Source organism: Culicoides brevitarsis, chromosome 1 (assembly GCF_036172545.1).
Source record: "Culicoides brevitarsis isolate CSIRO-B50_1 chromosome 1, AGI_CSIRO_Cbre_v1, whole genome shotgun sequence".
Classification (NCBI taxonomy): Eukaryota; Metazoa; Arthropoda; class Insecta; order Diptera; family Ceratopogonidae; genus Culicoides; species Culicoides brevitarsis.
The window spans coordinates 30,969,659-31,041,747 of NC_087085.1; the positions used below are offsets into that span (position 1 = coordinate 30,969,659).

General features: G+C 26.3%; 4 protein-coding genes across 4 annotated transcripts; 1 reads left to right on the plus strand and 3 right to left on the minus strand.

Moving 5' to 3' along the window:
* Positions 1-9,661: 9,661 nt before the first annotated feature.
* Positions 9,662-12,262, minus strand: LOC134837626 (cytadherence high molecular weight protein 2). Its single transcript, XM_063853008.1, has 7 exons — positions 12,106-12,262; positions 11,853-12,052; positions 10,985-11,509; positions 10,781-10,926; positions 10,431-10,577; positions 10,102-10,370; positions 9,662-10,044 (listed from the first exon to the last, which is right to left on the minus strand). Exons 1-7 carry the CDS (start codon positions 12,260-12,262, stop codon positions 9,662-9,664), a joined length of 1,827 nt encoding a protein of 608 aa, XP_063709078.1.
* A 7,981-nt stretch (positions 12,263-20,243) lies between these two features.
* Positions 20,244-20,860, minus strand: LOC134837627 (adult cuticle protein 1-like). Its single transcript, XM_063853010.1, has 2 exons — positions 20,855-20,860; positions 20,244-20,798 (listed from the first exon to the last, which is right to left on the minus strand). Exons 1-2 carry the CDS (start codon positions 20,858-20,860, stop codon positions 20,244-20,246), a joined length of 561 nt encoding a protein of 186 aa, XP_063709080.1.
* Positions 20,861-25,704: 4,844 nt separating this feature from the next.
* On the plus strand, positions 25,705-27,985 carry LOC134837628 (uncharacterized). The gene is made up of 4 exons (XM_063853011.1): positions 25,705-25,822; positions 26,647-26,916; positions 26,971-27,920; positions 27,980-27,985. The coding sequence occupies exons 1-4, from the start codon at positions 25,705-25,707 to the stop codon at positions 27,983-27,985; spliced, it is 1,344 nt and encodes a 447-aa protein (XP_063709081.1).
* A 679-nt stretch (positions 27,986-28,664) lies between these two features.
* LOC134837629 (toll-like receptor Tollo) lies at positions 28,665-45,313 on the minus strand. Its single transcript, XM_063853012.1, has 5 exons — positions 45,302-45,313; positions 32,615-32,911; positions 31,900-32,553; positions 31,689-31,835; positions 28,665-31,634 (listed from the first exon to the last, which is right to left on the minus strand). Exons 1-5 carry the CDS (start codon positions 45,311-45,313, stop codon positions 28,665-28,667), a joined length of 4,080 nt encoding a protein of 1,359 aa, XP_063709082.1.
* Positions 45,314-72,089: the final 26,776 nt, after the last annotated feature.

A 72,089-nucleotide genomic window follows, 5' to 3' on the forward strand; every position in this document is an offset into this window, starting at 1 on the left:
TTTTTTCAAAAATTTCATAACTTTATATATTTATATACATATAATATCTGATACTAAATTAATGTGACACGGTAATTTTTATCGAATTTTATTATATTATTTTTCTTTATTTTTATCATTTTTTTATTTTTCATTGAGCAATCTCGTGACAAATATACAAAAAAAAAACATAAAATAATGTTTTAAACATTAACAAGCAATTTAAAAAGAAATAAAATAGTGTCAAAGTAAGTCCAATAATTTTATCTTTTTTTTTTCGGTGTCTCGGAGATGCGAACGATCGACGTAAGTGTGCGAATAAATTGTATTTTGTTATGGCTCAAGCAATCGTTTAATTACTGTTGCTACCGTTTTTTGCATGGAAACATCGAATTCAATAAAACAATACAAAATTTTAGTTTTATGTATAAATAATAACAAAATAATAATAATAATGGTCCAATGTACGAACGACGAAAAAAAAAGTTTGAAATAGCTTTAATAGCATATTTATTCATTCATTTTACGTGTAGATCGAGACTTTTAGACTAATTGAAGCATTTTATTGACTCTGTATGTGTGTGAGATGGAAATATGGTGCAATTTTCATTCAACATTAAAAACCGAGAGCTACAGAACAGACATCTCTAATTGAATGGAAGATACTTTTTTTCGTAGTTGTTGTTGTTGTAAAGCAGCACATTTTGTGGCTATTGTTATTTGTTGTTGGTAATGTGTTGTTATTCTCTGCTAATGGTTGTGTTTTGTTGTGGTCTTAACTCTCGTCTCGTTTTTTTTCCTCTTCAAATATTTTGCTTTAATTTTTTTTCTTCTGCTTCATCTTCATTTTTTTTTTATTTATTTTTATATGTTAGACTGAGAGTGTATGAAAATTGCATAATAATCCAATTGTCTAAGTTTTAATATGTGAGTGTGTTTGAAGAAGAAGTGAAGAAGACGGTGTGCAGCATAACAACGAACAACGTGAGTGTTAGTTAGAAATTTATCATAAAATGCATTTTCTTTTCCTATATTTATTTTTTTTTACTATCAGCGAAACTCTCGGTGTTGAAAAAATAAAATAAAAAAAAAATATTTGATGGCACTTTTCTCTTTTTTGCGCAAGATTTTTGGTTTTGTCTTACAATATTTGAATATAATAATTTTTTTGTGTACGACAATAAATTAAATTAACGATTATTAACTGTCAAGGCTGTAATTGCGTGTGACTTAATACTAAGGATGGTCGCATGTTGTTATTTTTTTTTTGTGTTTAACAAGAAAGAAATTTGAAATACTTTTAATGAAATTTATTGGCGTGGTGATTAATTGTGTTTTTTCACCTTTTTTGCGGTTTTGCCACCTAGGAAGTGTTAAAATGTTGCATTTTGAATGAATTATTATTTTTTAAAATTATTTTTAAAGGGATTTTATGTATTTTTAAATGATGTAATATTATTTTTTGTTTTTTTGAAAATACTTCAAATTTTATATTTTTTTTTAATTTTAAGAAAAACTTTAATAATTTAAAAAGAAAATTTCTTTAATTACTGAAAATTTGTGTAAAAATATATTTTTCTTCAGTTATATAAAAAAAAATTAAAATATTTTAATTATTTTTATAGAAAATGTTGTTCAAAGTAAAATTATAAAAACTGATATCAAAAGTATAAATTTTTGGATAAAAAAAAAAAATAAAAAATTATTTAAAAAAATATTAAATTATTTAAAAATTTATTTAAAAAAATAATTTTTTTTGAAATATTTTTTTTTCTAATATTTTATAAATAATATTTTTTAAATATTTTTTTTAAAATAAAAAAAAAATAAATTTTAAAAAAATAATTATTAATTAATTAGAAATTAATAAAAATTTATTATTAAAAAAATAAAATTCATTCTTTTTATTTATTTTTAAAAATTTTCAAAAATTTTTATTTTTTAAAAAAATAAAATTCATTCTTTTTATTTTTTAAAACTTAATTTGATAAATCAAAATATGATAATAAAACAATTAATAAATTTTTAAACTTACCAAATAATTGTTTGAATAATATCCCAAAAATATATTTTAATTTGCTTTTCGATTTTTTATATTTTTTTTTTATTAATTTTTGTTTATTATTTATTGGCTTTTATTTTTATAAAAATCTTGGTTTTATTGTTGTTTATTTATTTTTATGTTCACTTTAATTTTTTTTTCAAATATTTTGCCAATATTTTTTTGTCAAATATTTTTTTCACTTTAAAAAATTTTATTTTGCACTCATAAATTTATTTTCATATTTTATTTTCTTATGATTTTGTCAATTATTTTAAATTAAATAAAATAATATCAAAAAAAATTCACGAGGGAGCAAATCAAATAAACGTCTTAACACCACCGAATTCAACATCAGAATGTTTGGAAAATTGCATAAAATTAAAGTTATTATTATAAAATTGTATTGTACGAGAAAGATCGGCAGCGCACACTCAATAGCACAATAGCTTTTATGCTTCTACTATTTTTGTATTTTTCGTAGGCTCATTTTTCTCCTCCGCACAGCATCGTCATCATCATCAATGATCGTCGTCATCGAAAACATGATCGGCATCATGATCATTAACCGAGTAGTGTTTTTTTTTTGCAATTCGCAGCTGTTACTCGCGCACAGCTAGATGGGAAGAAGCAATAAACGAAATGAAGCAAATAATAGCGAATACACGACATTGTACAACAACAACAACATGACACGACAACGAAACATACGAAAAAAAATAGGAACTAGATAAAGTTTAAAGAGTACTTGTAGCGCATGGAAAAAAAATCGTGAAGGGGAATAAAAAATATGATACAATAGACGACGAACTCGAAGCAGAAGAAGAAGATTAAAAAGCGCGAATATGCAAAATCCCCTTCACAATGAGGCGGAGGGGAGCAAAAACCCCACTCTTGAAGCTCTTTCTATTGAAGCGATGCATGGTTCGCGTTGCTGCGTTGCTAAACATCATTTTACGGTTTTACACTTCGTGTGAATTCAAGTCGTCTGTCCGTGTTCGTGGGTTCGAGTGTGTGTAATTTGAGCTAGACACATTTATTTTTTTATTCGTTTGTGATTTTTTGTTTTTTTTTTGTGTATGTAAATTTTTGGGTGATGTAAAATTTTGCGATGTGTGAAAAATTATGATAAGGCGGCATTTTTGAATGAAATTTCATTTAAAAAAATTAAACAAAAAAAAATTAAATTTAATTTAATTAAATTTTTTAAGTTTTTTTTTTAATTACATGAAAAAACATTTACATTTTTATTTAATTTTTAAATTTTGTCTTCTTTTTTTATTTTATAAAATTTTTCTTATCAAACCAATTATAAATTAATTTTCATAATTATTATTTAATTTTTAAATTTGTCATTTTGTCAATACATGATTTTATTTATTTTTAAAAATAAAAAAAAAACATTTTTCCAATAAATTTTTTTTATTATATATTTTGAATTATAAATATCTATTTTTTTTATTTTCCTTTAAAATATATTAAATTCTATTTATTTATTTATAATTTTTCAATAATATTTGTTAAATATTATTTAATAATATTATTATTAATAAAATAAATTCAATAAACAAAATTAAAATATAATTAAATAAATTAATTTAATTTAATTTAAGTTACTTTTTCATTAGACTTTTGTTAAAATTATATTGATAATATTTATATTTTTATATAATTTTATATTTTTTCAAATTATTATTTGATCTAATTTTTTTGATTTTTATTCAGTTTTTCTTATCTTTCTTAAAAACTTTTTCTTCCTTAAAAATTTTAATATTAATTTTAAAATAAATAAAATTCATAACGACAAAAATTAAAATTAATTAATGATGAGAATTAATTTTAATTTTTGTCATTATGAATATTTATTTATTTTAAAATTAATATTAAAATTTTTTTCAATTATAATAATTGGTAAATATTTTAAAAAAATAAAAAGATAAACTATATTAAATAAATAAAATAAAAAATTGAATTCAAATTATTGAAATAAAAAAATTAAATTAAATAAATCAAATTAAAATTTAATTAAATAAATTTATAAATTTTTAAAATATTAAAAAAAATCCAAACGAAAGTAATTTTATATTAATTTCTCAACTTACATCTCTTACATAATAATCTTCAACAATTAACACACACGTGTCTCCCTCACCTATCGATTGCGAAGTACATCGAGACCTTTTCAACTTTTGACAATTGTATCTTGTTATCTTTCATTTACACAAGTCTATTATTACTCTAATTCAATTCTCACTCACATATCGATGATTTCACGACTATTGCATCCAAATATCTCAAAATTCATGAGAAATAATCAAAAATTAAATAATAAAACTAAACAATGAATCAAATTTGACCCAAATTTTTAAAAAGTACAGAGCCTCACCGATTAACGTGAAAGCTACAAAAATATTAATTAAAAAAAATATTTTGACATTTTTTATCTTTTCCGATCAAAACATTTTTAAACTTGATATTTGAAAAAAATTGGGAAAAAAATATTAATGAAAAATCATCTCAAGGTCAGTTGCAATAGCAAAATATTAATTAAAAAAAATTAAATAAATTTTCTATTCAAATATTTAAGTAGATACAAAAAGTTTGTTGCTCCATTCATTGATGTGTGACCCATTTTTGCGGTGTTGAAATAAATGCACCGCGTGCGCAGATGATGTGGAAAATTCATCTGAAGGTCGTTTAAAAATTTTTGTTTTGATAAAAAAAAGAAGATTTAATTAATTTTTTAAAAAGCGACGCCCAAAAATATTTTTTTAAAAATTTAATTGAAAAAAAAAGTTAATTAAGGTTAATAATGAGCTCAAAACTTGTTTTCGTACTTTTACTTCAAGTTTATGAATTTTGTCACAAAACAAGGTTTTTCTTAGTAAAACAATCAATAAAACGTTTAAAATTAGTTATCATAGTTCCGTCAAGGAAAAAAATTAATTTTCAATTTTTTTCCCACAATCTTAAAAAATAAATTTTCATTGGTGACTCGACGACCGTTCTTCAATTTTTTTAAACATATAAACAGTTAATGCCTAAGGTTTCAATGACCGGCCTTGCATGAAAAAAAAAATCATTTATAATTTTTTTTCTTTAATTTTCGTTTTCAACAATAAATTCAACCAGAATCAGCAGCAATACTAAATAAATATTTAATAATTTGCTCTGTGAATAAATTTTTGAACAAATAGTTACCAACGTTTGGCGCGTTTTCGTTCATTATACAACTTGTAGCTATGTAACACAATGTAATAGCTGAAAAAAAACATAAAATTAAGAAAAAATGTCAAAAGGGTAGCTTGGTCCCTGTAGGTGAAGTAAAAAAATGCATTGTTTAAAAAAAATCAACGAGCTGCCAAAAAAATAGAATAAATCATTCATTTATGAACTGCGCTGTGATTCAATGGCTGTGATACTAATTATACATTATTATGATTAATTCTCATTTTTTTTTCGTGCTTTTCAAGTCAACGATTAATAAATAATATAATTTTTGCATATTTTGTCAAGCAATTGTTCTTATCTAGTTTTTATTTCTGCACTCGAGAGTCAAGCGCGATGAAAACGTGGTTCTTTATTGCGAACTAAATGGCTAAATGTTCAGACAATAAATAAACAAAGCTATCAGAAAAAGGTCATCAAGATTCATAAATGAACAACAATGCAAGCGAAACTAAGGTTTTTGTGCAGTTTTATGACATTTATTAGACATATGATAGAGCTTCTGGGTTTCCTTTTTCGATTGTTTCAGAGGTGACTGAACAGCTGTGAAGTTTTGTTCGCAAGTTATCTGACTAAAGTGCGAAATAAAAGGAAAAAAATAAAGATTTGATGGAAGGATTGAAAAGGTCGGTCAAGTTAAATGGTTATCTGCGATTGCGAACAACAATGACATTGGCAATCCTTCCGGTGATTAATTTGTTTTTTTTTTTAAGAATAAGAGTTCAAAATGAAAAGGTTTTTTGAACGTTTATGATTATTATGATAAAGAACTTTTGATAAAAAATTAAAATTAATGTTTTTGTTTATTTTTAGGGTTGCCCTGTTCCTGTTATCTGGATTTTTGTACACTCAGAAGATGCAATTAGGAAAAAAAATTATTTTCATGTTTTCGAAATTTTTTAACATTTCATCAACTATATTTAATTATTTTACAATTTAATTGAAAAAAATTGATAACGTCTTAAAGTTATAATTTGAAAGTTCATAAGATTAAAAATGAGCTTGACAAGTTTATTCAACTATTTATTTGAAGCAAATTTTGTGACAGGTATCATCGGTTAAGAACTGAATCTGATTAGAAGCCTCAAAATTAGTTTGGAAAGATTCTTTTACGAAATTGATAAGAGAGACGGAAGGAGGAAGCGGAGTATGAGCTCAAGAGTCGAATGTTCAATGCTTTGTAAAAAGTCGTAGAATTGCTCGGTCAATTAGAATACTATAACGAATAAAAGAACGTAACGAGAATCCTAAGGCAAGTTCTGTGTTAAACGGGGAATTTCCTATTCTATAATTATATTGACCATTAAAACGATTGCATATATCCAAACTTTGCATGTCAATTGTACGTTAAAAGCTTTTCCAAATCCGACCCAACATTAAAGGCAAAAAATCTAACCATCAACAGTATTTCAGAGAATAATATTTCAACATTTTCAAGAAACTGTCATTCGATTATTTTTCTAAATGAGTGTTACTTTCAGTCATGAATCAAAGATATATATTTCCAATCATTGCTAATAATAATTATAAAGTTCACGTCTCTTTCAACAAAACACATGCATGATTATATAAAGTCAAAAGATTCTAGATCATACACTTGGTTAGAAGCTTTCAGATTTATTCTGAACAAAAATGTATGATTCCTGATCTCGTTTTGCCCAGATTATTACCATCTATTTACCCAAATCCGCTAAAAAATAAAACTACTCACTTAAAAGATAGAAGTGCATCTTTGTCGCCAAAATCGTATTTCTACGTATTTCAATTGGTATTGCTCGAGTTGGTATTTACTGATAAACATATTTATTTCATCAAATTAAGATTCAGCATTTAGTTGGAAAAAAGATGAACCTCATCTTTTTTTTCCGCTAACTTTCAGCACAACAAAAGGACTAAGAAAACTCCACTTTACATATTTCTGACACTTTTGGTGCTAAAAATTTAGGTTTAAAACTTTAAATAGGGACTTTTATTACTTTCAAAAAACTTAAAATTAGTTAATGGTAACCCTAATCATTCTAATTTTTTTAAACTCGTGTTTAAGAAAAACAATTAAAATCAGAAAAAAAAACTCATAAAAAGATTTAAAATAAATATTGACAAAATACTGTAATAAAAATAAAAATACTATTATTGCAATAATTATGTCAAAGTTGTTAAAACAAAAATTTTATCTCGAATATCATTCGATGTCTTACTTGTTAATTATTTTTTAATTTTTTTTGCACATGCACTCCTAAATGAATTTACTTAAAATCTATTGTATGATAAATGATTTGACGTGATGCTATTGTAGGTACCAACGACACAAATTTTTGCTTTAACAAAACCAACAAGATGCATTTATAACCTAAAAAAAATGCACTTCGAAAAAAATTGATGAAAGCACAATTGTTGCTTCTTTAAATATTCCTCCTTCTCATCTTCTTTTCTTTTTCAATTGAAAAATTATGCTGCCGCTGCATAATCATCCATAAAATGAAACTCAAGAGATCAATAAATGAAGTAATTCCAACTAATTCAATATTCACCTCGTCAATTTTCTCTCGCGCTGTGTACAAATCAATTTGCGCAAGAGATTATTTACGATGCACTGTCTCCCCAACTGAAAACGATCTCGTTTACGTTGTTTATCGATATTTAATAAAGCATCAGAGGCAATTACTTCGAGTTACCTGATTATTTATTTATTTAATAATATTAAGGTTAATAACTGTTATAGCAACGAGGCAACTTAGAAAACGAAAGAAGAGACGACGAAAAGTATCATTCATGAATTATTCTGCCTAGTTAGCGTCTGTCCATTTCGTGCCCGTTTTGTAAACAGATGAAAATTAGGCATGACGACGAAACAAAAGAAAGTCAACGTTGTAATTATTTCCGAAACGATATCATCACATAACACTCGTGCATTGCATCAACAATTCAGTCACTAGGTTATCTGGTAATTTTTGTCTTCATCTTCATCTGCAGTACTGCGCCATGTACCTTTGTATGGAAAATTAATTTTTCTCAAGAAAGAGAGAGAGATGAGGAGTGAGTTCATTCGATAATAAAAAAAAATATTTTTCCATGATGTGACACGAACGATACCAATCGTTGTTTTTGTGCCTTGCAAGAAAAAAAAAGAAGACGAAGAATGATGATTAAAGCATCATTATGTTACATCATTTTAATTGAATTAAAATTTGTAACACAAGCAAGCAGCTCGGTTAGAGACACAAATAAAAATCATGCACCACGAGAGTGACTCCATCCACAATTTTAAACAATTGTGCTTTTAATTTTTTTCCCGTGCATTTTTTTTCTTCTTATAAATGCATCTTGTTGGTTTTGTTAAAGCAAAAATTTGTGTCGTTGGTACCTACAATAGCATCACGTCAAATCATTTATCATACAATAGATTTTAAGTAAATTCATTTAGTGATGCATGTGCAAAAAGAAAAATTAAAAAATAATTAACAAAAACATCGAATGATATTCGAGATAAAATTTTTGTTTTAACAACTTTGACATAATTATTGGAATAATCAAATTTTTATTCATTTATTTAAAAAATTTAGAATTTTTCATTTTTTGTAATAAATATTGACGAAGTAATAAATTTATTTTTTTTTTTAATTTTTAATATTTTTGAGATGAAAATTCGAATTATTTTTTAATTTAAAAATTGAAAATATGTTTTTGTTTACGAAAAAAAGTCATAAAATGTTAAAAATAAATGAAAATTCTTTATTATTTGAGCAGAATTTAAAAAAAATCCGAATTCTTCTATTTTAGCTTTGTTAATTTTTTTAACTTCTGTTTATTTTTTGTTTTTTTTCTGCTGCTTAAATAGTAAAAAAATTCATTTATTTTTTAAGTTTTATGAGCTTTTTTTCATAAAAAAAGTATTTTTTTTTAATTTTTCAAAATTTGAAAAAAATTTTAAAATTTGTTTTTGAGAGCTCAGTTGGCCTTAAAATTCGTTTTTGACATTTTTAATTTTTGATTTTCGAAAATGAAGATAATTTTTTTTCATAGCCCCGTGTTGAAATTACCCCATTTCCCCTAAAAACTTTTTGAAAATTACTCATTTTAATTTTTTTTAGTCCAAAAAAAAAATTTTTTTGATTGATGAAAAAATAAGTGATCAACATTACTCAAAAATTCACGACATGTGCTCAAAAGAGAAAAAAACTCTATTGCAATAAAAATGTCGATATTTTGTATTGTTTTCTATTTTATTGCTGCCGCTGCTGCATTCGAACGCCATTCATTGCTAAATGCTCATACGCGTGTCTTGCTTTGCGGGAAAAAGGGCATCAGATATGAGAAATATTACTTAATGGCGTGTAATGCGGTAGACGTGATGAAATTTTTCTGAAATAATAAAAAAATAAAAAATAGTTCAATGTTAAAAATTTGTCCGATTTAATCGTCTCGTTTGGACATTTCATCGACAATTTTGGCACTCATGGCTTTAATTTGGCTGCGCGTGAGAACGGAGGGATCTTCAATGACGAGACCAACTTCGCCTTTGACACTGTCAATATCGCCGCCTTTTGCTTGATAACCGGAATTTAGTTCTTTGACAATTGCGTGATGATAATCCTTCCATTTGGGAGTTTTTTGGTCGTCTTTTTGCTTTTGTCGTAATTTTTTTATGGTTTCTTTGTCTTTTTCCGTTAATTTTGGGTCTCGAAGTTTGGCTTCGAGGATTTTTGTGTCTTCAGCATTTTCTTTGTTTAGTTCCGTTTGATAAATTTTTACTATTGTGTCGATTTTGGATTTTGCTACTTTTAGTAAATTGTCAACTACGAAGAATTTTTTTTAGATTTAAGCAAAAAAATTAGAATAAATTAAGGACTTACTATTTTCTTCTACGGGTGGAGGCGGCTTATACTTTTGAAAGATCTTATCAAATTTGAGCAAAGGCAAATTCAACATCGATCCAGGAGCTTTTTTACGCACGACATTGTGAGATTTTCCAACAGTGTCTAAAACTTCCACGAGATGCTGGAAAGCCATGCGGATTAAGAGAAAATTATCGGCACGAGATTTGATTTTTTCTTCGATCTCTTCTTGTTTCTTTTTTTCTTCAGCAATTTGGAGTTTCATTGATTCAATATCGCCCAATTTGCTAAAAAAATATTTTTTTTTAATTTCTGTTAAAAATAAATTAAATAATTAATAAAGTTACGCAATTTCATCGTCAGTTAAGTCATATTTGAGACTTTCTTCGATTACGTGAGCATGAAGCTCCCGATCTAATGCGAAATTTTTCTCTTTTTCTTTGCGATTTATTTGATCGATAATTCTTTCGCTTTTTCTTGATTGTTCTTTCATGCTAAAAATTAAATAATTAATTAATTTATTAATAAAAATTTGTGAAAAAAAATTTTTTAAATTAAAATTTTAATGATTTAAAATAATTCAAAAATAATTTTAAAAATAATTAATTAAAATAAAAAAATTAAAAAAATAATTAAATTTTAAATAATTTTAAAAATTTTAAATTAATATTAAATTTTTAATTAAAAAGAAACTTACTTTGGATAGATATCAAGAGGTTCACAAGCAAGTGCCGCCAATTTTAAAGCTTTAATTCCTTTCTCGACTTCTTCTAACTCTTTTTTCAACTCAACAATCGATGGCGTGTCTCGATCATATCTCGAAGGATCAATCTCAAAATCTTCCTAAAAGACAAAAATTTTTAAAAATCATTTTTTTTAGAAATTTCATCAAAAAACTCACATCCCGTCGCACCAAAGTCCGAACCTTCTTATTATTTTCCGCAATTTTCTCTCGATGCTCAAGTAAATCTTTAATTCTCATTTCCATCTCTCTCCGTGTCTTTTGTTCCAGCCACGTGTGTTCCTCTTGCAGCTCAATCGCAGTCGCAATTGCTGGTTTGCCAAGCAAAATCGTCTTTTGTATGAACATTTCTTGCTCCGCCATGTCTTCCTTCAAAGCTTCCAACACTGAATCGTAGTAAATTGAGTCTTGCAACATTATTCCGATGATTTTCTTGTAAGCTCGATTTACTGTCATGATGGTTCTGACACGCGTTTCAGAGTTTTTGAGATCTGCCTCGATTTTTCTCGTGAGTGAACGTTCCTTTGGTTCGATTGTGTCTTGATATTTGATGCGATCTTGTAACGCAGCGACCTCTAAAAGGCGTTTTTCGTATTGATCAGTTAATTTTTGCTTTTGATCTTTTAGTATGTCGAGTTTTTTGCGTTTCATGAAGGTATAATCGTTGATTCGTTCCACAATTTTCTGAGGAAAAAAAATAATTTTAAATTTTAAAAATTTTAAAACTTAAAAAAAAAATTTTTTTAAACTCTTAATTTATGAACAAGAATTTTTATATATTTTTAGAATTTTTAGTTTTCAAAATTATTTATTTTTTTCAATGAATTAAATTACGTCAATTAAATTATGTTAAATCTATAAAAAAAATTAAAAACAAAAATAAAAAAAAAATAAAATAAAAAAAATTAAATAAAAAAAAAAAAAAATAATAAATATAAAAAAATTAAATAAAATTAATTTTCTGATAATTTTTAAATATTAACTGAAGAAAAAAATTTTTATTGAAAATTTACTTCAAGTAACTTACATAAGAATCCCACTTCGGAAACGCCCGCCTCATATATTTATCATGCTGCACAATATTTTTAATGCGTTGAGCATCTCCATGAATCGCAATACGCATTAGAAGATTTTTCTGTTTCAACTCTTTTCGCATTTCCTTCACTTTTTTAACCTGAGATTTTCGTTCAGAAGCTTCCGTAATATTTCGTAAAACATGATCTCTTTCTAAAAAACATCAAATTACCTCAAAATTTAATGAAAAACCAACAAAAAATAACCATAAAGCCGCGTCAATCCCGAATATTGCAACATTTTATCCGCCGCCGTCCATCGTTTGTCACGCATTTTGTGCCTCTTGAGATATCGAGTGCCAAACAATCGATTTGTTTCTCCCGTCTTCGGTTGAATTAACTCATATTTCTTCACTACCTTCATTGTTCACTGCACTTATCTCGCGTCAATATCTTCAAAATTTACCGTAAAAGGGCCTATTTAAGCCCTTTCAGCAATTATAAAGCGGCAGTAATTAATGTGTCAATTTAAACGAAAAAAAAAAGACAAAAAAAATCAAATTAAAGCAATAAAAATCATCCAATTAATCGCGTAAGAGCCTACTTTGTTAAAAAAAAATTCGAAAAATTTCTTTCCCTCGAAGCATTTAAAAAAGGTGGGCTGCTGTTGAGATTCTCCAAAAAGCGAAATGTAATGACTGAAAAGTAATAAATATTAGGAAATACTTCGATTACTCAATCTCGATCACTTTTTAATGCGTGTGATGAGTGATTGCTTTCGTTTTGATATGTTTGTCCAAAATCTTCAGCAAAATCCCATCAAATGCTCAATAAATAAATAAATTCATATAACAACAAAGTTTAATCGGAAAAAAATTCGTTCAAATACAAAGTCGTGCGATATTTGTTAAGCAGACGAAGAAGAAGAAAGTAACCTTTATTTTTCCCTCAGAGCAGAGATGAGAGCAGAAGTGACTTGCAAAATTGGTTTGAACAATCATTGTGTATCAGTTGTTGTTGTTACTTTTGCTGTATTCGTCAAAAACTCGACAAAGTTATGTTTATTCTATTACATTTCAGACGAAAAGTCTTGTAAATATCTATTAAGTAATAGTTTCTAGTTAAATGAATAATAATTGTTTGGAGAAAAAAAAATGTAATTTATGATGAGGTAATGTTTGCGTATTTTTACTGTATTAGATAAAAAAAAAGTTCAGTAAAGTTTGTATTTTTATATTTTTTTTTGTTTGTGTGAAAATAACTGACAGATTGCATTTGGATTTAATTAAGAAATAAAATTTTCTGTAATTGTTAATTTTTTAATTTAATTCAGTGCAAAAATTTTTCATGACAAAACTACGAGAGTCAAGGCTTATTGCGATTTCCGTTTTAATTACTTTATTAATTATTTTTTTTTATTAATTTAATTTTATTCTAAAATTAGTATTTTTGCTTTAATTTAATAAATTGCTCATATTTTATAATTTTGTTAATTAAGATGAATTTGTGTTTTAGATCAGAGGCGTAGTAAAATGTTAAAATTCAATGGGGGCAGATTCAAAATGGTAAGATACTATTTTATTAATTATCTTTTCTAAATTAATATTTTTTTTTATTGTTATTTCAAAATTTCATCGATTTTAAAGGATATTTTTAAAGGAAAAAAAGTTAATTTTAGCTACTAAATTTTTATAACGCCTATCCAAACGATATTGTAATTGTGGTCAAAGAATATGAGATTGACTACAAGGATCCCTTAATACTACTACAAGGATTCTTTAATGGCATTCCATTATCAACTTAAACAATTAGAAGGCGTTCCAAAGAAATAAACTTGGATTTTCAAAAATATTGCATAAAAAGTCAAAAAGTCGGAAATTGGTTATGTTATACAATGGGACGAGTCTACAGACATTGGAAACAACGCAAATTTAATTTGTTTTGCCAGGATAGGAAAAGATATGTTTTTGTCATCAAAGAGTCTATTTCTAATAATGTAACAAAATTCAACCTTTTTGCCACTATTTACTTAAACAGAAAATTAAAAAAAGGTTAAAGAGTTGTGGATGCATTAAGAGGAATAGTATGTTACTTATAAGCTTCGGTTATACTGCCGATTAACCACCCTTGGCCAATTAAGTTTGTTGCTTTGAGTTTAAGTCTTTTTTCGCTAGTAAAAAAGGTTGTCAACATTTATTTCTTTTCTAAGTCTTGTATCGACAACATTTTCCTTTAAAGTAACAATTAATTTAACCTTTTTGCCATTGTGTACTAAAAATGCACCCGGAATGCAGCACGGAATGCAAAAAAGATTAAAGAGTTGGAATGCAGGGAATGTCATCAAGAGGAATGCAGTATGTTATTCGAAATGCTTCCGAATATACTGCCGATTAACCACCCTTGGTCAATCAAGTTCATTGTTCTAAGTTTAAGTCTTTTTTCGCCTGCGTAACATAAAGGTTGTCAAAGACGTTCAATTTCTTTTACTAAGTCTTGTAAACCGACAACGAGGTTTTTAAAGCTTCTTTTATTATTTTTTTCAATAAAAGGATTTTATAGTTTAGAAAAAATCATCCCACTAATTCAGAACTCTGTGTTGAGATTTTCTGAATTAAAAATATCAAAAGTCATATAGTTCGGTTTTTTTTTGAAATTTTATCAAAAAATAAAATAAAATGAAAAGGTTAAGCCCGAAACCCCCCAATTTTTTTTTTGTTAGACCCGCCTCTGGTTAGTTAATTTTTTGTTCAATAAAAAGAAAAATCTGTTAAAAAATAATAAAATAAAAAATTTATCTTTTTTTTTATTTTCAACTTAGTAATGATAAACATCACAAAACAAGAAGCAATAAACAATAAAACAAATGCGAAGGAGGACAGCTTCTGTCTTATTTTTCTTCTTATGCATTTTCTTTCCCATCACATTGTACCTTTCTAAGTCGCGCACATGATTGATCTTTCGACAAAATTCTCCTACTTTTCCATTGTTAAATCATAATAAAAAATTTAAATAAAATTTATGAAATCATCCTTTAAACTAGGTACACAATAATTGTTAAAAATATTATATATTCAAGAAAATGACGAGACTGTGTGTGAGTAATAGCAGTAATAAATTCAGTTAGGGCAGCAATCTTCTTTTATTGCTGTGTTATTTTTCGTTTGTTGCTTCTTGCAATAATTTGAATATAAAAAGAAAAGAAAACAAACAAATATTATGTAAACGAACGATCTAAAAGTAAATATTGGTAAATGTTGTAGCTTCACGCTATATTTTATTTTATATTTATTTATTAGTCAGAATATGCGCAATTTTCATTCAAATCAACTATTGAACTGCACGCCAAGAGGTGACACTGCGATTATTATTCTTCCTTGCTCGTAGAAAGAAAAAAAAATATGCTTGGCTGAGAGTTTTTTTTCTTACTTGTTTGCTGAAACTTGTTAAAAGGCGATAAAATAAACAAAACGATCTTGATTGAAGATTATGTGAAAATTTGTCTTGTTACAACATTGTGGCGCTGCTAAAATTATTCACGACTAAAATTAGTAAAAAAATTAAAATTTCGTGTTTTAATTTTATTTCAATCAAAAAATGTCACAATAAAATTTTTAATGAACAAGTGGTTTCTCATTGTTTAATTAATTAAAAAAAAAAGAATAAAATTAATTTTTAAAAAATATTATAAAAATATTCGTATTTCCATAAAATAAAAAAAATAAATTAAAATTATTTCTATAAAATTAAAAAAAAAATATATAAAAAAATTAAAAAAAAAAAAAATTAAAATTATTTTTTGTAAAATTATTGATTTTTTTGTTAATTAAAAAAAATCTATTCAAATTTCGTACTTTAATTTAAAATTGTAAAAAATTGTCACAAAATAATTTTCAATGATCAAGTTAGAATTGTCAAGTAAAGTCTCTTAAGGTCGCTTAAATATTCATAAAACTACTTCTTGATGAGGTCAAACGTAATTTTTCTCATTATTTTATAATCGACCAGACAAAACAAGCAAAAACAAAAGAAAATCGATTAAAATTCCGCAACTCTGAAGAAGTAACGAGAGTGAAAAAGTGGATCATCACGTTATCTAACTATCAAAAATTCGCGTGTCAAATGGAAATTTATTAACCTACATCTCACTCTCACTCAAGTATGTGCGCGCGGCTCGAAGGCGACTATTACGTCGAATGTGTATTGTTTGTAAGCGAGTTCATTCACTAAGTTTTTTTTGTTAGCACCTCTTTCGACGTCATCGTCGTTCTTCAAAAAAAAAAATCTCTGTATTAATTATTTATAAAGGTTGCTTAATGTTTCTGTTTTTTTTTCACTTAACACTCTCACGTGTACAAGACACCAAAGTATAGCATACTCACGTGATAATATCACAAAAAACTGATTTTATTTATTGTGTAGACGAGCGAGCGCTGCGGATTGTTCGAATATGTGTCGCAGTTTGTATTGTTGCCATCAGAAAAAAAAGATGGAAAAGATTATAAAAAGTAACAACAAAATATATCAAAAAATCATAAATATGTATGTATGATCGTGCAAGTAGGTGTGTGCCATGTACACGACACGAAGCGATATGTTGGTGCATGCACCCTCGACTGAAAAACTCTTTTTTTTGTATTATGGGAGTTTTTCTTATTTTTTTCATAATAATCATAAAAATAATAAATAAATATTATGGTTTTGAATGGAAAATAATAATATTGTGTTATATTCACTTATTATTTTACATTTTTTTTTTCGCGGTGTATGTGGATTGCTTTACCATGAAATTTTTGTGTCTGTAGACTGAGGAGAAAAAATTAAATGAAAAATATGTGTTTAATCACAAGACAAAGGTCTCGTTTTATAACTCTTTTTATGGAGTGTAAATTTTAGTTGCTAAATAAATAATAAAATTTTAAACGTGAGGTTTAGTTGGAAAATGTTGAGAAAGGGTAGGGACAGAAATATAAATGTTGGAAGAAATTTTCTTCAGTAAATTGAATTTTCAATTTTTTTTAAAAAAACGAACGTTGGAAAAAAGGTAAGGTTGGAAATTTATTATAAACTTAACTTTTGAAATTATTCAAATAGAAATAAAATAAAAAGATTTAATTTAAAAAATATAAAAAAATTAAACTAAAATAAAATTAACAATTTTATTTAAACCTTATTAAATACTTGAAAAAAAATTAAAAAAAAAATTAAAAATAAAATTTTTTTTAGCAAAAATAAATAAAAAAAAGTTGAAATTCAATTAAAATTTTTCAATTAAAAAATACATTTTTTAAAATTCCAATTCTAAAGCTCAATTATTAAGATCTCAAGATAATTTTTGAATAAATTACACAATAAAAATTATGATAAAATTTCATAAAATGGCAAAAATTTGTTAAGAGGTCTAACATTTGAGATAAATTTGGAATCAAAAGATTTTTAATTTTATGAAATAAATTTCTGTATATTTTTAGTTGAATTGAAGCTATTGAAACTTTTAGCTTTTTTTCATATGGCTTTGTGTTAAAATTTCATCTATTAAAATTTTACTTGTGTGAAAACTTCATGTCAACTCCGAAAAGAAAAGGAGCAAAAAATGGTGTTAGATTGTCGACTTTGTACTGCATGAAATGAACATTTTTTCTTCGTGATGATCATTTAGCACTTCTTTTGTCTTTAAATGACGAATTATTTTGCCCACGATTTGCATGTCTAGCTCATTTGTTAAATTTACTTCCTCCTCTCTTTGCTTTCTGTGCTAATGGACAGAAACGCAAGTGCAAAAGACAAGTTTTAAAAAAATTGAAAGGAGATGTCCGTCATAAAAGGAATCAACGCACGAACTGTTTTAAGCTTAAATTTTGATAATCTGAATTGAAACTTAACTTAATAATTTTAATATTGTAGTTTCTAGTTGACAAACACTTGTTAATTACTCTAAAAGAGAATTTCATTACAAAATTGGAGACATTTGGCTTTTCAATCAGTCTAGAAGATAATTGGTGAGAACTAGCTCGTCTGCATCTCTATATAACAATAAGTACATGTCTGCTCGCTATAAATCATAATTCACACGTTAATTTTCGTAACGCCTCAACTTCGCGCGCAACTAATGTCTCTAAAAAGAAACAATAAGAAATGTACTTTATTACCTTTTTCTCTTTTGTGAGTGTAACTCATCTTATTTTTTCCATTGTAAATGTGAAGTAATCTCTTAATCAGGTCAATTAAAACTTGTTCGATCACTTGAATAGTTAATAATTACCAATTTTTCTCTCATCTCGTGAAAAAAAGCAACGAACGTCATTAAAATCATTCAGAGACATGAAATATGCTCATCTTCATTGTTGCTCATTTGTAATACTTTTATTTGTCTTAAATTGTCTAGTTTTTGTGGAAAAAAAATGAAGTAATTACTGAACAAATGTTTTGATTGTCAGTCACTGGTTTAGTGGAAAAAATATTAGTTTTAATAAAGAAAATGTTTTAATATAATGTTGTATGTTTTTTTTCGGAACTATTACCTACTCTCTTATTGCTGTTACGTTGTCTGGTTACTTTTTCTGAGCAATTATTTGTTGATGTAATATTTTTCCTAAAAGTGATGCTCAATAAAATTTTGTAGCCGGAATGAAAGGTTGCAAAGACAAATATGAAGATTTTGTGAGCGATTGATGAAATTTTGTAAGCACAGTGGACCAAAATTCGGCGTTACTGTCCAAAAAATTAATTATTTAAATATGAATTCATTTTATAGAATTATAGAAAATTTTTAGGAAATAAATTGGTGATATTGATGAAAATTCTTTAAATTAAAAAAATATTATTAAAATACTTAAATTTTTTAGAAAGAATTTTTGGAAAGACATATTAGTTTTAATTTTGACAAGGACCGTAAGGATTAAACAATTTGATTCATCATCTATCTGTGAGCATCTGCCTTCTGTTTTTGCTCAAACTGATTCGATATTTTGTCACAGAATTAAATTTATATCACAGCTCTGCAAAAAGAAACCATTTTATCCGGTGTGGTATAAGTTTTCTGTGTCTCCGTTTAGAAAGAGGCTCAATGATTTGTTTAGATGAGAAAATATAATAAAGAATTCTCTTGTCAGTATTATGACCGTGGCATTTGATTGGCTTTATTTTTATTTCTGTATCTTGGTATTATCAAAATGTCCAACAAGCTTTCCCTTTAGATTTTTTTTTGATAGGATGGGTGTGCTATAGCTTTATATCAGAAATTGATTCCGAATGTTGCTTCCGTGTGTTTAATGTGAGTTTGCCTCATACTATTTTCAATTTGGTCTGAAGATTTTTTCCTTCTGCAAGTTTGTAAGCTTGGAAAAACTTGTTGTTCGTACAAATTCTATTTATCTGTATAAGGCTTCATATCTTTATGTCTTTTAATGACCTGTAAGAAGAGGTTTAGTATTAGACATTAAAAAATTCGTATTTTTTTATCATTTCAGAAATTGATACAAATTAATTCGTAAAAAATTTAAGTGTATTTTTTTTAAATCTGTTAATCTAAAAATAAAAGAAAATATTATTACCAACTCATTAAAATTTGTTAAATTTTTTACAGCCAATACTTACCTTTATCCCACTGTGCCTTCGATCCCCGTTGGCGAAAAAAATGATTCCACTTACAACTAAATATTTCTCTTCTTTACTTCAAACGATTACTCACTTCATAACAAACGAAAAATCATTTCCGAACAAACATAAATTGATAAACGCTTAAAGCTTTCATGATGTTTGTTACTCGAACAAAGGCAATTGACGACCGTCGATGATGTTAAATAACACCGCACGCAGACATTCTCCTCTCATTTTTCTTGACTTTGAATTTCTCGCGCGCGGCACTTATCCCACATTTGTACCAACAACTAATTTAATTACATTCTCCAAAATAAAATAAAAAAAAAACTTTGTAGCCAAAAAGTCAGATACAAGAGTTCATTACCAATAACTATAACAATACGTACTTGGACATGCAAATTTTACGCCCGTTAAAAACATCGAAAGTGAAAACATGACAAGCAATTCGAACGTCCATAAAACTCATATGGAAAGTGTCAATTTGATGATTCCTTTGTTAGTGTTCATCGTCATCTATCAACGGATCGAATCTCCTTTTTTGTCTGTCATGCTCGATGTTTGTCATGATTTTGACCTTTCTTGATGGCTTTTAGTAGAAAAAAAATTAACTTATGGGATTTTTGTAGAGTAAGAGGAATCGTGTATTGCGACGAATATGAGGTCAAAAATCAATTAGCTGCGCTCTATTGAAGGAACATTGAACTCTGAATTCGGTGATGGTTAAGAAAAAAAATGTTTTATCACGTATGCTCATATATTATCATCTTTTCTGTCGAAAAATGTCGAAAGAACTTCAATAAATATTTTTACTTAGCAGCTGGGGCCAAGTTCAATGAAGTTTGAGACAAAGTGTGTCCTGGAAGAGGAGCTTCATGGACAGCACCGCGGTTAACGGCAGTGTATTTGGCTTCTTCTTGGACGGCAGTGTAGGCAACTGGAGCAGCGACAACGGGAGCAGCAACAACTTTCGTGGTGTAGGCCAATGGAGCTGGGGCAGCAACAACTTTCGTGGCATAGGTCAATGGAGCTGGGGCAGCAACAACTTTTGTGGTATAAGCCAAAGGAGCAGCGGCAACGTATTTGGTGTAAGTGGGTTCAGCATAAACTGGAGCAGATTGGTAGACAGTTGGGGCACTGTAGGTAACAACTGGAGCTTGAGCGGCATAGGTAGTGAGATATTTGCGTTCTGGAACGGAGGAGTATTGAGTGATGGCGGGAGATGCAACATATTTGGTTGCATAGTTGGTGGCATAGGTCAAAGGAGCGGCTTGATAAGCCACTGATGGTGCGGAATAGACCAAGGGAGTAACGTGAGCTGATGCGCCTGCAACAAAGGCGATCATGACTACAGCTGCGATGCACTGAAAAAGACGCAAATTATTTTTTTTTTGCTAAATTGTCAAAGCAAGTTACTCACCTTCATGATTGATTGAATTTAATTGATTTTTTTAGGGGTAGCTTTGAATTGTTTCACTGCTGAACAATGTCTGACTATTCGATGCCCTTTGCAAACTATTTATACCAAAGTCAAATCCCGAAATTAATGCCGCTAACAAAATGTAAGAACCTGATTAACATATGTGATACGGTTTTTGTCAACAAAATGCAATAGTGACCGAACCTGTATTTGATCTATTTGTGTGACAATGGGCGTTCAATTATTTTTTCGTACAAGGAAGCGAATAACGGTGTGTAGTAAGTTTTAATTGAATTTGATGCAAGGTCGTCTGATTGAGATTATTGGTTTTTTTCCAATGTTTATAACTGACTTTCAAAATTCTTCAAGATATTCTAAAACAAAGGTTTAGAAGAAGAATATTTTTTAAGAAAAATTAAGGAATATTTTTGAGCTTTTGGCATATTTTTCTTGGCAACAAAAGATCTACTGGAGACAACAAACAATTCAAGTGAAAAAAAATGATTTTTACTGTAAAAAATCTGAAAAAAAATTTTTCAAAAAAATTCACCTAAACTTCGATTTTTGGCGATTTTTCAAGTAATTTCGGATTTTCAAGCAATTTTAGAATTTTTGGTCGAATATCAAAATTTTTTGAAAAAAATTTTTTTCACTAGAATTGTTCTTTGTCTCGAGCAGATCATTTTTCGCCAAAAAACAGGTGCCCGTAAACCTACCATTGCTTCAGAAAAGCCAAAAATATCAATTTTCCAAAAGTCCAAAAATATTTTTTACTGTGTACATTTTACAATTTCCTTCCATTAAATTTAGTGAAGGTTTATACAAATCTAAAAAATAAATTTTAATTTAATTTGTCAAAAACTATTAAAATTAATTCAAAAAAGTTAAGCATAGATAAAAACTTATCTATTTAGGTCAAACTTCAATTTATTCCAAAAATCAACATCCCAAATTGTTAAAGATCTTATCTGAACTTTAATCGATTTTCATGACTGAAATTATCTTCAATTTAAATATCAAAATAACTCAGTTTCTCATCAGCCATGACGTTAACTGGTCACACTTTAATACTTTTAACATTACTCGAAGTTTGTTTTTCTGGTAAATTCATGAAAATCACAATGAAAGCCGTAAAATGTGAAACTCCAGACTCTTCAATCTTTAACGGATCATTTGTCCTTTGTCGCTTAAGACCCACACGAGATGGCACTGGGCTCACCTCCGTCATTCATAGATTTGGCATCCCGGCAAGGGAAATTTGGATTCAAGTTACGCCATATTACAAATATGGAACAATTTTTCGATACTGGCAAATGAATGTCACGGCAGAAATTTGCAGCGGCATCGAAAATATGAAGGATGTTCCGTTAATTGGACAACTTTTGAAAAAAACATTGGAAGAAAATATTCCGGGATTGCTGCACAAATGTCCGTATCAGGGTGAAGAGGGCTTTCGAAATGTGAGTGTGGATAAAGTTTTTAGCTCAATGTTTCCGCAAGTGATTCCAAAAGGCGAATATAAAATTGTGTTTCGAGGATTTGTTAAGGATAGTCGAACATTTGCGAGGGTTGCTTTGAATTTTTTGTTGGATTCTAATGATCCGTTGAAGTCTATGATGATGGGAAGGAAATAAATAATATGAAATTTGTATTTTTGGTATAATTTTTAATTTATATTTTTTCTTTAATTTAAAAAAAAATATTCTAAAAAAATATTTTTTTAAAAAAATATTTAATGATAATTCATGAAATGTTGTTAATGAAAATTTTGAAAAAAAAAGAAATAAATTTGTTCAATAAGTTGTAAATAATTAAAAACTTATATTGATTTTGCTCTAAAAAAATTTGAAATTAAGCACTTGTGGCAAAAACTATATGTTTCCGAGCATATGTTTCATGGAGAAAAGTGATTCTTATGACTCAAGGAATGTTTAGCGCGAAAAAAATTTAAAAAAAAATTTTACCCATAATTTATTGTTTCAAATATTTTTTTTTTAATTTTTTCTGTGTAATATTTTGATATAATTTAAAAATAATTATATAAATCTTGAAATTTTTGAATTGAATTGAAATTTTTATTTATTTATTTATAAAAATTTTATTTATGAAAAAAAAAAATAAATTTTATTAAAATTTTCTAAAAAATATTATAAGAATAATATTACTTTTAATTTTTAAGCATTTTTTAATTTACTAAATTTTTTATTTATTTTTTAAATACTAAATTTATTAAAAAAATTAATTTTTATTATTCATTTATTTTTTTTTTCAAATTCTAATTTAAAAACAAATTTCCCCATAATTGCTCAAAATACTGAATTTTCCAATTTTTTTTTCAACAATAATTTTTTTAATAAATCTTACAAATCTTTTTAAAATATTAAAAAAAAAATTTATTGTTGAAATTGATAGAAAATAATAAAAATCCAATTAAAATAATTAATTAATTTACATCGAGCATCGACACCAAAAATAAAAAAACGATTCAATTTCACTTTCAACGAAGGAAAAGTACCTCCGTTAATGTGATATGCACATCAAAACGCGTCGCAAAAAAAAAAATTTCACCCAAAAATCAATTTTAATTTATTTTTTTAAAATCTTAAAGTAAATTTAAAATCAAAAACAAAAATTTTTAAAATTTTGATTTTTGAGATCTGAATGAGGAAAAGTTGAGCCTTTTTGGAAATATTAATTGGAAATTTCGTAATATACGATTATATATTTTAACAAATATTTTATATTAATCCAAAAACATAATTCTAACAGGATCAAAAGAGATCCAGTGCGGATAGGTGCTCTTTCGCGAGTTATCGCGTTTTGAAATTCGAAAAATGTTCAAAAGTACGACCAAGTCAATGATGAGTCATACAAATGATTACATTTTGTAAATTTAAAAATTATTGAAATTTTTAATTTTATTTTTTAAAAAAAGTTACAAAATTTTATTTATTTTTAAAAACTGAAATTTTTCTAAAATGTATCTCGTAAATTTTATTAAAATTTTTCTAAAAAACGCTCAGTTTTACGCATATTTTCTGAATTTAATAAGAATAATTTTTTCTTGAAAATTACATTTTAAAATTTTTTTAAGCATTTTTTTAATTTGTGAAAAATTTTTTTGTTTTTGTTTTAAGATTTTTTTGAAAACTAAATATTTTTTATTAAATTTTTTTACAATATTTCTTATCATTAATTTGACTAAATTTTTAATTTGAAGATGATAAAAACTGAACCTTGATATCATACATTTTTCTGCAATTTTTTTCAAACTCTAATTTGAAAACAAATTTTCCCCATAATTGCTCAAAATTCACAATTAAATATTTTCCAATTTTTTTTTCAACAATAACTATTTTAATAAATCTTACAAATCTTTTTAAAACATTAAAAAATTTTTATTGTTAAAATTGATAGAAAATAATAAAAATCCAATTAATTAATTAATTTACATCGAGCATCGACACCAAAAATAAAAAAACGACCACACATGCAAATCAATTTCACTTTCAACGAAGGAAAAGTACCTCCGTCGATAATGTGATATGCACATCAACAACGCGTCGCTCGTATGTAAAGTTGCAAGCCATGACCTAACCTTCCATTCATTGAACTTTTTTTTTTAAACGCAAACTAACGCTAAGAATTAAAAAGAGAGAAACTTTAAAAGAAACAGTCGATTAAGAGAGTCACGATCATTGAACCGTACTGAAATCCAATACGAAATGAACTTTAAGTTAAAACAAAATTTTATATGCGATATAGAGGCGCGCGAACATTTTTATACTTAACTCCAGTATACTTTGATCGAGTATTTGTGAGTTTTTGTTCAGTTTCGTAACAAGATCGGTCGAAGTGAGACATAAAAACGGTTTCTTGATTCAAAACATTGAGAAAAATCGACGTAAAATTATATAAAAATTGTCTTAAAAAACAAAAATATTTTAAATTTAAAGATTTCTTAAGAAAAATGTGAAGTTTATTAAAAATTCTTTAAAAAAATGAAGAAAAATTAAAAATTTTATTAATTTTCAACCAAATTGACCGTCTTAAAACCACAAAAACTGATAAACTCTTAATAAAAATGTGCGATAACTTGTCAGATTAAGTTCCTATCTGACCGTGATAACGAAAAATAGAGGTTTTAATCACTTCTATTGATTAAAATACCTTCAGTTAACATCCAGCACGCAACATTTCAACATTTAAAACGAATAAAAAAAAATTAAAAGTGAATTTATCAATGACATCTGAATAATAAACAGAGAAAAATCTCTCATTTTGTTCAATTAACTTCAACATTACACCAGTTATGTTTGTTTTTTAAATAAATAAATGTTGAAAAAAGAGAAATTTTTTTAAAAGAGACAAGAGAGAGAAACTAAAAAAAGTGAAGAGACAATTTTGTAATAAAAAAAATAATTTTTTTATTGTTCAAATAATAATAAAAAAAACGTGCGACCGGTCTTTTTGTATTTGTTTATCATCAAAACTAATTGCTACAATATAAACATATTACATGATAAGTTCATGAACGACCTTCAAACAGTTATTTTTTTATCAATGGGTTCTATTGTGTAACATTCGTTTGTAGAATTTTTACTATTGTTTGATTAGAGAATTTTAGTATAAACAGAAATTTTGTCTAGCACTTCCGATTAGGTTAGTGTGCCAGTGAATGAATATTCAAGAGCGATAAGAAAGGTCAATATACTGATAATTGGCAATTAAATAAAATTAAATAAAAAAGTGACTGACCAGTGTTTTTGTTGTGAATGATTAATTAAATAAAAATAAATAAATAAATTAAGAATTTTTTAAAAAGAAATTGGAAAAATTTTTTTTGCAAAATGGATATTGTGGATATAATGCAAATATTGGGATACGTAGGTGTCTTTATAGCTGGTTTTATACTTTTGTTCATGCAAAAGGGGAAGCCAAGGATATGTGGACATTATACGCAACCAGGTGAGTGTTTTTTTTTTTATTAAATTTTGTTTTTTTAGACTTTTTTTAATTATTAATGGGTTAAGTTGACCTTTTTAATTTTTAACGGGATAATTTTAGTCGAATAAATTATAAATTAATTAAAGAAATAATTAAAAATATTTTATTTAATTAATGAAATTTTAATTTTTTTTGTGAACTTTCGTGTATTTGCTAATTTTTTTTAATAAAAATATTTGATTTAATTATTTTAAATATTTTTATGAAAAATTCTTAAATTATTAAATGAAATTTTATTTTGGTTGAATTAAATTAAAATTTTATATTAATTTTTTTTTAAGATTTTCGGTCAAATTTTTTTTTTCTTACAAAACATTAAAATTTTCTAAATTTTTTTCGTTTTATTCCTAAAATTTAACAAATAGATAAATTTAGCTTTCTTTAAACTTTTGTTTTAGACAAAATTCTTTAAATTTGATTTAAAAATAAAAATAATACTTTTTTCTCATTCTATTTTTAGCTGAAACCATAAAAAAATTGAAAAGAATGCTCGAAATAATTTATTTTAAAACAATTTTGACTTTGAAAAAATCCAATGTCACGTTTGTTTATAAAAAAATATTATCTCCTTACCCTTTTGCACTTATCACATGGTTTTTTAAAATTATTTTTAAAACGCCAAATTTATAATCTTCATCTTATCGGAGGCTCGCGCTTTGATTAAAACCAGACACTTTTATTATCAGCGAATTATTCATCCGTCAATTTTTTAGTCGCCATTTCCTTATCGTTTTATTTTTTTTTTAATTTTATAAAATATTTTAATTATTTTTTCTTATTTACAGAATGGAACTTTTTCCTTAAACGCTGGTACGCCCAACGAATCGTGCGAAAAATCAAAGAAAATCAACATTCACTGCTGAAATACGAGAAAAATTACGATTATGAGAATCCAAAATTATTACCGAGCTCCAAAAGTTCTGAAAGTCAATTTATTTACGGCTGTGATATGAACGGAAATTTTCTTCTTTTGAAGTTTACGAGATTTCAACATCGCATTGCCGAGATTTGGCTAGTGCTTAAATTTGAAGATGGAACAATTTTAACCTTGCCTGGTAAGTTTTTCCGAAAATTCTTTAAAAATCGAATTAAAAATATTTTTTTTGTAGAACATCCCGACACTCTTGTCTGTAACGGTACTCCAAACAAATTCGAAGCTCATGGCTTGACTTTGGAAAATCTCGTTCCTTACTCAAAATGGCGAATTCGCTTTAACGGTCTCTTACGTCGCGGAATTCGCACTGAATTTTCCGAGGAAATCCACGAAAGTGATCTCGAGTATGTGAAATTCAACTTTTTATGGAATGCGTGTTCTGTGCCTCAACATTGGCCTTTCGACTGGAGTCCCAAACTAATGGCGACAGCAATTGCTTTGGAGCCATGGCGTGATGGAAATTGGAAAAATATGCTCAATAAAGCGGATTCCGGTGGTTATGATCAATTTGGAGCTCTTAAGGGACGAGTTTTCATTCAAAAAGAAAAATTAAATTGGAATGACGCTTTAAACTCGGAAAAACTCGAGAAAAATTTCACCCAAATCGATCTCAACTTACCTGGAATTCGTCAACGTCGATGGGGTCCCAGCAAAACCTCACATCTCCATCGCACAGCTTCCTTTGTCGGAGTTTTGCAAGACGGAGTGGTTTTTGAATGTGGTGCTATTAGTTCGAGAACAGGACTAACTCACTGCCAATTTGGAAATTTTCGAACTCCAACGGGAAAAGTTTTTCCAATTGACTGGACTGACTTTCATTTATCGAAATTTGCAGAAAATTCGGAGGAATTACCCGAGTCAGCTACGATTAATTTGAAAGCTAATGGGCGTCGTTTTCAGCTTCAAGTGAAATTCAACACGGAAAATTGTGTTCCTTTAATGGGAGGGAATCCGTTCAACTGGATCGAGTACAATGTGCCGTTTGAGTGCACGACATATGATGGGCAGAAAGGATGCGGTATGGCGATGTTTTGGTATCCAAAGAGACAAGAAAAATTCTTGCATTATCGGGATTTTTTGCGAGTTAAGAGAGTGTTTTATCGGCATGACATCGAAACACAAGAGGTGAGTTTTATTTTTATTTTTTGATTTATTTTATATTTTAATTTAGACTAAATTTACAGTTCTAAGGTTAAAATTATATGATCTTATCGATATTTTTTTTCCCACATATATTAAATATTTTATTGCATTTTCGTCATTTTTTGTCCGTCTTTTGGCTGTTCAAATAATTTTTTCAAACTTTTTGTCCCATATTTGCTTTGAATATTTTTTTCTTTGAAATTAAATTAAATTTCTATTTTTTTTTAAATTATTTTATTTTTTTTAAAAAATTTTTGATTATTACAATAATTTTAAATAAAAATAAATTTTGAAATTAGGAATTTTAAATTTAAATTATTTTTAAAAATTTGATGGAAAAATAATTTAAAAATATTTTTTTATGTTTCACTAATATAATTTTCTTTAAATGATTTTTAATTAATTATATTTTTAATTTTAAATATTCTTGGAATTCAATTAAAATTTAATTAATTAATTTTTATTTATTATTTTTTACTCATGAAAAAAAAAAATTAAAATCAAATTACTTAAAATTATTTTTTTTTATGGGACAAAAAGTTTGAAATGAATTTAAAGCAGTCTCAATTATTTTGTTTTTCGATTTTTTTTATTAGTCTTTACAATTTTAAAGCTAAATTTAAACTTAAAATCTTAGTAGAGAAGGAAAGAAATTTGAAGAAAGTGAAGAAGAAAAGAATGAAAATTTCAATACTTTATTCGCTAAATTCTCGTAAAACAAATCTATTAACTGTAATTTTTCTCGTCCGAATTATAAATTATGTAAGGCTGCGTTTGCGGCGGATACCGATTGTTCATTGTCGCGTAATTCAGTTGCATGCGAGACGCAGACATTTGCTGTTGTGCTTGTTTATGCGAAAGCGTCGCATAGTTTTGCGCATATGGTGGTACGGCATAGATGGCAGTTGAGGGTGGTCCGCCCCCATTAATGATACTTCCCTGACTGAGGGGAATATTTGGCGGAATAACGGGCATATGACCGCGCATGTAATTTGGCGGACTACTCGAGGAGCGACATCGCACGATGCACACAACGAGTATGAGAAGTGCAATGAAGGCAACAACACCGCCAACGATGGCGATGATAACTGTATCGTCATTTCCAATATGCGCTTGCTTGATTTGCGCCGGTTTCGTTTTGAGTTTTGGCGGTTGATTGGTCGATGCGGATGACGAAAAGATGATGTCAGGCTCGAAATTTGATGTTTTAATTGTGACACGTGGTTGCGAAGGTTGTTTGGTTTGAAGTTGAGTCGCTGGTTGTTTTGTTCGTTGTTGTTGTTTTTGGTCGCAAGTTAACTCATCGTCGCCAATTTCGATTAAAAGTCTTCCGTACAAGTTATCGGGAGTGACGCATTTTAAGTCTTCAAGTTTTGCATGTGGCAACCATCTTCGAAGAGTTCGAGAATTACAATCGCAATGAATAGGATTGGAGTTCAAGCCTTTTAGTGTGAAGGAGTTTCGACGATCTTCGAATGAAGTCAAAAGTTGAGGCGTAAGAGCAGTTATCATCGATCCAGAGATATCCAAGTCGAGTTTGGATGATCTCGGAACTGGGAAGAGGATTGCAGGAGGTAATGAAGTCAAAGATGTATTTCTCAAAGCAACTGTCAAATGTTTACTCTTCAATCCAGCTAACATACTTGACGAAATACTCCTCAAACGATAACCGCTGATGGCAAGTTCCTTCAATCTTGGATGGTTTGCTGGTTGAATCTGATCCGCACCAACTGCGCTGTCTTTAACTTCAATATCCAACGATTGAAGTGTCGGCAGTTCTTGTAAAATTCCTTGAACATCCAAATATCCCAAACGAGGATAGTTTGAAGCTTGTAACTTTACCAAATTAGGCAAATTTTTGAAAGCCATCTTTTCAATCCTTGTCACTTCCGGCAAATTATGAATCTTCAAGGTATCCAAAATTTCTAAGTTATCCAAGTCACCTTGAGCGATCATCTCGAAAGAGTTATTAGACAAGTCAAGATATTTCAAAAATGTCAAAAGCGGCCATGATTCTTGCAATTGCTTAAAGCTAACCATTTCATTGCTACTCAAGTCGAGAGCTTCCAACAACGAAGTTCTTGCGAATGATTCCTTTCTGACATCCTCTATTTTATTATGTGACAAATTCAGGCTTTGCAAGAATGGGGTTTCAAGTACTGGAACATTTTTGATGTTAACTCCTGATAAACTCAAGTGACGAACGATTTTTGGTTCCCCGAAGATGTTTTGAATAGCATTATCCGAAAGAGGATTAAACGACAAATCCAAAGTTTTGGCATTGATTAAAACTGAACTATCAGAAGGCACTTCTTTGATCAAATTATTGCTCAAATCAATCGAGCTGATGTGCAAATGTTGGCGAGTCAATGGTCGCAATGGAGGTACCTCGAATTTGTTGTGAGACAAATCAATGTGTTCCAACATGTGAAGTTTATGGGCTTCAAAAATACTTTCAGGCAATTCTGCGAGTTCATTTCCTTCGAGATTCAACATTTGAAGACGCATGAGACCTTCGAAAGTTCGTTCGCCCAAACGTTCGAGCTTGTTATGACTCAAATCGAGGATTTGAAGTTGAGTTGAGTTATGGAAAGCCATTTCGTTGACAGATTCAAGCAAGTTATGGGCAAGGAACAGTTTCGTCAATCGTGGCAAACGAGCGAAATCAAGTTCATCCACAGTAACAAGCAAATTTTTGGACAAATTAATTTCTTCCAAATATTGCAAGCTTTGAATTAATTCGGCGGGGAAGAAGGCAAACTTGTTATTCGAAGCCAGAAGTTTGTTCAAACGTGGATGAATCCGAAAAGATGAAGGGAACAAGTAACTCAACTTGTTATCCGACAAATCTAGAATCTCCAAACCGGTGCCTGTGTTGAAAATTTCCCCTTTAAAGGCGCTTAATTGATTTCCGTTCAAGTAAAGTCTTCGGATGTTCATTACATTGACAAAAGCTGATGGTTTGATGGTCATGATCCGATTGTGAGATAAATCAATTTCAGTCAAGTTTCTCAGGTTGAAGAATGTGTTATCATCAATTTCTTGGATTGCATTGTCAGCGAGCTTAATTATCCGCATATTAACCATGTTAGCAAAAAGATCGCTGGGCAATCGTTCAATGCCAGTATTGGACAAGTCAATAGTTTGCAATCTTGTCAATGGTTTCAGCAAGTCAATTGGGAATGGTGTCAAATGAGTATTTGAAGACAAGTTCAAGTACACCAAGTAATCCAAGCCATTGAAGACTTCTCTCGAAAGTTCCGCCAAATTATTTCTGCTCAAATCCAAGCGACGTAAATTTCGAAGCCCGAAAGGTAAACTTCCAATATTGGATAACTTATTGCCAGACAATTTAAGTTCCATGAGAGAATTTTCGAGTCCAGTAAACATTTCAGCACTGACAAAAACGAGCGAATTTGATGACAAATCCAAATAAATTAAGTTACTGAACATTCGGAAGCAACCAGCAGGAAGTTCACGAATTATGTTGCGTGAAAGTGACAAATATTTGACACTTTCTGCTTCAATGGAGCCTAAGATGTCAGATGACAAGGCGGCGATGCGGTTAAAGTCGAGATACAGATTTGATAGTTTTGGGAGACGACCAAGCGCTGATCCAGGAATCAATAAGATGTTGTTGTCACGAATAATGAGGGTTTGTAGGTTGTCAAGACCTTCCAAGGCATCGTCTTCGATCTAAAAAACAAAATTTTATCAATACTCATTTTTGGATAATGAAAAAAAACTTACAGTTCTCAAAGAATTGAGACTCAAATCCAAGTACTTCAAACTTCTTTGAGCTCTGAAGGTTCCTGGAGAGATACTATTGATGCCATTTCTGCTAATATCCAGGATTTGTAGACTTCTAATGTTAGAAAGGTCTGAAGCGTCAACTTTCTGTAATGAAATTAAAAAATTTCTTACAATTTTTTCACATTTTTCCAATAGAAAAAACTTTTACCTTGATCATATTTGACGAAACATTCAAAACCTTCAAATTTTCCGTCTCCCTTAATACTAACGATGGAAAAACTTCAATGAAATTCTCGCTCAAGTCTAGTTTGTTCAAAGCTCCTGCTCCTTGAAAGACATCGCTATTCATTTTTGCGATACGATTTCCTCCCAAATATATCTCCGAGATTTCATGCAAGCCATAAAAAGCTCCGCCTTCAATGCTGCTAATCTTGTTGTTTCTCAAATCAATTTTCATTAAACTTGGTTGGGATTCAAATGAACTCGTTTTCAGTACAGCAATGTTATTACTTCTCAAAGAAAGAGATCTCAAAGCTTCTGGTCCATTTAGAGAATTAGAAGGTACTGAGGTTAAATTATTGTTGTCCAAATAGAATTCTCGCAGCTTTGTACATCCCTTAAGAATTCCTTCTTCAACGCCTTTGATTTTATTTCCTGACAAGTCAAGAACTTGCAAATTACTTAAGACCTGAAGTTCCATCGTAGAGAAAATTGGATTCAATGAATCGCCTAAGAGATTATCCGCTAACCGGAGTTCCGTCAACGTTTTTTCGACACCTTTAAAGGCACGCTCGGAAATCATTCTTATTGAGTTGTGGGAGTAATCGACAGAACGGAGAGGCGCTTTAGCGGCAATGAACGACTAAAAGACAAAAAGCGGTAATTATTTGATGTTCAAGCAAAAAATGTTGATTGACACATACCTGCAACGTTAACTTTTGCTGCCCACTATTCCGTTGGAAGTAATTAACAACTGGCGTCCCATACGGGAATTGCGGACCATCTTCATTGAATACGACGCCATCGCAATCTATGCTAACCTCCAAGTTTTCTGGATTCGCCGGTTGCGTTTCGAGATTACACCTACACGGAAACTTGAGTAACGGACTGATTTCGGGGCACGGTCTCCATGCCGTTACTGTAGATGTGACGCCGATTAAAACTAGTAATACTAATGTGAATATTCTAGGCAGCGAAGGAGGTGTTGACGGTGACATAATCTGCAAAACAAAAAAATAAGAATTGTGTTAATTGATGTTCGTTGTTGTGTTTTTGCTGTTCATGCAAAAAAAAAAGTTATTGTTTACGCATTGTAGGTGAATATCAAGGTAAACTGAATCAAATTATGGATTGACTCATCTTTCATCGTGAATTTGTAAATAATAATATAAAATGTGATGAAAGAAATCATCGTGACTGAAAATCATTGAAGCAATGTGCGGATTTTAAGTAATTTGGTTGGATTAAAGTGCAGATTCAGAGGCGCGATAATAACAAAAGAGATTTAGTGTCAAAGAAGGATCATCATCTTGTCTTAGTCGTAGATCAAAGTTGACAATGAAACAAAACGAGTAAGGGCATTTTTATTTTGTAGTTCAATGAAAATGTAAGTGATGTACCTACAATGAAAAAAAAAACAAAAATGGTCATTTTCAAGAACGAATTGTTAAATATTTTTGACAACTAAAAGATGCTGAAGACAAAAATAATGTTAATTTGAATGATCTTAGCAGAAAAATTCAAATGAATCTAAAAGCCGATTCACATAAAAATTAAATGGAAAATAATTTTATTCCAATTTATTCAAACCAAGCATGAAAACTCGTATTTTTAGATCAAAATCAAATTTATACTTCAACAGCATTAATATATATAAAAAAAAATAATTAATATAATAATTTTTTTGTTTATATTTTTTTTCAAATAGAATTCAAAATTATTTAAACATATTTTTTTATAAAATTAATTTTTTATTTCAAATTTTAATAGACATATTATTTCATTGAATAGTTCTAATAATTTTCCTGAAATAATTTATTTTTATTAAAATTTGAAATAAAAAATTAATTTTATAATAAAATTATTTTTAAATAATTTAGAATTTTATTTGAAAAAAAAAAAAATTTTTTAATTAAAATTTTTAAATAATTATGTTTTATTTTTTTTATTATGAATTAATGCAATATTGTAAATTTTTTTTTAATTTTTTTTATATTTTGAAAAATCCATCATAGCTCAATTAAATTTTGGCTTTTCTGTCATATTTTAGCAGAATTATTTTTTTTTCAATTGAAAAAATGTAAAGATAAAAATTTTTAAAAATCATTTTAATTCAGATTATCGTGAGTTAAGTGCAGTCCATTTTAATCAAATAATCGTCGCACACTTTACTTCCTCTTCTACAACATTGTTTGTTTATTTATTTCTCATTAATGCATCGTGCCTCTCTATTTCAAACTTGTCTCATAACCACAAATCATCTCTTCATCACTAATTTTTATGCTAATGAAATTCAAAGCATGTGTCACCAAAGAATTTCTAGTTTATTATCATTAGTTTTTTTTTGTATTCACAAACACACTCTCGATGCATTCTGAAAGTGAAATTCTATCGTTTTGACTGCATAACGTCTCATGCGTGATTTGAATTTAAATGGTAACTAAATTGCCGCCTAAAACTAGAAACAAACATTTTTGGTAATTCAAGTCTCGAATATCGGAGAATATTACAATAAACATATTTTTTATTTTAAAAACTCGTTTTGAAGAAAAAAAAAAAAAACAAATAATCTGATTAGGTAATTGTGAGTATTTGTATCAAAGACATTCTAATTTTGGTAAGACCGGAGTGTGAAACCAATAAAACTGTCTAATAAAATTTTTGAAATAACAAAAATTATGCAGGTTGTTTGTTTGTCTAGCTCTATCTCTCTTGTAAAAGATGATTTTTTGTTCGCGAAACACTCACCCACACAAACCGAGTTGTGAATTAGTTTTGACACACAAAAAAATAAATTTCGACGCGAGACAATTAATCCAATTCGTGATTAACATATTAATTTTATCGTAAATAAATTAGAGATTTCAAGGTCGGCGATTTTTAACGAGTTTCGAGAGCAAACAATAAACAAATCTCAACATATCAAAATATATCGAACGGTTAAATGCATTCCAGCTTGTGTAAGACAAATGATGATAATTAGCATAATTTATCAATCCATCGAACAAAAATTTCTATTTATTTAAATTTTATGTTAAATATTTGCAACTTTATGTTGTAACGCTATGATTTGAGCATTAATGAGAAACTTGAAAAAAAAAATCACTGAATGAGTTATCAAAAAAAAAAATTGTGAATGAATAATGATGAGAATAATTTGTTTATAATCGCATGAATTGGGCACAAGATTTATCTATGAGTGGTTGCAAATTATGATTTTTTTATTAAAAGGCTTTAATTATATAGATTTTGTAAGCAAATTCAATTAAAAGGAAAATTTTATTATTTTTTTTTTTAATAAAATTTTTTACATCATGCTATTTGATTTTTAATTAATTAATTGTATTTTTTTTTAAATTTAAACTTCAATTTGAATTAAAAAATTTTTAATTTTAATGAGCCCCAATTAAACCTTTTTTAACTAAAACAGAATATTTTGTTTGAATTAAAAAATTTTTTTTTTAATTATTTTTTTATTTAATTTAATTTAATTTCTTAAATAATTTGTTATTTTTTACAATTTCAATTTTAATTTAAAAATTCAAAAATTATTGAAAAACTGATCATTTTTTTGTATATTATTTAAAAATAAAATATTTAAAAATATAATAAAGAGTAGCACTAATTTATTTAATTTTTTTAAATAAAAATTTAGTTAAAATTTTTAAAATTTATTTTATTTAATTAAATTAAATTTTATTTATAATTTAAAAATTATTTTTTTTCATCGATAAAATTATTTTATATATTTAATTAATTTATTTTACATAATGAAATTGAACTTTAATCAAATTAAAAAAATATTTTTTTTTTTATAAAATTTGTAAAATAATGATTAAAAAAATTAGTTCAAAAAATGTATAAAAAATTAATTCAATCAAAAATAACAAAAAGATTATATGGACTTAGGCCATAAATTTTTGCTTTTAAAATAACACCTCACTTTAAAAAAAATATTCTACAAAAAAAAAATCAGAAAATTGATTTTTATGACGCGTAAAAAAATTTAAATCCCCGAAGAATTTCCTGTCCAACAACTTCTTCTTGAAACATTGTTTGAATAAAAATTCAAGAAGAAAGTTGTCGTCCAAAATTACGTGAGACGTATCATTTTGTATTAACGTTAAAAATATACATTAATCATAATAATAAACATAAATAAATATTGCCTTTCATCCAGCAGCAGCAGCAAAAGCATCGAACGCCACGACGATACTTTTTCAATCATGAGAGACAAAAAAAAAATACGCACCACGATATCAAGTCAGACAAGTTTATGTAATGTTCAACTCAAGTTTTGTATTTTTTTTACACGAGCAGAAAGTAGAAGCTGAATTTTTTTATATAAAAAAATAATTTCATTTATACAGAAACTATCTTTTTTTTAGCTGTATAAGACAAAAATGAGTAGTAGGTGAATATTCTGCCGCAGGCAAAAAAAAACCATTAAACAAATTTTTTACACCGAACTGAGTGACTTGACAAAAAAAAAAGAGACGAAAAATTGTTTATCATCATCAAAAGTTCAAAGATCTACGTTGAAGATAATGTTGTGGCAACAAAAGTGTTGCGACTTTCGTTTATGTTTTAGGCGAAAAATACCGCCCAATAAATTTACGAAAAATTTAATCACGTGTAATGTCAAAAGGTGTCACGCCAATTTCGGAAAAAATGTTAGAGGGCGACTACGGGACGCCTTTTTCGTGTGTTTTAATTATGAGAACATAATTTGATTACATGAACTCTCGAGATACTTTTAAGTGGCAACGAAGAATGTCAGGAATGCTAACGTTTCAATGCCATCCTTTCTCAGTAATAATTAAAGTTGACTCAAGTCATCGTTGCAATAATAACATTTTCTTGCCATTTATAAACAAAAACCTGAAACTAATAATTTTACACCGAGACTTGGAGGCAAGTTCAATGCAACCACATTGCGATATCAGAAAAACGAGATTTAACTGTACAAGCCACACATTATAAACTGTATCAGACATGAAATATCAAATAAATAGCAAGTGGACTCTTTTAGCTATTATGATGTGATTACAGTTATAAAATTTATTGAAATTTCAAACATCGGATTAAAATAATTTTTTTCACAAGTACGTTTGTCAAGTCAACGAACTTTCGCATGAAACATGTCAGCATGAGGCTCTTTTTTTCTAACGAGTGGCACATACAGTCATAAAATGAAATTAAATTGACAGAAGCAAACCAATTTAAACATTTTAACACATTTCGAGTGTAAATAAAATAAATATTTGTACAAAAATATTTCTTGTAATAATTTAAAATTTATACAAAAAGTACACGCACTTGGATTAAAAACCATGAAAAATTGTGTTTAATTAATAATTCTTGTACACAAAAAAATATTATAAATGAATTTATTGAATGTTTTTTTAACCTTTATATTTAATTCAATATTTACTCACATTTATCATTTTTATTTGTATTATGTTGAAATTCAAACATAACAGGACATTTTTCTATCTGAACATGTTGTTTTTGTAAAGTGTGAAAAATAACTGTTTCGCATCTAAGAAAAATTTAAGAGATAAGTGCGAGAAACGATTTTTTGATTAATTTTGAATTTTGTTTCTTTTATACACTATAAAAAATCCATGTCTCGCAAGGCCGAAAATTTGCGAGACATGACGAATTGGTTTCGTAAAAATTTTGATTATTTTGAATTTTTTTAAATATGACGTCAATGAATTTTTGGAAGTCAAAAATGTAATTTTTGATACTAAAAAAGATTGATTTTGTTCAATTTTATCAAAAAATCGCTAAAAATTGTCAAAAATCAGTTTTTATGAGGAAATTTTGTGCTTTGATACTTCCTTTGGCTATTTCTCATCATATTCCATGAAAAAAGTTTTAAAAAAATTGAAAAATATTGAAAATTAAAAATTTTTTCTCTCTGAAATTTCTTGTCCTGGTGTCTCGCATCATGTCTCGCACCGTGTCTCGCGCCGTGTCTCGCGGTGTCTCGCAAAAATGAAGGTTTGCGAGACACCGTTTCTTTGTTTACTTATTCAAGAAAAAAAAATATCGGGAGATATATTATTTTAATTCTCTAGGAAGTTTTTGACACTTGTGATAATATATTGATCATTCGCCAGGGACTGTAAAGGTATGCTGACATTTTTCTGTAAGGCTCAATCAATCTGCTAAGTCTGAGGTTAATTTTTACATTCAACAAGTTCATTTTATTTTTATCGAAAACATTTCTTCAATCCGGGCATTAAAGGACATCCATGGACGACGAATTAAAGAAGATATATTTTTAGCCGACTTTATAGCTATATCTTCCACTACATATTTAAAATTCAATGTTGAAAACATTTTTCGACAATGGTACACTTTTTGGGGCCTTCGGATGCCTCTAAGAGCATCTTAAAGATTGGATATCCTTGATATAGAAGTTTATACGTTCCATCTGCATGAATGTAAGGAATATATTGTGATACGTTTCTACAATTTACAAACGAAATGAAGCTGCTAGGGCTTTTAACGACTTAAAAACACAAATGGTATGGTGAGATTATATTATCCAATTCCAAAGATTTCGTTTTCCAATATATATTATGTTATTTTAATACTTTATCAATTTATTTTGTATATTTGGTCATAAGATAGAAAATATGTTGATATTATTTATCTTTTATTTTATATAATATTTTTAAATTATCACTTTAATTCATATTAACTTTTTTTCAAATTTTATTTTCTTTCTTTAAAGTAATTTTTTTTTTTTTTTGATAAATTGCATAAATTAATATCGGGCGAAACACAAAATTTTCACAGTTTACACTAAAATTCCATTTTGTTAAAAATTAATGAACAAAATCAGGTGCTAGTAACTTATGTATATCGAATCGAATAATTAATTTTGGAAACACTATTTTTTTATGAATTGCTACTCAATCACTTGCTAAGGTTCAAGTACACCCAAGAAAAATGGGGTCACTGTAATCTTTGTTACTCACAAAAAAAATGGTAATATTTTGAAATGTATCAATTTGCCTCTCACATGTTCTGATCACGTCCCACTTCACGTCATTCCACGTCTTGCCAATCTTGCCATTTTTAGACGTTAGAAAGACTGGAACTTGAATGCTTAATGATTTTGCGATTATTTATTCATAAAAGTCATATGGGGCGGATTCTGTTGTATAATATAACAATAATAATAAACATGTGTAACAATTTTTTTTTCTTTTCACGTAACATAAATAAAAATAATAACAGCCCCATTCTTTGTCGCGTCGCCTTCTCGTTACCTTGTGTCAAAACCAGAACAGTTTGTTCAAATGTAAATTTAGTTTTTTTGTATTGTTATGATTTGTTGTTTGTTTGTCGTTATTACTGTTGCATTGTTCCAAATCTCTAATGACTTCTCTATTAGTGTCGGGCAAATTACTTGTGTGAATGAGTTTAGACAGGGTCGCGTTTTACTTTTTTTTCTCTTTCTCAATTATTATTATGTTAATGGTAATTCGTCTCAAATTGTTTAACGTATTATTTAAACAACAAAAAAAAAGTTTTTTTTTTAAATAATGGCGATCGTGTATTATTATTTGCTCATCCCCCACTATTATATCCCGTTTTTTATTCAAATAAATCCCAGTCTAACTAAAAAAAAGTGTTAAATCATAACAAAAGAATGACTTTTTCAAGGTGCGCCAGGTTTTGTTGTCTTATGCTGCATAGACTTTTATCATTGTTTAACTTCGAGCAACTTTGAATTCAATCAACCTTGTCACCGAAAGTAAGTTTAGTGAATGAATTTGAAGTTATTGAACACGTAACGTACGACAAATCAACTTCCCATATTATTTAAACTCGTAAAGTATTAATTAACTCATTTTATCTAACTAAACCTTTGTCTTTAACTCGAGGATATAAGATTGTTAAATGTGTAGGTTCAAGTTAACAATAATAGTTAATAATAGAAAAATCAAGAAAAAACGAGTTTCTGTCCAAAATAAAATCTAAACGCCATTCATTGATGCAAGACGTAAATTCCATTCTAAATCGCTGCTTTTGTTTGACGTTGTTGCTGTTTTTTGTTTTAAAAGAGCTTTAAATTGTTTTTTAATCAAATAGTACAAGTGCACTATAATAATTTATGCATAAGATTTGTTTATAAATGTATGTATGTAATTTATTAAACGTTTCATAAAATTTATTTTTGTATTATTTTTTTTCTTTTTTTTTATGAAATAGCCGATAATAGGTACTTGGAAAAAAATGGTTAGGAAATGGTGAGAGATAATAATGAGAAGTTGATAATGTTGCGTGAATTGCAACATAAATAAAAATGTTGCTATAATGAAGTAGTGAGTTGATTGAGAAGAATGTTGGTAATATGAAGAGATTTAAATTGAGATTTTTAAAGGAAATAACAGAGATGTTACTTTTTATTTAGAATAAGGTATTTCCGGTTAAGAATGTTATTATTGCGGTATTTTTTTTACATTTTATGTTTTATAAAATTGTATATTTTGTTTAAAATGTAACAAAATATAAAAATTATAATTTTAAAAAATAAGTAAAAAATTTTAAAAATATTTAAAAATTTAATATCAAAATTTTTAATTAATTTATTAATTTTTATTTATTTAAAAATTGAACAGATAAATAAAAATAAATAAATTAATTAATATTTTGATTATTATTAAAATTAATATTTAAAATTAAAAAATTAAACAAATTAATTAATTAATTTAACAAATTAAAAAATAATAAAAAAATAATTATTAAAAAATATTTTTAAAATATTAAATAATTTTCAGTTTATATTTTTTTATTTTTTAGTTTTATATTTTTGTAACAAAATGTAAAATTTTTATAATTTTTTTTATTTATATTTTTTTAAAAATAAAAAAAAGTAAAAAAAAATAAATTAAATAAAATTTTTACAATTCAGTTGAAAAAATTAAAATTGAGAACCAAGGATTTTTGTTTTATTTTTCATTCAATTATTTTATTAATTAATAAAAAATTTAATTTTAATTAATTTTTTTAATTAAATAATAATAATTAATAAATTCAATTAAAATATTTTTATTTAAGTATGTGGACCAACTCAATAATTAATCTCTCCATGATTTCTAACTTCAAACAATGAATGCCATAAATTGTCGTCAAGCTAATGATCATAAACAATTCTCAACATTAATATTTGTTTGTTTTTTTTTATGAAAAATAAATACAAAAATTTCTCTTAATTACTCAAGAAAACCACATTTTAGCACACACGACACATCTTTTCTCCGCATCAACATTTTCTAATTGTTTTTAATCGTTGTGTGTCTCAAGCTAATAAACTTTAAAACAAAATTGCGTGTTACTTCTCCGTAATTACCATTATTATTTATCATCATTAGAAAATCTTCAACTATCTTATCTTTATCAATTCATGCAAATCCATCTTTCGTGATAAATATTTTTTGTGAGTTTATCTTAACCACGCTTTTAAACGAGACATATCAGTTTCATCGCATAAAAGGTGTGCTTGGATAAAATAAACATAAATACACTCTTTGTCAGTTTATTAATAATATCACTTTACTTTGATTAATACGCATTTGTTTATTTATTTTTAAGTTTATTTTTCGTAGTCACTCGCACAAAACCTGTTACATTTTTCTTTTCTTTTGCTTTCGTCAGACACTCAATTACAAGCAATTTTTATTATTATGCTTTTTATTTATTATAATCCATTAACATTGAAAAAAAAATACTTGACTGTACTTCGGCCATCTCTTTTGATTTAGTCTTTGGCCTGTTTTAATTTTGTCTTAACACACGAGGTTTGATTGTAACAAAATGAAAGGTGTCCCAATTTCGAGTGCTTTTTCTTGATGGACTGTGTGCGTTTGATTTATTTGTAACAAAACTGGAATTTCGTTCGCACTTGTCTTGATGTATTTAAGTAAATTAAGAGATGTGTTTTAGAAAGAGATTTTTTTTTGTTAAACATTTAATCAGTCTCGTTAATGATGGTTTAGCATGTTTTGTTTTAAAAAAAATTGTTAAAATTTTTCACTCTGATTATTTTTTGATGTTTATATATATTTTTCGATTTTTTTTTTAAATATTATGAATAACGTAGATTTTTTAATATTTGCCATTTAAGGAATTTTCACAACATTTTTAATTTATTTTTTTCTATTAAATAATTATTTTCTATTTTATTTAATTAATCTAATTAATTTATTATTTATTTAATTAATTTAATTTTTTTTATTTTATAAAAAAAAATAAAATTTATTAAAAAAATTTAAAATTTATTTTGTGTAAAAGTTACATATGTTCAGATACAATAATTTTAATTAATAAAATAAAATTTTTATAATTAAATTTTATTTAAATATATTTCATTAAAATATTTTTTTTTTAAATTTTTAAAATTTTCTTAATTTTCTTTAAAAATTAATTGAAAATTTGTTAAAAAATGTTCTTTTTAAATTGAAAAAAAATAATATATATATATATATATTGAAAATTTAAAAAAATTTTAGAGACCACGAGTTTTGAATAAATCTTTTAATGAAAAAATCAAATAAAATTAAAAAATATTAAAACTGTTATTAAAAAATAAAAAATTAAATTTTTAATATTAATAATTTTTTTTAAATAATTATTTATTTAATATTAATATAATAAATGAACTTTTAATAAATCCTTCTGGCTTTAAATACTTTCCAGTTAATTCAAAGCAAGCAATATTTTTTTAAAATAAATTTATATTAATTTTTTCATTATTATTTTTGAAAACCTTTAGTTTAAAAAAAATAAAATAAAATAATTTTTAATACATCAATTATATTTTTATTATATTACTTTATGATTCCTTAATATATTTTTAACGAGAAAAATAAAAATATAAACATTATTATATATGTTACTCGCGATTATATGCATTTGAAAATGGAATGTTATGACCAACGTATGACGGACATGTATCAAGGGCAACACACTCTTTACGATTATTATTACGATTATTTGAATAACTCCAAGAACTGCAAACAAACAAAACCAAATAAACTAGTTGTGTGAAAAAAAGTTCTCGTTTTTACATTTAGTTTAAAACAATTATTTTAACATTAGTCGTTTTGTATTGTTTTTATTTTTCTTGTTATGTTTTTTGTTATTTTTGTTGTATAACATTAACATTACTTTGGAAAAAAAATTAACAAGAGAACTTTTGCACACACCTAAACCTTTATGTTTATGCTATATATGTTGTTAAGTTGACTCTATCACAGATTTGAAACATTTATTTTACTTGCAAAGAGACCTGCGAGCGCATAAATGCAACCAATCTAGTTTCTACAAACACACACACGTACAAATGGACTACAATTTATTAATAATAATGGAGTGCATTGAAATTCCTCCAAGACATAACAGAAACAGATAGATAGATAGATTATGATTGCAGCAACACTCTCATGAGAACGAATCAATATATTGTTGTTTATTATTATTTTTAACATATATGAAAATATTATTTGAAACTTGAATCCATTTTTATTTTTTGGTTTTGCTGGTCTTGTGATGTGGTAAATCTCGTTGCGATTTTTTTTTGATCTAATGTGCATCACAGCATAAAATTGCAACCAGGTGTAGACAGAATACAAAAAATATTATAATTAGCACATTATTTTTACACACTTTGTTTTCTTTCATTATTTTATATATAATACGATTATTATTATATTATAATATGTTTTACTTTCTTTCAAGTAACAATATTATTTTTCATTGTTATTTATTTTTTTTTTATGCCAAGAAAAAAGCACAGAATTTAATATAATATAATATTTTTTTTATTATGTGCACAATCTAGTTTTTTTAAGTGAAATTCTTTCTTTTGAATAATATTTCTTCTTATTTTATTTATTTTTCTTACATTTCTTTTTCTTTTCTTTTGACGTGTACACGAAGATACACAACACACGTTGGCCTCAAATTCAAATTTTATTTATGAATGAATGAGAGATGTATGATATACTCTAATAAAAAAAATATATTTATTTTTTATTCACGGTACGAGAGAGATTGTTATTCGCGTCCGACTCTACCGAAAGTATCTCACCGACTGAAACAGTTTTGTACATTTCTTGTGTATGTTTGGTACTGAGCGAAAGAGGTGAAGTTGAAGTATTCATGTACAAAGCAAATGATAGAATAAAGCAGTGGTTGTTATGTTTTTATTGAATATTTTTTTAATAATTTTTTTTATTATAAATTTTTAAAAAAAAAAAAAATATTTTATTTAATTTTATTTTCAATTAATAATTTTATTTTTTATAATAATAATTAATTAAAAAATAAAAATTCGTTGAAAAAAATATTATTAATTTATTTTTAATTTTATTTATTTATTTTAATTTTTTTAATTATTAATTTAATTTTTTTCTAGATATCAGTCAGATTTTATGAAACAATTATAGAGTTAGACAAAATAAACTTTTACTTTAATTTAAAAAAAAAATAATTAAACTAAATAAAATAATCTAATTAATTAATTAACTTTTTTATTAATCAATTATTTTTTAAACTTTTATTTTAATGTGTTTTATTATATTTTTTTAAATTTTTTTTTGTTATATTTTATTTATTTTCTTTTAAAATTTAATTTAAAAATAACTAATTAATTTTAATTTTTTTTTGTTATAATTTATTTATTTTCTTTTAAAATTTAATTTAAAAAAATAATTAATTTTTAAAATTTATTTCAAACAATTTAAAAATAGTTAATAGATAACCAAATCTTATTAAAAAATATTTTATAAAAAAAATGTAATATAAAATTTATAAATTTATAATAATATTTATAAATAAATGTTAATTTTTATAATATTGAACATATAACCGGCCCCATAATTGAAAACATTTGAAAATGATTCACTATTTTATTGTAGCTACAATAGTAAAACTGGTTTCCAGTGTACTAGCTAAAGATAGAAAAAAAAATAAATAAAGGCAAATAGAAGTGCAATCAGGGATGGTCAAGGATTTTCAAATATTATTTTTTATAATTTTTTTATTATATTTTTTACTCAACCAAAAATTAAACAAAAACTAATTAATAAATAATTTTCAGTAATGCACGATATATATTTCACAAACATATCAAGGTTGCTCAAAAAACCCTCAAATCTCCCATCCCTGCCAATTGCCGTATTTTTAATAACTTTAATGTCAGTGACACATTCGCTGTGTATCGTTGAAATAAGTACGCACGCGATATTATTATTATTATTCTGTACGATTCATACAAAAAACGCCGATTATATCAGAGAAGAAAAAAAAAGAGTTACCATGATAATTTTTTCTGTGCTGCTGTTGAAGTTTCTTTCTTTTCTTACATTCTTTGTCATACTACATCGAGTATTGATGCTACGATTGAGTCACGTCTACGTGGTTTAAATTCTTCTTGTAATAATCTCTCTCACTCTCCATCGTCTTCTCCCATTGTAACTCATTCTTGCGTATCTTTCGAGTGTTTGGACCAAGTAAGTGAGCAAGAAGAAAAAGTATGTGGCAAGATATTAAAAATAATAATAATAATAAAAAAAAATTAAATATAAACGAGGAAAAGAAGAAATGAAACGAAAATGTACCAGTTAACTGTAAATGTTGTATATAATGTGAATAAATATGAATGATGTGCAATATCATTGTATTTAATATTTGTTTTCGCATGTTTTTGTTAAAGTGTGTATTTTGTATTTACTCCGAGGTATGATAGTATTATGATCTTTCACATGTGATTCTCTTTCTTTTAATGTTGTAATAATTGTAATAACTTGTTTAAATTTATATATAAAAAAAAAAACATTTTTACAACTTTTTTCTCTCATTAATTAAATAAATAAAATAAAATAAAATATTATTTAACGATTTACTGCGATAAGAGTAAAATATTTCATTCACTTACTTCCTGAAAATCTTAAATTCAGATAAAATTTTATTTTTTTTTAATTTATAACAAGTCACCAACCAACGCACATCAGGAGGTTTTAATGCTTATTTTATAAAGGATGGCATATAATTGCATTAACATTTTTTGATGCAATCAGTGCTATTGACTGACCACTCACGTACAAGATGATCAAGCGAAAAAAAACGTAAATATAAAATAAAAAATTATTGGCATGTCTCTTGAAAACGATCAATACATAACATAATAATATATTGATGACTCTTTCTCTTGACCCTTATTTGGTGATAGTCATCTGCTTCGTGTTGATATTTTTTTTTCATACAAACTTGATTTTTATTGACAAATGTAGAAATGGGTAAGAAAACCATTGGACTGAGTGGAATTTTTTTTCCATCATGCTGTTTGTTTAAATCACTTGCAAATAGATCATGTAACATTAGCGACAAATATAAAACATTTTTTTTTGTTATTAAGAGGTGGAATTTGCTGTTTGATCGGAAAAGTGTGACAAATTCCAGTCGTAAAGCGACAATTATGGAGTTTATTATGAGCTTGAGTGCGACGATGACGAAAAAAAAATTGTAAATAAATAAAAGTATTATACAAGAGACATCAATACTGGGTTAGGAGAGGAACTCTTTACTTTTATGAACAACATGAACGGGTTCGAGTGCATATTTTGTAAATTATGGTAAGAAATGCAGTTTTATTATTTATTATTTAATACAAGTGCAAAAAGAGAAGAATATATTGCTTGAATATGAGGTTGCTGGAAAATGTCAATATCGTGCGACTGGAGTGCAGTTATGAGAAATTTTTGTTTGTTTTTGTATTATTTGTTTTTAAATTATTGCCTCATTTGTTTTATTTTTTATCGATTAAAAGTTGTATAATGTGATGATGAAAAAGGTTGAACCAATAAGGAATTTTATTTCATGGTTCTCATAGGAGCAAAAGGGATAATATTATACATATGAGATAAAATGGATATTATTAGTACTTTATTGAAAAAAAAAACAAAAAGGGAAAAAATTACTTAGAGTTAGTTGAATTGGTTTGAGTGAACTAAATAGAATAGTTGTCATACTTTTTGGCCGCTCTCTTAATTTCTATGGGCTGAGCTATCGTACTGCACTATATTGTATTCTATTTATTCTAAAATCGTATTCTAGTTAAAAGATTTTTTATTTACTTTGGTATCGTTTTTTCATTATCTGTACGTATTCCATATCATCTTCATTTTCATCTGACAATGTGACACTGGTTTGGAGCATACTCTTCTTGTGTGATTTTTCAAATATGTAATCAGAACTGCAGTTTTTATACTAAAAGCTTTTTAGTTTGGTTCATCTCTTGGAATATGGTCATCAAATCGAAGAACACAGATTTTGCATAGATTTAACTAAAACTGTCTCGTCAAATTCATAATACTTTTTACTTCTTCCCTTACTTAATAAATTTATCGTGGCATAACAGCTTTTGTTGCACAAGATGTTACTGGTCTCCAGTCTCTTTGTCATGTTATAGTTTTAAAGGAAAGTCTGTTCTATTGAATCAATTTTCTGTTTAAAATTCACCATAAATCATTGCTGCATTGCATTCTTCTTGATATATCATTAGATTTGTATATATCAGACCAAAAATAACTTTTGTGTGGAAAAAACTGAAAAAAACAAAATCTGAAAAAAAAATTAAAATTAATTAATTACTAAACCCTACTAAGTATAACAAGTTTAATTGGATGAATTCTACTTACTTAAATAAATAAAAATTCTGCGATGAAACATGAAACACTTTCCAAAGTTGTATCGGCCTAAGTAAAATATTTACATACAAATAAAATTTATAAAAAAATATCACCACAAGAGAATTATTACCTTAAAGAATAAAATTTCCGCTTCTGATCACACAACTGTATCATCTTACCTGCACGAGCAAAATTACACAATCTCATTTGTTTACTAAAATAATAAATAATATATTTAGATCTCACGTTCGTACCATGTTGAAAGGTTGAAACTAATAATTATTTGCAAACAAAAAATGCAAAACATTAATCTATATTTACTTTTAATAACAATACCAACACTTACCTACAAATGGTTCCAGCTCACGTAAAATGACGCTTCAGCCGCTGTAAAATTCAAATTTTTTATGGTCGAGTCAATTTACAGAATCAAGAAAATAGCTTAAGTCAAGTCGAATGCAACAAATAATTTGATTGAGTGCCACACACGATCTTCATTTTAATATTGTTTTGTTTTGATTTTTATTATTTTTTTTATTATACAGAACTAATTTGCCTTATTTTACTTTCGCGCATGTATTCAAATTACTTAGAGAGAGAGAAATTTTCGTAATTTTTATGTTCACCCGAAAAAAAAGTTTCACTTGATCTTTATTATTGTTTTTTTTTCTGTTGATGATTTAAACAGATGCATAACAAAAAAAAATGAACAAAACAAACATGAGTAAAACGATTTGTAACATAATACAATGCTTACCTAAGTTGATAATAATCATCACTGCACTGCGTGTTTGTTTAATTATACCTCTTTGATAGTGCGAGTAAACGTTCCCTTTTGTCACTTTCATGCGGTGCTTCAATTTTTTTTGTATCCCATGATGAAGTTGTAGATTACATTTGTAACTTCATTCAATGCCACTGTTTGTCTAGCATGATTATTCAATTAATTCGTGGTCTACACCGGAGTCGACCGTGAATGATAGCAAAGTGTGTCTATTGTTATGAATCTTGTTATAAATCAATCAATGTTCGCTCTGTAGCATATTTTTTTGGCGCTGGTTTGCGTAATTGCCATAATTATTAATTATTAGTGTCGGGCATGTGTGATCATGATGATGATGATGATGAATAGAAACTGCGGTTGAGCACAAGAGAAAAGTAAATGTCTCTGTCAAGTATGAAGTACATTATTGATGGTTTTCGATGAATTATGTGAGTGACTGTCAATAGGATGGCTCAATTGGAGAAAAATTCAAATTTAATGCGTTTTTAGAAGATTAATACATAAGCACTCTATTCAACTCTCTCATCGTTAAAATTGTTTACACTTGCGTCTTGGGCTGACAAAAATTTTTAAAAGTAATAAAAAATCAGGTTTTGTAATAATAATGAGATAATAATAAAGACGCTTGGAGCGTACAAGTGAAGACCGTCATTTAAAAAAATGTATTTTGGTAAGACAAAAATTAATAAAAATTGATTTAAGATATGCTTGCCTTAAAAGTATTTTTCGCTGATAATGGAACGAAAAAGAAACAGGTGAAATTTTACATAATAGCAGACAAGAGATTTTGTTTCATGTAAAATTTTTTGTATTGATGATAAACAATGAATTTTTTTTTTAAATTCGATCATTTTTAAAGGGCTATTTATTTACCTACTTTTTTCATTAAATATTATTTGAATAAAAATATTTCATATACCTCATATTTTATAAGGAATTGATTTTTATTTATTGATTTATTTATTTATTTTTTTTTTTTTTTTTTTAAAATATTTTTTTCAGTTAAAAATGTCAAAAATAGCAAAAAAAGTTAAATTTTTAAGGTTAAAAACGGTCCTGAAAAAAGTGGGGGAACCTCGTTCTCGGGATATTTACAAAAATCTTAAAGAAATATTGAATTTTTAAGAATAAAATGGGGAAATTTTATAATTTAAAAATTAAAATTCGTAGAACCACTTAAAAAATGTATAAAATTGACTTAATTTAGGATTTTTTTTCATTGTTTTGGGGTAAATATAGTTTTGGTTAGTCTGGTTAAAAAGTTAAATTAAATTAATTAAAAAAGTTAATGAATAAAAATTTTACTCCCGCAACATCGTGTATGGAGCACAATTTTTCATATGAACGATGTACCGTTCTTTCTAAAATTAACATTAATCTACTTAAATTTTTTTAAAAATATTTAAAATATAAAACTAAATAAAATATTTCCTAATGTTTTTCTTTTTATAAGAAATTTGGTTCCGCATAAAAAAAAATAAAAAATTGTGACTTACCAAATCAAGAATATCTGCAATTAATTTGTTCTTCGGTTTTTCGTCTCTCATTAAGAACTGAAATAATTTTTTTCATTTAATAAAAATATTGAACATGTAAAAAAAATCTAAAAAATTAAATAAATTTTCCAAAGTTTAAATTTTGTAAAGTGTTTAATTAAAAATTCGTAAATTATTATTATTAACTTCAGGTCAGCTAATTCTCACTTCAAAAGTAACACTCACCATGATAATAAATTAATATTTATAATCGAAAAATTCATTTAAACTAAAAAAGTAAAAGTAGAGATAAATTGCAATGAAAAGCTTGACCTTTGAGCAAACAATAATTGCTGTATCATTTGTTTCTCTTTGTGATGGATCATAATTTTAATAACCTTAAACAATAACTTTGCACTTCCTCCAGGTTTTTTGTTTCACCGCAAACTTAACTTTCCTTCCTTTTGTCCAACTTTTGTCAAATCACTGACGTAACTTTATTCAATTATAATTTTTAGGTGACATTCATCACTTCCTTGATGACTTTTTAATTATTTTTCATTTTTTTTTTGCAGCCGGTCATCAAATTATCCGAGCACGAGGCATTAAATCCTAAATTCACTTCCGAGCCGGGAGCACTTTTGGCTGTTTTAGATTCAGTTGCTCACGATCGAAAGGCACCAAAAACAATTACGTTGCAAAAAAGTGATAATTATTTGCAGTCTCTTAATTCTCCATTGGATCGAGTGAAGAAGCAATCGAGGACAAGAACGAGATTCAGTGAAAGTGACAAACAGGAAGTGACTGCTAAAGATGGAGATAATCCTTTTGAGAATTTGGAAACTGATTTCCATCCAAAATATTTGGATTGTCCGAATTTTTCGACTTGTGAAGGAGTTGTGATGTATCAAAAAGCATTTGAAATGGTCTTGGAAGAGAATCCTGAGTTGCATAAATTGTTATTGTCCTTTGGAACAACGAGGGAGTTTAGAAGTATTGAATGGTAAATTTTTTTTTTAATATTTTTTTTATAAAAAATTTAATTTTTAATCTTTTTTAGTATCGTAGATGTACTGAAAGCAGTTAAAATTCCTGAAAATTTAAAAGAAGAAGTCAATGAATTTCTTTTAAATTTTAAAAGTGATGAGAATTTGTACTTAACAACACTCTTAAATGGCAATGACTCGTATTATGTGGCTTCTATTTCGTCAGATGCTGTTTTGGAGAACGTCAAAGAGGCTTGGATTGCTTTCTTTAGGACTGTGGATTATGAAAAGTAAGTTTTTCTTATTTTAAAAACAAAAAAAAAACTAAGGCTAATTTTTAAATCAAAAATATTTTGGATTTTTGTTCTTCTAAATGTTTTAAAAATTTTATTTTCTTAATTATTTTTTTTTTTTTAAATTTGAATTAAAATTAAAATTTGATTAAAATATTTCTATTTTCTATTAAAATATTTTTTCCATAAAATTTTATTGGCTAAAAATTAAAAGAATTATTAAAAAATTATTTTTTTTTAAGAATTTAACAAATAATTTGCCTTTTTCATAAAAAAGTTCAAAAATATATCAAAATTAAATTTTTACAACTAATAAATTAATTATTATTATTTTATATAATTTTTCAAAAAATTAATATTTATACTTTTTTAATTTAAAAATTAAATTTTTCGATATTAGATACTCGGATTCATACTTACCCTTAAAATTAATTTTTTGTCCTTTTTCAGGTTGATTCGACTTCCATTAGAAAATTTCACACCAGCCGTCTCCATTCAAATTGTGAAAATGATTGTGAACCGAACAGATCCTGATAACTTAATTGGAACTTTTAGTTGCTTAAAACTCAATGACGATCCACGAAATTTCCTTATCGAGTACGGGCATGCCTCTGAAACTTCTGAACTTATCAGAAAATCTTCTGAAATTCCCTTAAATAAAGTCATCGTTACTCGAAATTACAATTACACTTCTTACAATGTGGCTCATGAAACGAAAGTTAACAATTCTTCCTTGTCTGAAGAAATCGCTGTTCGCATCGCACGTCTCGGTTCAACTTTAGAAAAAATGCTTGCGGTTAATTTGAAGCTTTATTGGCAACTGATCGACAATCAAATCCACATAATTCACGCCAAAAATATCACTGACAATTCTCTCACCGACTGGGAATTACAAAACGAGTTCGATTCTGCTGAAATGAGTTTCGAACTGAAAGATTCTTCGAAAGATTTTACTCCATTGACCATCAGTTCGGTTGTCTCGAGGATGTCACAATCGCAGCAAAAGGTATTTAATGAAGTTTCGACCAAAGGCTTGTATCGTTATGGCAAAATTGTTCGTAAGTTGAGCAAGAATGGAAGCACCGCTGTCACTATTAGACGATTTTTGGGCATAAATGGCGAAGAAGCGTTCAAACATTTGTACTTGAATGCCAAAAAGTACAGATTTGAGGTTGGACCAGCGAAGGATTTTTTTGAAAAAGCACAGAAAGTTTGCAAAAAAGAGCGATTGAATCAAATGAAAGATGAAAAAGAGATTTTGAAGGAGATTTCTGGAGTTTTAAAGGATTCGAAAGTCTTCTTTGATTATTACTACAATTTAATTGCTCTTCAGAGAAGTTGGCTTTATGTAATTTTTAAGTTTATTTGTGGAACTTCGGATGGTATGAAGGCGGAACATTACGAGGATTTTGCATTGGTGACTCAATATTTTAACATTCGGGATTTGTCGGCGCAGAAATTTGTTCAGTCTTGTAAAAGTATTGGAGATGATTTCTTTGGAGTTTCTTTGAATGATGTGAGTTTTTAATTTTTTACTTTATAATTTTTTTGACTTAAATTTAAAAAAAAAAAAAAAAAAAATAAAAAAATAAAATAAAAAAAATAAATGAAAAAAAAAAAATAAGTAGTTATGTATTTTTTTTAAAAACATTATTTTTTTATAAAATAAGACAAAAATATTTTTAAAAATTTATATAGACAAATTAAAATAAATTGAAAAAAATAATTTTAAATAAAATTATATTATTATTAATAAATTATTTAAAATTATTATTAAATAAAAAAATATAAATTATTTTAAAATTTATTTCGATGAAAAATAATTTATTAAATTTTATAGTTTATTTAATTTAATTTATTACAATATTTTTTTTTTGTTTTTTTTTTATTAAATTAATTTTATTAAAAAATATGAAAAATAAAAATAATTTTAAATAAATAATTTTCTCTTTAATATTTTAATTTTTTTAAATTTAATTTTGTAATTTTTGACTTAATTAGTATTAATTTTTTTAAATTAAAAATTAAATTTAAATCTTATGATTTTTAAATTTTTATGAAAAAATAAACTTACTTTTCAGATGAAAACCAACGAAATCCTCGACATGTTCCACACAATTATCGATGGAAACTCTTCGGTGCACAGACCAACTTCAATAGAGCTCTTGACCAATGAAACAAATTCCCTTACATGGAGCAAACATCTTCACTTTGCCTTCGATTCGTACATGAAAATCAAAGGACACAACTTGAACTCAACTTTCAACCTGAGATTCCCACAAGAAAAGAAACGCATCGAGCATATCATGAATCATCTTGTTTCTGCACCCACCAAATTTGACAAGTAAATTTTAATTTAATTTTTTTTTTTCAATTTTCTGACTCAATTTTAATTATTTTTAGATTTGCTATGAAAATTATGTTAATTTGCTTGAGAAACGTTACTCGAAAACTACAAGAAGCCAATTTAATGCGTGAGAAATTCATGAAACTCATGCAAGATGCTTTCCGAGTCCTTTCCATAAAATGCCAATCAGACGACATTTATTTCATGACGTTGACAGAACTTCAACTTTTCATCGAGAAAAATCGTTTTGAGTTGCTAATGAGAGCTCATGATCGTCATTTGAGCTACAAAAATCGCAAAACTCCCGATAAAGAAGTTTTAAGCACGGATCAAAGTGAAGTCTTTGGAAATTGTATTTGTCCCGGAACTGCTGTTGGATTCGCTTTAGTCGCAAATGAGCCATCGCAGAAACTTATAGCTGAAAATGTGGATCCAATGATTCTCGTGACGAATAATTTGAGGAAAAATGTTGGATGGTTACCGTACTTGAGACTTTTTAAAGGCATCGTTTTGGAAGCTGATGGATATTTTGATGCCGGTGAGTTAAATTTTGAATTAATTTGAAGTTTTTTTGAGTTATTTTTTTTTATAGATGCTGCAATTTGTCGCCTTGTGGGTGTGCCGTGCATAATAGGAGCAAAAGATGCCATGAAGATGTTCAAAACTGGCGATAATTTGTTGTTGAATGGAACGAAGGGTGTGGTGTCGCGTTTTACGGCGGAGGAGTAAATTTGTTTAATTTTTGTTATTATTTTAAATAAAAAGTTTTTTTTTACTAAAAATTATTTTTAAAAAAATTAAATATCGTTTTTTTTTTAAATTTTATAAAAAAAAAAAATCGTAAAATCGTATTTTGGCTAAAATTAATTTAATTTTTTTTCATTAAAATATAAATTATTTTTAATAAATTAATAAAAAAAAAATATATATGTTAATATTTGTTATATTTTAATAAATTTATTTAATTTAAAAAAAATATTAATTAATTAGAATTAATTTTAATTAAATTTTATTATTATTTTAATTTTTGAATATTTTATTAAATTATTTAATTTTAATAATTTAATTTAATTAAATTAATTTTTATTTAATTAAAAAAATTAAAATTTTAAAGACTTTTAGCTCATATAAATTTTTTTTTGTGGCAGAAATTAAAAAAAAAAAAAATAAAATTCCGCCTCAAAAAATAACGGTAATAATCCCTCTAGTGACGAATAGCAAAAATACAAATTTTCACTTAATTCCCAGTTAACATTTAATTGACACTCAAGCGATACGGTCTTCCTCCAAAATAAACCCCAACCAACAAAAAATGTAGTTCAACTACTCGCCGCCAGAGTGATCACCAAAAAGGCGGTTTTTGCTCAATTCACATTAATAAAATAATAAATAATTTAATTTAATGATTTAAACTAAAAATTATATTTACTATTGATATTTCACAACAAATCACAAGTTCCCATGAAAACGCATTGACGTCATTCCACTGCTAGGCCATGTCAAATATCGACACACGAGCTTTTACGATACCCGTAAATTCACCTAACAAATTGATGCTAATTTTTTTACGATCACAGTTTCTCATATCGCACCTAACTTAACTATGTTGCTACCATTAACAATAAAATATCTTAATAAATTGTCATCGTGATCTCCATATAAATTGAAGGCGACGACGACGATGATTTCGCCTGAACTAATAAACATCGCAGTTTGACATCGTCTATTAAACAGCAGCGAATATCCTAAATTCATGCATATTTTTTCGCTGAATAATAATTTTTTTAGTGGATGTCCAACGAAAATAGCTATCTAGTAAATTCATGATATTTATTATTTATTTAACTTTATTTTATATATTTACAGCGTAAAGCTAGTAATAAAATTTTAATCTGCTCAAGCAAGGTACAACATTATTTTTAATAATTCACATAAATAATCATAATCAGTTAATAACACGAAAAATAAAATAAAACAAATTTTGTGTAAATTATTACTAAACTAAGCGCTCGTTTATTCATTTAGTAATATTCAAAAAAAAAATTATTAAAAATTTATTCAAATTAATATTTCTTGCAGTTATGCATCAAATTTTTCAGATAAAAATTTTTAAGTCGTTTGATCTCGTAATTATCGAATTTTATTACAAAAATAAGAGATCTTGAGATAAGACAACTCATTAAGTGATTTTTATTCAATTAAATTCCTGACACCTACAGTCGACGTGATTATTTGTCGACGATAAAACTCTCAATTGGATATCAAATTCCAATGATCGCTGTTTTTGTTATATTTTTTTTTTTTTTGGTGCGGCTTCTAAAGTTACTTAAACGAGTGACGCGTCTCAATTAAGCCACGGGGTGCATTTATTGGGTAAATTTATGTCTTAATAGCACGCTCAAGATTTTTATCTTTTTCTGCTGTATTTTTTTTAGGAATAAGAAAAAATTGACATTTTTTATTAAATTTATTTTTTTTTTTTTGGTTAATTAGAATATCAAAAGAAATTTAAATTTTATATGAGAAGTTTTTAGTTTGTTTAAAAAATTATTAATTAAGAACATAAAATAATTATTAAAATATTTTACGAAACACGTTTGTTTATAAAAAATTTAAAATTTCATAACTTTTTTTTTTAAATATTCAAATATATTCGGACGTAACTCAGGAGACAGTTGTCGAACTATTTAAACAACGCATAAAAATTAATCGAATTTCTCACCATGTATCCTACCTTATTTGTATCATTTTCATTCAAATTTGAGCATAATTTTAATGTTTAACGCATTTTTCATCTTCGATAAGTTGACCATTTAAATTTTTCATTTTTGCCTTTGGTGGATTCGAAGGTTGATCGGATGGTTGCCTTATGGTAAATTTCATCCGAATCCAACAACTTAATTTAACTCGATTCGGCGTATCAAATTTATAATGATCGCATTTAATTTTTGATTTTATTTATTGAATTTTTATACAACAAACAACACAAAAACACTTTGGAAAAAGAAAATATATTTATTTATACAAAAAACGATGCATTTATAGAGGTGTATTATTATTGTATTTAAATGTTATATGGTAGTAACAATAATAATAATTTATTTTGAGTTTAAGGCTGGAGCAATGAAAGAAATTGTTTCATGTTGCATATTAGAAAATTTTTTCTTGACCTTTATTCGACCTTCATTGAATTACAAATTTTTTTCTTTAACTTTTTTCATCGATTTTCATACAAAATGACAAAATTTTTAACTATTTTTGAGTGTTAAATATTTTTTATTTACTTTTTTAAATTATCTTGAATTAAAAATTAAAGAAAAAAAAAATCATAAAAAATAACTGTCAAAAAAAAAAAAATTAAAAAATAAATTCAGTAATTTTGTAAAAAAAAAATAAATTTTAAACAAAAATTTTTAAAAATTTAAAACTTTTGAAAAAAATTTCTAAACGGCCATCTTTGATGAAATTTTTATCTTTTTTTTCCGGACTTTATTTTTGATTTTCATTTGGAGCGGCCTTATTTATTTTTTTAAAGTTTTATGATTTTCTATAAAGAAATAAATATTTTTTATTTAAAGTTTTTTTTCAAAAAAAAAAAAAAATTTAAAAAAATAAAATAAATTTCCTTGAAACTTAAAATATTTCTAAAAATTGTCTCAGCCTAAATTTGTTTATCAAAAAAAAAGTCCCAAGAAAAAGGTAATGCGCCGTGCTGTTATATTATTTTGTCATCGAAACACGATTTTTCCTACACTCAAGCTTTGTTGTGTTGATAATAATATGACGGCGATGACATTAACAATGACACAATAGATTCTTTCCTTCTTTTCATCTTATTATTATGACTTGAATAAGAAATTTAAAATATAAATAAATAACTCAAGTGTTCAAAATCGTCTTTTTTTTGTTACTGTAAATAACAATTCAAGTATTTTTTTAAAAATCTCACGATTTTTTTCTAAATTTTTAAATAAAGGAAGACATTTATATTTATCGATACAGTTTTGTTGCTCATTATACCTAATCACCGATCATCATTAAATTTTATTGGATCAAGTCAATCAAGGCAAGTTACGCGTTAATTTCGGGAGTGGCTCCTCGTATTAAGTAATGACTCTTAAAAATTGACTCCATAATAATAAAAATAGTTACTTTGACACAAACAGGTCAAAAAAGAAAAAAAAAAGCATATGATTGATGACTTTATTATATTAAAACTCTAATTCAACTGACTACTAGTGTTATGTAAACAACACAAAATATAATCTAAACAATATCATATCAATTAAAATATGGAAAGTCAATATCTAATAACAAACGAACGAAAATTGTTGGAGCCACTGCCGAGAGATATCAAATCACTTAGATTAATTGATGCGATATCGAGTGTCCGATGATTGGATACATTTTGTTTCGATAAAATAAACAAATTAACAACTCTCGTACGGTACTGTACCCAGATTTGATAAAACAATCATCAATATAATTATTTTATGACCCGAGTTTATATTTTGTTGTTAATCCCATTTTAATAACAGCTTAGATCGACAAATTATAACATATGGTCGTCTAATTTTCGATTAAACTTTCCTCCTCGTATTTCAGACTTTGCATGTTTGTGTGTGGAGAAATTTTGCCGAATTCGCATTGTTGTGCCACGAGAAATCATCACGAGATTCAATAATTAAAAGCAACACTAATTGAACATTTCATATCAGACAAAAAAACATATGTGGAGTGTGTCAGTGAAAGATGATGATGATGAGGTTGCTTTTGTGGCACAAACAACGAGCAACAAAAAAAAACTACGTCGGTACCAAATCAAAAAGGCAATTTTTTCGGCTTATTAACTTTGGCCCAGCAGGGTTTCACACCTTCAGTATCCAGCTGCGTCTATACGAGGAGATGTACGATGGGGAGATGATCATCATCATCAAACAACATCTTCATAAAGATTTTTAGTTTAAAAAAACGCAAGATATAGTTTTTTTTTTGGTTTGTATGTTGTTTGGGTAATGCATTCTATTTTTCTTTAAATTATTTATTTTACACGCAAAGAAAAAAATTACTAATATTTTAGTCTATTTTGTAATTTGATGACTTTATCAAGTGTTTGAACTAAAAAATAAACAGTTTTAGGTTATACTTTATATTTTATACAAAAATTAAAACTTATATATTTCATAAAGAATTTTTGAAAAAGTTAACTCATTGGAAATTCTGAGAAATTATTTTTAATTAGGTATCAAAGTTTTTTACACTAACTTACTTATTTAACTTATTTGAAAACATGGATTTTAGTAAATGAAAAACGATTTTTGATTTTCGTCGACGTTTCGATCAAATTTTATTGTTCATCATCAGGGCTAAATAATTTTTATTTTTAAATTAGTTTATTATTTTTTTAAAAAAGAAATAAGCCTTGCTCTTGTTAATAAGTCAATTTTTGTTTGAATAAAGCAACAAGTTTCGAACATACACTTTCGTTATCTTGGTGCGGCATATTGGTCGGACCACATTAATAGGTCCAGATAGGTCATATATTAATATTTTCTCTAAATTGTTTGTTTATCCTGAAAATATCAGTGCAGAATGAAATTGAGTTAATTGAGTGAAAATAAATTTTTTTCAACAGTTTCGGCTTGTCGATTTTGTCATTAGCATTTCATCTTATTTCTTAGGCTGTGAAACCAATTTACTGCTTTTGGACATGCACTTGTCAGCTCTGAAATATAAAGAAAAAAAGTTTAAGTAAAAACTGGTCAAAATAAAAAATTTAATGAAAAATATATATAATAAGTATTTAAAAAACTTTAAAGAATAAAATTAAATCGTTTCTTTAAAAAAATCAATGTTAAAATAACGTAAAATTCACTTACCTGATTTCTTTGCGTGTATTTAATTTCAAAAATCATATTGAAAATATTTTCAATCACTTTGTTTATAATAACCCCATCATTAATAATTTTTTATAACCTTTTATTTAAATTTGTTTAGTTTTTAGTTTCGAATAATTTTTCATAACTCAGAATTATTTTTTTTATTAATTAATATCGATCAACTTTTAATGTATGTTAAAAAGAAATTTTTAATTAAAATTTTGTATCAAATTTAATTAAGACAAAATAATGTTGATAACTTTATTAAGTGCGTAAAATCGAATTTTATTGATACATTTTTGTTTTGAATAAATTTTACCTCAAAAGTAACTTTTTAATACGAGTTTTTCAAACCCGTTCCTAAATTTAATTAGTTTTTAACGTATAAAACAAGTTAATTCAATTCGACAGGCTTAAATTAATTACCAATCTAATTATTTACGGCAACATTAATAATCCCCTAGAAAAAAAAACAGTTTTCTAACATAAAAAAAAGTATAAGAATAAATTACGACCGACATAACACCTGAAGCCAGCACCACATTATAAAGTCCACGCAAGACAAAGAATTTTTGTGGTAAAACAACAATTTCGAGAACAAGATCGTTAATATGAAAAATAATAGAAAAGAAATGTTGTAACACATATATACCAGAGGAATTAAATCAATTTATCATAGACAAGTGTGAAGAATTGTGATGGGGCAAAAAATGAAGGCGGTAACAACATAACAACACAATAACAAAACATCATCATCAACATACTACACATAAACTTAACGCATAACACATCTGGAATGAAATATCTTAATTTTTTATTATTTTTATTACATTATGTTGTTTTGTTACCACAACATCTCACTCACTCGCGCAGTAAGCGATACAACTAATCACTTAATCAATAAATCTGAGAACTAAAAAAAAAAGAGGAAAAACGGTCTGCTTCAGATGATTCAGCGAATTTAATGTTTAGAACATAAAAATATATATTTTAAAGCAATTCGTGCATTAAATCGGATATTATTTAATGTACAATAGATTTGCAACAATTATCATAATAATAGGTACAAAATAATACAAAAAATAGAAAACGATTTCATTTCAATAAATGCTGTAAATTTAACATAATAATCATAAATTCAGTTTGCCGGTCATAATGTATGAATTATGAATATTATGTTGAACATAACAATATTATTGCACAAATTGAGATAAATATTTTTAATTTTCATTATTATCATCGCGATATTCATGCTAATATTATAATTCAACTAGCTTTCACACAAATCATAAAATATATCGGAGATCAATTTTTTATTATTATTATTTGCAACCCACCAATACCGAGAATTGAATCTAGATTTGTATTTTATTTTATTAGAGTGACCACGAATAGAAACATTTTATCAATGAAAATTCGCAAGATTTTCAAAGAAAGCCTTTTTTGTTGTACCTTTATGCACCGCAAGTTATACATAAAAGAGTATAATAATAATGATGATGTTGTTACGTTTCTTATTAAAAAAATATATTTAAAAGGTGTTACATTATGGGCAATAATTGTATATAAATATAAATGCGAAAAAGATAAGCACGTTTTTTTAATTTCTTTTCAACTTCGTCTTTGCTTGCTGCTCCGTTTGTTGTGGTTATTATTATATATCCACAGGACAGTATTTAGCACTTGGGCTTTAATAATAATTTATAAAGAGAGGAGAAAATGATACAATCGGATTAATAATAAAATTGTAAGTTTATTGAATAAAAATATTTATAAAAGAAAACGAAATATAAAGGATTTAATATTATTTTTATAAATATTAACCTTATACTGGGTACTTATATAATAATAAAAATAATATTAAAAGAGATTGAATTAAAATTATATTTTTCATTCCAACACCTTGATTTTGGTTTTAATATTTATACCGCAGCATTATTATTAATATATATGCATTATTAATAATAAATAAAAAATATAAAAAATGCGGCTTTAATATAATAATAATTATTATATTGAATTTCAATTGGTTTTAATTTTTCATTTAAAAAAAAAATTATAAAAAATTTATCTTGATGCAAAAGACTTTCGGGAGAGTAAAAAAAATATTTTACAAAAAATATCCAAATCACGTTCGTCCATATAATTGCTGTCCTCAAGTCATTAGTCTCTTTCAACATTATTAAAATAAATCATCCAATACACTTTTTATGTACAAAAAATAAATATACAACGAAAAAAAGAACTTAAATACTGATCAAACTATTTGATAAAAGTATCGTACAAAGTATATACGGAACAACAATAGAGTTCCCCGTTAATTAAGCAATTAAGTTTTCAACAAAGCAATTTTGGATTATGATGAAGAGAAAAATTATGCAACAATGGAGAACGAAAATGAGCGACAAAGTAAACGGCGCGACAACGCAAAGGCCCTCGAAAAAAAATTCATAAAAATATAATGAATAGTTTGGTAAGTTTTTATAAAATATTTTGGTGGGCATTTTGAATCAATTTTAATTCTTTTTTTTTCACACAAATCATTTTTATGACTTAATTTTCATGTTTTTTTTTAAATAAATTATTTTTTTTTCATAAAAAATTCTATTATGTAGAATAAAATGAATATCATTTAATGGACTTCGTGCATCTTAATTTTTGCTGCTTATCAATGCAATGTCAAATTTTTTTTAAAAAACATTTTTAACGACTTAATCAGTTTCGTGTTTGAATCGTTATTTTTTTTAGTTAATTATTTTTTTGCAAGTTAATAAAAACGTTAAAATGTCAAACGAGTTAAGTATAATTTCACGTGTTAAAGTAACAGTTACAGAAGAAAAAATCATAATTAAAATGCTAACCGATTCTTTAAGTTTTTTTTTGTTGTTAGGTGCAACAAAAAGCTTAACGAGCAAAAAAAGAGGCGTTTCTCGTTTTTTTTTTGTTTCTTTAATTCTTTCTTTCTTTCGTTTGTGTTTATTGCACCTTGCATGCGTTCGTCAATTTAATGGTTGACAAATGACAGTCGTTCGACGCACACGAGAAGTCGTCATTTTCGATGATACGAGATGACATGATGAACGTTTTATTCTAACACCTTTAATCCGCTTATTATATTGACTCGTTGCATGTCCGAGAGACGCGTTAAAATATTTTACATTTTGAATTATGTTCTTTTAAATATCCGAAGGCATTTTTATGGACTTCAATTGTTTGTGCGCGGCGGACAATTCAACTCAACAGAAGATGTGATGGAAAAAGTTTTCGTGATGGAAGAGACGAGTCACTTCGGCGCATTTTGAATTTGAAGTTTAGGTAAGTTTTAAAACTTTTAATTTTTTTTTGGATAGATAATTTTTTTTTCAGAAATTGTAAAAGAATTAATAAATCACGGCAACTTTACGGAAGTCTAAAATATGGAGCATATCATTAGTAAGTATCTTGCATTATCTACTGTGTATTGAGAAGCTTTATTATCCTATATCTAATGATGAATAAAACAATATGAAATATCTTATTTGAAACATTTTATGAATTCATGATTGAAAATCTATTGACGTTTGTTGGCATAACCCATTGTATGCAACGAGATTGAACAGTAGACGATATTAATGAGGTGTTTGACGAAATAGTTACCTGAATATAAAAAACGAACAACCAAGTCATGAACTATGCAGAACATATATGCTCAAACTTTGCAGAATATTTGGTCCGTGTGTTTTAGAACAATAAATCGGTTACAACGTTCTACTAACACTGTGGAAGGGTTTCAAAGCAAATTTTTCGAACCACTCTGGCATTTGAAAACTCTTGGAACATTTTAGGAACGACCAAAAACAAAATGCAATATGCATTTGGCAATTTATTTTTATTTAATTAATTATTTTTTTATGAAGCATCATTCAAAGGTTAGAATTACAAATTTTGAACATTTTTTTTACATACATCATTTAATATAAGAAGGTTTCTTTTGTTTGTCTTATAGAAATGACAGACAGACAAAAGATCTATCCCAAAACTTAATTTTTCCCTCCACAATGCGATAAGAAAAAATATTGGAATTGCAAGAGCAAAGTTTAAATTGAAGTTTTGGCGAAAAGAAAAATTATTAAACAAAAAAAAGGTATGGAACAGACTCATCGAACAAAAGCGATTGCTCGGCGCAAAATGGTAAAAGAAGACACAAAACATATTTATTACTGCATATTTATGGTTTATTATTTTGAAATAACACATTTATGCGTTTCATATGCGGTTCATTTGCACTTCTTCTTTTTTCTTGTTGTATAGCTTGTCTTGCCTCTCTCATAACTAATCGCACATAACTCTCGTTTTATTATTATTTTTGTCTGAAATGGTGAGCTTTATGTGCGCATTAAAAAGCCGGTCGATCGTATATATTGTTAACGTTTTGGTGCGAAAAAATGTGCAAGAAGTTAAGTAGATTGGATGGGGCGGTACTTTACACTTCCAGTCAAAATGATAACAAAAATTGATTTCAATTCGTTATGAAACGGGTGTGTATGCAAAATTATGAGTTTTTTTTCTTCTTGATCCTCCTTTCGAGATAACCGCTTTCGTGCTTTTTATGTGCAATTATTACCTTTTTATGATTATTATTGTGGCCCGAGTTCACAAAAGAGGAAAATCAATGATTATTTTTCGTTTGAACCTCATTTTTTATACATTCACAGATAATAAAGTTGCATTAATTTTGAATTTATTGTGATTTTTTTTTGAGTTCATGCGTTTAAACGTACTTTTGGTTCTCACGCGTGCATTTGCATGTGAAAAGGTTAACGCGAAAATTGTTGTTGTCGTGCCAGCGAAAGTTAAAGATGTGTCCTGTTTTAAAACGATTTTTATTATGATTACATATTTTTAATAAATAAACACTTTCACATCAAAAAAATACTGCGCGAGAGGTGAAAGATATTGTCGGCCTTTCCCCCAAAAATAAAGTTCAAATTTTAATTACAAAGCAAAAAAAATGAAAAAAAAAATCATAATAAAGCGAGAGAAAATAGTTTCACATTAACAAAAAATAAAAACCGAACAAAAAATGTATTAAATCCATTATTTTATTACAATATTTATTGTTATATCTGACATATTTCATTTACGTGAACGCGCGAGCTAAAATTATTTCTCAATCAATTTAAATACCACAAAACTCACAATCATGTATATTCATTATCACTCCACGAAAAAGCACGTCACACATAGCCATTATAGTATAAATATGTGAAACCATCTGATCATTGGTTCGATGATTTATGACTTTTAATAATAGAGCGCTAAAGTACAAAAAACCTCATATTTATTGATACAATAAAAAAAATGTGTGAAGGAAATGAAAGATGTAAATAATAATAATAATGTGTGAGTGTATGTACAAAAAAAGCAGTGAATACACAACAAATATGGGCTTTAGCATAATAATATCATATAAAATAATATAATAATAAATATATATAAAAAATAATAAACAACGCGTGTACTTTTTCAATATGGCTAAATTGTTATGGAGGAAATAGAAGAAATGTTTTAAGATAGTTTTTTTTGTTTTTGGAGGAAATCATTAAAAAATTTGTTGATGATCATTCATTAGAAGATTAATTCGATAAAATAAAATAAAAATATTTGATATAAATTTAAAAAAAAAAGTTAAAAATATATGAATTTTTATATAAATTTTTAAAAATGATATAAGATTTGATTTAAATATTTTATTAATTTAATTTTACTATAAATAATTTTATATTTATTTTTTTAATAAAAGTATTTTTTAATTTTTATTGACTTTAATTAATTTACATTAAATTATTTAAAAAATTTAAGTGATTTTTAAAATATATTTCAGAATTTTTTTCAAAAGAAACAAAAATTTTATTTTATTACTGATTATTTTTTTAAATATTAAATTTAATATAATATTAATTTTTTTAAAATATTTAAATTTTTTAAAATATAAAACTGCAAAATGTCAGTAATTTTCAAGTTATAAAATATTATGATAATTATAGTTTAATTTAAAATTAATAAATAAATATTTAAAAAAATAAATTAATTAATTAATAATAAATGAAATTTTGAATGAATTAAATTTTCCTTAAAAAAATTTGTCTAAATTATGATACATTTGTTAAAAATAAATGTTAACAAAATTTTATTTTTTTTAACAAAATTTTTTCTCCGGATGTTGATACACATCAAATTATTGATTCAAATATGTTCATTTTGTGGTTTAACATATATTAAAGTATGCTTCCGGTGGTTCATAAATATTTTCATTGTTTTTTAAAATATTCTTACTTTTTTACATTTAACAGTAACATAACTTAATAACAATACATTAAAAAATTTCTCTTCCTAGTTTCATCATAAATTTCTAACGTTTTTTTAAAGAAATTATTTATTTTGATGAAAAAATTTTTCGCAAACCCAACATATGTTTTTTCCAATAAAAAATATTTAATTATGATATTTATATTTATTTTTTAATAAATTGATCAAATATTATGATAATAACATAAAAAAATAATGAAATTAATAATTATAAAGCAGAAAATTTGTTTTAATTCCGAGGGACGGAATTTCTCGGAAACGGGGATCGTGAGTTGTAAAATTTCTTGAATGCAATATGTTTCGATGTTTTTTTTTTGAAGGATATGAAAAAAAGGTTTTCAATCAATTTTTATTTACTTTTTTAATATTTTTCCATTATTTTATGAATCATGTTATATTATTAAAAGTCTGTCATCCCATTAAGGAAAGACAGGAAAAAGTTGTGCAGATAAAGGAAAGGAAATTGAAAATGTCTTCATCAAAAGTAATCAATCATTCGGCGTTTCGACTGAAGAAAAGTCATCGCACTTTTATTAATGTCTGTTTGGTGTGTTAATGTTATTAAAGTTACAAAAAAAAGTTGAAAAGGTGTTCAATTTGTACTTCATTTCTCCTACTGGATTAAAAAATTGTATTTTTTTTTTGCGGTTTGTTGTTTATCTTGTTAGTTATAGAGTTTATATATGAATGGAGAAAATGTATGATTATGTTCCCGCCTCACATTTGTACATTTGTTGATACATAATCAAAGCGGTAACCATTTTATAAATATATTTATTTATTATTATTACACATTTACCACGTTATTTGCCTCGCGGTAACGAATCGGTATTTATATAGATCACATACCTCATAAAAAATAATAATAATAATGCTGCACAACCATCTCTATATAATTGTCGAGTCTAATTTGAAGTAATAATAATGATATTTTTTGCAGCACCTTATTTGTTCAATTAATCAAATTACGTCTCATTACTTCGACAGACTCTAAAAAAAATGTTGAAGAAAAAAAAAATAAAGTGTTAAAGAAGAGAAATATCTCAAGTACCTACGAGACAGAAGCACTTTTATCATTATTACAGTTATTAAGTACTACATGATTACATTGCGTTGTGCAAGAAGTGGCTGCGAGAGTAATTTTTTGCCGCCATTTTTCGTATGGGGCGTTAATTATAGGAGCAGTTTCATTTTTTGATAATTAGCTTCGCTTGTACCCAGTGATGGATTTAAATTTTTGATACTTAAGGCTACCAAAAAGTTTTTAGTTAAATTTTGAGTTTAAATTTTGTGTTCTTATAATTTTCATTTTATTTTGAAATGAAAAATGCTCAAAATGTTGCATTTTTAGATTAAAACTAAAAAATTTGATCCTTTAAGTTAAAATTTTTGAAAAAAAATAAAAAAGATAAGTTTGAATTAGCAAAAAAGTAATTTTCAAATTTTTAACGGTCATTTTTTGAATTGACATTTGTGAATTTTATTAGTCAAAAATTCGAAAAAGGTTAGTTTATAACTTTTTACACATTTTTTTCATCTAAAATTTGAAAGGAGATGAATAAACATTTTAAATTATTTTTAAAAGACTGTATATTTAAAAAATAACGGTCATTTTTTGAATTGACATCTACGAATTTTACGTATTAATTTATTAATTTTTGATGATTTTTAGTAAATCGTTAAATTTATTGCTTGGTTTAGTTAAATTGAATAAAATTTTAAACTTTGAGTCTTTTTGTTTTAAAATTTTAACTCTTCATGATTTTCAGGGTTTAAGTCTTTAACCCTATCTCTTAACTCATCTCTGTTTGTACTTAAAAAGTCATGTATAATTATTCATAAAAATTATCAATCATAAAATTGTATAAAAATGAAAGTTTCATCGCGTTTCAAGTCATCAAATTTTGGCAAACAAACATGAAAAAAATTTTTTAATTATTCATAAGTTTAATATAATCCGACATTCCTCAGAAAAAAATTAATTAATTTCACATAAAAGTTGTTGATTAAAAAATTAATTCTTTAAATATTCTTTCCGGTACAAATTTTTACCTGGACATTTAATTACCGCATCATTTAATATCCGTATCTAAAATTCTAATAAAAAAAATCAAAACGCACCACAAAAAATTATTAATGAAATAATCTCCAAACTCATAATAAACAACGACGAAAAAAAATGTTACAAAAATTAATAATAATTCTTTTCTACCTGGATCAAACACGAGTATCTCTCCACATGTATAAATTGAGATATATTTCATTTTTGCCAAAGAAGCCGATCATGTTGCCGTTATACAACGTTTGGTAAAATTAAAGAGAAAATTGACTACTACAAAAAACAAGAGCGACCGATTAATTTAAATTTCCTATAAATCTTTCAAATGGTTGGTATACAGTTGGTTGCATGAGGCAAGGAAGACAGTGAATAAATAGTGGGAACGTTCGCAGGTAAATAAACAGCTTCCAAAGTCTGTAAACTCATAAAATTTAATAACTCAATTTATTGATGCGTTTTATTGACTTTTATTATTATTTTTAAGTGATTTGTTGCTGTTCGGACTAATTTTCTATTGATTATTATTTTTTTTATCGACATCAAATATTTTTTATTTAAGATTTATTCAACTATTCGATCATTAAAAAGTTATTATTAATATTTGTCGAGTCGATTAAAATTTTATATTTTTTTATGATCGATGATATTAACAAGTTTTTATTATTTTTTACTGAATTTTAATATTATTTTTTTATTTAAAATATTTAATATTAATATCGGTAGCTCAAAAAGCAAACTTTATGATTTTACAGTTCAAGGACAATTTTGAGGTAAAAATTACATTTTTCTTGTAATAAGTTAATAACATAATTTTAATATAATATAACATGTCTCTAATTTATGTTTATATAGTAATTTATTGTTTTCAGTGGACTTGGACTCCGAACAATGAAATACAACAAGATCATAAACAAGGATTTATTTGGTTCAGTGGTACATTGTTGCATAGGAAAAGGCAGGTTTTTTGTTGTAAGTTTTATGTTAACACCTTTGTAATTACCATGTGTGTATGTTATAACATAAGTCTCAATGCTATATTTTTTAAGTATGTAAATTATATGAAAAGTCGGTAAATTAGGGAATAAATATGAGGATTCAGGGAGTAATTTGTGTCATTTGTGGTTACGTGTTTTTAATTTGAAGCGCATTTCATGGTTGAATTTATAAATTTTTCTTTTTTTGGCGGGTTAATATGTTAAACAAATTAAATATAATTTTTATATAACTTTCAGAATATGGATCATCGGTCTTTTGAACAAAGATGATCGTTTCAACATCAATAAGGTAAGTTTTCACAAATAAAGTGGCATTGGTCGACAAGGTCAAAACTGAATTTCGTATATCTGACTTCTTTAACTTTTACTTGATAAAAAAATATTTTTCGATTTTTTAAAAAAATATTTTATAAAATATTATTAAAAGATCATTTTTTAAAAATTTTATTGAAAATATTTATTTAAAAAGGTCTTCAATAGCTTAAAATAGTATAAAATATTTAATTAATTTAAATTTGAATAAATTTATTTAATTTAATATTTAAATAAAAAAAAATATTAATATTAAATTCAAAAAATAAAAAAAATTATTTATAGATTTCTTCATTATTTTAAACATTATTTTTAAAAATAAATTTTATTAAAAATGATTATTAAAATTTTTCACTTTAAAATTTTTATTAAAAATCAATTTAATTTATTTATTTTAATATTGTTGAAAATAGTGTTGAAAAAAAAATTACAAAGATCAGTTAAGAAAAAATATTTTTTATTAAATAAAATTTAAAAAATTAGAAAAATAATTAAAATAATAATCAGTTGAATGGAAATTATGGTTATTTTCTATTTTTTAAGTAAACTGAATCAAAATTTTTTAATCACAAGAAAAATTTACGGTATTCCTAAATTGTGTAAATTATTCAAAATTATTATTCTTAAAAACTTTTAAGAAAAATTAATATTGATATATATTCACAATTAATTAACTTTAAAAATCATTCACTAAAAATTTTTTTAAAAAGATTATCAAAAAATACCCAAAGAAAGACGCTCACATATCAAAATACAATTTTTCATCTCTCCATAAAATTAAATTAAAAACTAATTAAATTCCCGTGTTCGTCCTTCGAACTACTTGTAAAAACCCAATCAACATTATTTATTGTTTTCCTTTAAATTGTATCAATATTTTTTATTTTTTTTTAAATTAATGCGTATCATGCAATTTTGTAACTTGCCTTGTTTATACTTGAAAAAGCTAAAGAAAGAAAAGAGAGAAGAAACATCTTCATTATTCATCGACTACTTCGCAACACATATCACATCACAAACAACACTTTAAAGATATCGATACCTTCTTCTTGTTCGTCTCTCTTTGTATATTTTATTGTTCCGTTCAATTTTTAATTTTATGATTTATGATCTGATGTCTGGTAAATTGTTTTGAAATTCATTTATCTTTTGTTCGACCAAAATAATAAACTTATCTTTTAATTTTATTTTTTTTATAAGCTCTCTCTCGTTCTTTCTTCTCTCAATATTTTTTATTTTTTCGTTTTTTTTACGTAAGAAGACGTGTGTTTGATTCTGTTTTTTGTGTTATTTATTATGATATGAGTTAAACAATTTTATTATTATTTTGTATATGTTTGCCGATTGTTTGTTGGGATGAAAAGAAAATAAATCTATAAAATATTGAAAAGATCGATTTGTAACTAACTCAACTCTCCATGCAGGAGAAAAAAAAATAACTTTATTATAAAAAGGCGTTATTTTGTGCTTATTGACAATGCAAGAAATAATTGAGTTGTTTATTATTGAAAGGCGGAATTTTCGTGTTCAAAAGAGGCTCTGAATTGAATAGTGCCGAAAATCATAGGTCATGAGGTTTGTTTTCATTTATTTTTTTTTTTCGATGAGTGTTAATTTTTTTTCAATCAAGTTTTTCGTGATATTTTGTTTTTAATTTATTTCTTGGGCCACTTTGAGTGATTAATGTCCGCTTTTTTAATAATTTATTTTTTTTTGTTTCGCTTTCCAAGAAAAAAGTGTGGAATAATTACGAGGAAGATTGATTGCTGTTTTGATTGAAAATTGCCAACTGAATGAAAAAGATTTATAATGATCCAGATTCTTGTGGTTCTTTTATTTCTGCAAATTGATTTGTTCTGGCTGAGGGACTCAATAATAATTTTAATGATGTTCGTTCGTTAAAAAGTAAAATGGCGGAATTTTGTCAAGGTTGCTTTGATGATTTCTTGTCACCTTTTGACACAAATTTTTCTTCCCATAAATATTTAAATGATTTCTTGCATATTATTATTAAGTGTCGGCATATGAACACTTTTTACAAAAGAGAGCGAAAAAAAGGAGTATAAATCAGTGCACATGCAAAAAAAAAATGCTCAAGAAGAAAGGTAAAAAGGTACTAAACGTCTAGCGGCACATTGTTATTATTATATTATTCGCGAGCTTAAAATCCGATACAATTGGTATGCGTTGTGTATGCCCCTCTATTTGTAATTTAGTATAATTTAAGTGTCAGAACAAGTTATTAAGACATCACGAATTATAACTCACATAAAGTGCGGTACACGAGGTGGGAGCACACCAAAAGAAGAAAGAAATACATATTTTTTTTATTCGCGTACAATACTTACATTTACAACATTCATTCGTAATATACATAATTTTTTTTTAACAGAACATTCTTTTATATTTTTTCGTTCGCGCTTTTTTTGACTCCATTTATTACTTTTTAATGGAGTACTTTGTGCACATTAATTTGCAAGTATGTGTCGTCGTGTGTTTCGGTGTACGTGAAATAAATTATAATGTGCACAAAAATAATAAAAAAAAGGAATTCACACAACAATGAGGTATATTTTTTTGTATGTGATTTTGTACAGGGAGTTTCATTAAAAATTTTATTTAATTTAATATTAATTTTTGTTTTTTTTTTTTTAATTAAAATATATGTTTAAGTTTCATAAAACTAAATAAAAATATATTTTAATTTTTTTACAATTTTTTAAAAAATTTTTAAAATTTTCTTTCGATTTATTATTAAATTAATTAATATAAAATGATAAACTTTTGATTAATAATTAATTTTATTTTATTTAAAAAAAATAATTAATTTTTAAGTTTAATTAAATAATTTAATTTTTTTATTAAGTTTATAGATTTTATTTAATATATTTTTAATTTATTATAATGGGTAATTTTTAAGTTTAATTAAATAATTTAATTTTTTTATTAAGTTTATAGATTTTATTTAATATATTTTTAATTTAT

Bases quoted from the DNA above. Each gene is read 5' to 3' on its own strand.
- LOC134837629 (XM_063853012.1), bottom strand. The intron at 32,554-32,614 runs GTATGTGTCAAT...TTTGTCTTTTAG, and splicing joins AGCAAAAGTTAACGTTGCAG to TCGTTCATTGCCGCTAAAGC. The intron at 31,836-31,899 runs GTAAAAGTTTTT...ATTTCATTACAG, and splicing joins TTTCGTCAAATATGATCAAG to AAAGTTGACGCTTCAGACCT.
- LOC134837626 (XM_063853008.1), bottom strand. From the start codon at position 12,262: ATGAAGGTAGTGAAGAAATATGAGTTAATTCAACCGAAGACGGGAGAA. The intron at 12,053-12,105 runs GTTATTTTTTGT...GATGTTTTTTAG, and splicing joins GGGATTGACGCGGCTTTATG to AAAGAGATCATGTTTTACGA. The intron at 10,045-10,101 runs GTAAGTCCTTAA...AATTCTTCGTAG, and splicing joins TCCACCCGTAGAAGAAAATA to TTGACAATTTACTAAAAGTA.
- LOC134837628 (XM_063853011.1), top strand. From the start codon at position 25,705: ATGGATATTGTGGATATAATGCAAATATTGGGATACGTAGGTGTCTTT. The intron at 25,823-26,646 runs GTGAGTGTTTTT...TCTTATTTACAG, and splicing joins TGGACATTATACGCAACCAG to AATGGAACTTTTTCCTTAAA. The intron at 26,917-26,970 runs GTAAGTTTTTCC...TTTTTTTTGTAG, and splicing joins AACAATTTTAACCTTGCCTG to AACATCCCGACACTCTTGTC.